General features: G+C 40.4%; 4 protein-coding genes across 5 annotated transcripts; 2 read left to right on the top strand and 2 right to left on the bottom strand.

The window, feature by feature from the left end:
• The first annotated feature begins 2,893 nt into the window (after positions 1 to 2,893).
• On the top strand, positions 2,894 to 7,249 carry tsfm (Ts translation elongation factor, mitochondrial). Its single transcript, XM_015959625.3, has 6 exons — positions 2,894 to 3,040; positions 3,261 to 3,416; positions 3,502 to 3,630; positions 3,736 to 3,858; positions 5,215 to 5,296; positions 6,836 to 7,249. Exons 1-6 carry the CDS (start codon positions 2,993 to 2,995, stop codon positions 7,228 to 7,230), a joined length of 933 nt encoding a protein of 310 aa, XP_015815111.1. The 5' UTR covers positions 2,894 to 2,992; the 3' UTR covers positions 7,231 to 7,249.
• Positions 7,250 to 7,505: 256 nt separating this feature from the next.
• Positions 7,506 to 10,735, top strand: myl6 (myosin, light chain 6, alkali, smooth muscle and non-muscle). Its single transcript, XM_015959626.3, has 6 exons — positions 7,506 to 7,751; positions 7,946 to 7,973; positions 8,952 to 9,095; positions 9,219 to 9,392; positions 9,511 to 9,588; positions 10,373 to 10,735. The coding sequence occupies exons 1-6, from the start codon at positions 7,521 to 7,523 to the stop codon at positions 10,399 to 10,401; spliced, it is 684 nt and encodes a 227-aa protein (XP_015815112.1). The 5' UTR covers positions 7,506 to 7,520; the 3' UTR covers positions 10,402 to 10,735.
• A 2,523-nt stretch (positions 10,736 to 13,258) lies between these two features.
• On the bottom strand, positions 13,259 to 21,486 carry smarcc2 (SWI/SNF related BAF chromatin remodeling complex subunit C2). 2 transcript variants are annotated; one of them, XM_015959623.3, is made up of 26 exons: positions 21,327 to 21,486; positions 20,277 to 20,396; positions 20,090 to 20,175; positions 19,887 to 19,968; positions 19,404 to 19,496; positions 19,252 to 19,321; positions 19,088 to 19,157; positions 18,846 to 18,921; positions 18,014 to 18,258; positions 17,784 to 17,908; positions 17,572 to 17,625; positions 17,370 to 17,407; positions 17,173 to 17,303; positions 16,864 to 16,935; positions 16,649 to 16,762; positions 16,416 to 16,569; positions 16,208 to 16,324; positions 16,062 to 16,124; positions 15,716 to 15,974; positions 15,375 to 15,536; positions 15,227 to 15,288; positions 15,024 to 15,144; positions 14,790 to 14,953; positions 14,570 to 14,704; positions 14,078 to 14,459; positions 13,259 to 13,410 (listed from the first exon to the last, which is right to left on the bottom strand). In XM_015959623.3, exons 1-26 carry the CDS (start codon positions 21,435 to 21,437, stop codon positions 13,346 to 13,348), a joined length of 3,171 nt encoding a protein of 1,056 aa, XP_015815109.3. In that variant the 5' UTR covers positions 21,438 to 21,486; the 3' UTR covers positions 13,259 to 13,345. The 2 variants fall into 2 exon arrangements, with proteins under 2 accessions (XP_015815109.3, XP_054605975.2); XM_054750000.2 differs by having other exon boundaries at positions 19,887 to 19,962.
• An 11,042-nt stretch (positions 21,487 to 32,528) lies between these two features.
• c1ql4b (complement component 1, q subcomponent-like 4b) lies at positions 32,529 to 57,750 on the bottom strand. Its single transcript, XM_015959627.3, has 2 exons — positions 57,062 to 57,750; positions 32,529 to 32,842 (listed from the first exon to the last, which is right to left on the bottom strand). Exons 1-2 carry the CDS (start codon positions 57,599 to 57,601, stop codon positions 32,663 to 32,665), a joined length of 720 nt encoding a protein of 239 aa, XP_015815113.3. The 5' UTR covers positions 57,602 to 57,750; the 3' UTR covers positions 32,529 to 32,662.
• Positions 57,751 to 71,131: the final 13,381 nt, after the last annotated feature.

Below are 71,131 nucleotides of genomic sequence, written 5' to 3'. Positions count from 1 at the left end.
CAATGTGACCAGATGTTGTGTTTCTCAGAGTCCACGCAACACAAAAGCATGAAGTTCTCACTTGAAAGTCCCTGATCACGTTAAGGTCACATACTGTTTTAGAAGTGTAAACACCATGAAGCAAACATGCAAATACTGATTAAAAGCAAACTCACAGAGACATGGAAAATGACTGTGTGGATTTCATTTGATCATTTTATTCATATTTAAACTTTCCATTAGACAAAACAGGAAAAACGATTAAGAAAATAATCAAATTTAAATACTGTTTTAACAAAACTTCTTATTTGTAGTACTTTACTATTTTGATATTTTGCACTGTGAATTTGAGAGAAACATATTTTGTGTCTTGTTCTTGAAGAATATGGAGGAGGATTAGGGTCCCTGAAAATAAAAAAGAAAGAAAGAAAAAGAATACTGACTTTTTTTCTCAGAAGTAAAAAAGACATAATTCTGAGATTAAAGTAAGAACTCTCAACTTCAGTTGCCCTAATCCTCTTCTGTAGTAGTAGGAGGAGAAGGAAAACATCTTTTTCACATAGCGCCTTTCGAGATTAATGTCTTGAGGTGCTTAAAAAGAAACAATTTAATGAATAATTTAAAATATCATGAAAAATGGGGGAATATTTGAAAAAATAAGATTAGAAATAAATGAGAATACAAATTAAACAGGAGAGCCTGAAAAATTTTTTACTTACAGAAACACCACATTGGAAGACCACAGAGAGGATGACATTATTATTATTATTGTAACGTCCAGCAATGGTCAGTTTAGGTACAGTCTGACCTTTCAACATCTATTCAACATCTGGTCAGAAAGGAGACACAACACTGCATGTGTTCCCTTTAAATGAGCCTGTCTTCATACCAGCTGGGGCTCACAGACTCAGCAGCCCTGAAAGATAAACAGCTTTCTTTCCCAAGGTCCTATCTGTCTCCTCCAATGAAAAAAGAACTCCAGCTCGAATCAGGTGATAAAATCAAGAATGATTTCCTAAATCAGTATGAACTTCTTCCATGTTTATAATCTCCATAATCATTAAATAAACATTTGTTTATTGCTACTTATTACAATCATATTATAATGAAATGCTTCATTAATCTGTGTTCAATAATTGTTATGTTATGTTATGTCAACCACTGCAGTGTGTTCAGCATGTTTATGCGACGAGGTCCTCACACCTACATTCACACAATATCACAATATCAAGTTCGGTTAAAGTTAGGTTAAGTTAAACTCCAACACATAACTTGCCCTTTTAACCAGTCAGAACATCAGATATCAAAGAAGGCATGTTTCTGAGTTGTCTTAGTAACATCTCCCAAGCTGTCAGCCTTTGATTGGCTGTGCAAATCATAACATCAAAACCTTAAAACTGGATCATGCTGAGTGATTCGTTACTTCAAGAGAAAGCTTCAGACCGGCCACCTGTCGCAACTTCTTTAACCATCAAAGATTTTGACACGTCGTCAAAACCTTTTTGCACCTACAAAGCTGAGACAGCAAGTTCCTGCAGAACAAAGCTGATATTATTATTAGACTCCTTAAGAGTCCTCCATCCAGCTGTCGTGACCCGAGACATCTCTGGACTGAAGAGTTGGTACCAGTGTATTCTACAACCCTCCGGTGCCAGCGGTCAGCCGACCCCTGTGACTTTTGGATCCACCAAGAGGGTCTCAATCAATCAATCAATCAAAGTTTTATTTATAAAGCGCCTTCTGCGACCCTGTCGGGAAGCCCAAGACGCTGAACACGGCACATGAGGGAAACAGGTAAAAACATTAAAGTAGAAAACAAATGGGTAAAACAAGAGATAAAGAGACCGATGAAAGCAGGGAATTAAAATCAACATAAATGAAGGCTGAACTCAAACATATTCAGGGAATGCCAAGCGGAGGAGGTGCGTTTTTAGGCGACTCTTAAAGGCTGGCAAAGATGGGGATAGCCTGACTGAGGGTGGCACCTGTTTCCAGAGTGACAGAGCTAGGACTGAGAAAGCCCGGTCCCCATGAGTACGACACCTAGAACGAGGGACAGCGAGCAGGCCTTAGTCAGAGGAGTGCAGGGCGTGTGATGGGGAATGTCTGTTCAGCAGCGAGGCCAGATGGGGGGAGCACTACCCTGGAAGAAATTGTAAACAAAGACAAGTAGATTTAAAGTGTGAACGATAACAGACCTGAAGCCAGTGCAGGGAGGTCAGAACCGGACTGATGTGGTCCTGTTTCCTGGTCCCAGTCAGAAACCTGGCTGCGCTGTTCTGCACAACCTGTAGGCGACGCAGTGATGACTGATCCAGGCCTGGAGTACCCGCTCCAGGTGGGCTGTCAACAGCATGAGCTTGATTTTTGCAAAGCGTCTCTCCGAGATTCAGAAGTTCGGAAGTTCTGACCTACATCACATTGACACATAGCCGTCATCACATTTAGCTCCATCCAATCACAGAAAATGTGTGGTTCACTTATCATGTTATAATTGTACTAAAATAATTTCTTACTTTTATAAACCTGACTCTTTTCTGAATCAAAATGAAGCATGTATAATTACTTAATAAAGCAAAAATCCTAGAATCTTCTGATATTTACAATAAAGATCAATCAAGGTAATATTTTATATTTACATAGAATATCACCTCTTCCTGGTCATAAATAAAAATAAATAATCAATTTGCCAACGCTGCATTATTATTATTATTATTATTATTATTATTATTATTATTATTATTATTATTATTATACGTGTTTTTTATAGAGGGAATGGTGGTGTTTGTTTATTTACTTATTAATGTGATAACTTGTTTAATTTTAATTTACATGCATATTCTTTACAACTGGACCTAGTGTGTGATAGGTGTAGTTGTACTCCTGCCCTGTAGGCGACGCTAAACACAAACACAAATAGTTTCTTTGCCACAAGCTTTTTGTCTGTGCGTGGCTTCCGTCCTTCCACAGCGTGGGCTTCAATGACATTCTGAGCTTTCTTCACATTAGAACAATGTCTTTCACATTTTTATTCAGAACATTTACTAGAGAAGCTGTAAAGGTGAGTATGTAATATTTTACTCTGTCGTTTCATTTAAAGCCCGAACTGTCGGAGTTGATATGAATGTTAACTGTTAGCATCCTAGCTGCTGGGTTTGTTGCTGTACTGTTAATGTTGTCCTACGTTGCTGGTGTTACATTTATCACGAAGTCAGTCGATCTTTTGTCCCAGACATCTAAAGGTTGTAATATTTAGCTTTATTGAGGTGTGTCTTCCTCAGAGCAACATTTGCCTTCATCGTGTGCAGTCGTTACACACAGGATGTCAGCTCCTGGCAGCAGATAAAGCCCTCCTGATGAAACTGCGGAAAAGCAGTGGCTACACTTTCATTAACTGTAAGAAAGCTCTGGAGAAGTTTGACAATGACATAGCTCAGGTAACCCAGACTCTCTCCATGCTCTCATGTCTGGTTTATCTTGGGTGTAAACATGTTATTGATGTGATTTTTTTCCAACGTTAAGGCTGAAAGCTGGCTGCATGAGCAGGCCCAAAAAGAGGGCTGGAGCAAAGCAAATAAGCTGGAGGGTCGAAAAGCCAAAGAAGGTCTGATCGGTCTGTTTGTTGGAGATAAAGTTGCAGCGATGGTGGAGGTGAGGACTTCAGAACTTCACTTGCAGACATTTGAATTTAAATGTCTTTTATATGTTTATGGTGAGTGACATCTCTTGGTGTTTTTCCTTGTTTGATTGCTGCAGGTGAACTGTGAGACAGACTTTGTTGCCCGCAATGAGAAGTTCCAGCAGCTGGTGAGGGAAGTGACTTTAGCCACCATAGCTCACCACCAGAGTAAAAGCCAACATGAGACTGGTTATGTAAAGGTAAACATGCTCTCTGATGACATTTTATTTGGTTTTGTTAGATAGATTCCTGGCTGTAATAATGTTGAGAGATGTCTTTATTACTTCGGCACATCTAGTTCTTCCAGTTTTAAGACATCAATGCATTTTCTTTATTTGATAATTATTTAAAATTTTAATGCATTCATTTTATGGTAGTCTGCTACAGAAAGGCATACCACACTTGACACATGAGCCATTTAGTTTTTTGTTGTTTTAGTCCATATTTATGCAACATTTCCAAAACGCTCAAATAAGCTGTCATAATAAATGTTTTTAACTGGATAATTTTAAAGTGTTCATCTTATCTGGGATTTGATCATCCATCCTTTTTCTGTACCCCTGTCATACATACACAGGGTCGCGGGTGGTTTGTGTGTGTGTGTGTGTGTGTGTGTGTGTGTGTGTGTGTGTGTGTGTGTGTGTGTGTGTGTGTGTGTGTGTGTGTGTGTGTGTGTGTGTCTGCTCTGTCTTCTCGATCCCCAGTGAGTCGTGGAGGATGGCTGCTTATACTGAGCCAGGATTCTCTGGAGGTTTCTTCCTGTTAAAAGGGAGTTTTCCTCTCCACTGTCGTTTTATGCTTGCTTGGTATGAGGATTGCTGTATAGTCACTGACACTAGTCAGTGACTTGATGCAATTTGCTGGGTTCCTTATATAGGAAACATTATTTCTGATTGGCTTAATGAACTGACCTGAATTGGATTTTTTATTATGTGAAGTGCCTTGAGACGACTCTTGTCGTGATTTGGCGCTATATAAATAAACTTGAATTGAATTGAATTGAATTGAATTTGTGCCCATCTCCAGTAGTCCACGGGCACACAAGTACACCCTGGACAGGTTTCCAGTTCATCACAGGGCAACACAGAGACACACAGGACAAGCAACCATGCACACACACTCACACCTGATTTAGAGAGTCCAGTCAACCTGACAGTCATATGTTTGGGCTGTGGGAGGAAGCCGAAAAAACCCGGAGAGAACCCACTCATGCAAGCTCCTTACAGAAAGACCTCTGGCTGGGATTTAAACCCAGGACATTCTTGCTGAAATGCAACAGCACTAGCCACCGTTCCACTGTGCAGCCCAAATTTAAACCAGCAGAGAATTCTACAGTACCATTTTAACATTTTCACAACAGACAAAGTTTCATGAGCATTTTAAAGATCATGATCAGTTAACACCTTTATTATCACTCATGTTGTCCCACACACCAGTTAAGTTTTTATTTCCTTTATCTACTTGCAACATTTTGTTTTCTCATATGTAATGTAGTCCATAAGTAATATAATAGTCTGCATTTGTAGAGACATGAAGGGGGCATCTTATGCTTTCAGAGTTTTCTGGTTGGTGATGAGCTACACGGACTCCGTGTGGGTGAAGGATCTTCACTAGCTGACCAGGTGGCTCTAACAATAGGTCAGTAAGAAAGTTCATGTTTAGTTTTCAGTTTCACAGTGTGTACACTTTTTTGTTTCTAAGGTCTATACATTTTGCATGGCGCTGTATACGTTCTGTTGATAAAGTGAGTTTTGCTTCGTGGCATGAAGGTGTGGTAAAGTAAATCTGTACATTCTGGTATTTAACCACTTTATCTGTAGAATTCTTTAAAAAGCTGCACATAAAGGCCCTGTTTTTGTCTAACTGGTGATGTCACTGCTGCAGTTCAGACTTGTCATCTTGACAGTTATTTTGTGAATGTCACTAGATCCTGACTTAAACACTTTCCTCATAAGAAAATGTTTCCAAAAGCACATCATAGGCTGCTTTAGACCCAACTCTAACACATTCAGTTGCTTTAAGGTAATGGAAACTTTTTTTCCATTATAAAAAATCTAAAGTTTACTCAGCTGCTTATAGTCTCAGCTAAACAAATAAAAGCTCAATAATTAAACAAATAAAGATGTCTGAAGCTAACGGTTTTGTTGCTCTATTTATTTTATTTTATTCAGAACCTCTCTGTTTTTACTTCTGTGTGGTAAACAGCTAGCCTGGCAAGCCAGGCTAAATAAATGTATTATTTAGTCTGGCAACGCTCCATTGACAGCTCTCGGTTGTGGGGCGGGTTCTACCGTTGTCTTGCAAATGATCTCCGCATGCTACTGGACAATGAATGTGACATACTCACCGCAACCGCTATCAGTAAATGAGGCGGTCCGCAGTTGAAAAAGGAGAAAACATCATTTTTTTTCTAAAAAAAATAAAAAATAAAAGCACTTAAATACATCTATCTGCTCCTGATTCTAATGAAGCCCAAGTTCTAATAGTCCAACATTGATGTAAAAGTCGTTTCAAACGAGCTGTCGCCATCTTGTTTCACTCTGTTGCATCATCCCACCCACCAGGCATATAGAGTGCCCTGATTGGTCCACAAAGCGGCTAAAGCTCTGATTTGTTCACTAAGCAGATAGAGCACTATGATTGGCCCACCATTATGGACCAATCACAGCTCTTAATGTATTTGAAACCCCTCTAGAGAGCTGTGATTGGCCAGCCAGAATGCTGTTAGGGGCTGCAGAGGTTCCAGTGGAGCGTTCCTAGACCAAACTTAGCAACGCAAGAATTTGGTCTAGTTCACTTGGCTAGTAAACAGCAGACACACAGAGGTGACCAAGACAGGAATGTTCTCAGGCATTCAGACTCTAAACAGTCTAAAAGTGGGTCAGAACAGGCTGGTACTGGACTGAGAGATCCAGCGTTTTAATTTTAATTTCTACATAAAAGATCTTGATATTTCTTTTAGTCTGTTATATGTTTCACTGAAAACATAGATTTCACATCTTTTTGGATAAGACGCCAGGACATGAGTTGTTTCCACACATTTACTTATTGGGCCATTTTTTCCAGCTGTTAAGACAAGAAAACAAGAAAAAGTTTTGCAGGAGTTCAGAGGCTTTTGTGAGTCTTTCCTCATGGTGTGTGACTGATTATTTAATTACCTCTTTTCTTACTTGTCAGGTCGGCTTGGGGAAAACATGTCTGTGAAGCGAGCGGTGACAGTAAAGGTCCCAGCTGAGTGGCACATCGGCTCGTATGTACACGGCAGCGTCGGCAGCCAGACGGAGGTGGCCATGGGCCGCTACGGTGCTCTGGTTGTGTTTGAAGGTGGGGAAGAGGGAGAACAGAACATTTTGGGACGTAAATTGGGACAACATATAGTAGGAGAGGCCCCTTTGTCCCTGGGTACTGTGGATGACCTGCCCTGTGGTGAATCTGAGACACGCCTTATGCCTCAGACCTTCCTGTCAGACCCCAGCAAGACTGTGGCTCAGTTCCTGAGGGGTAAGCAGGCTCGAGTGCTGGACTTTGCCAGATTTCAGTGTGGCGAAGCATCAAGTGAAGAGACACAATAAAAAAGGGATACTCCATAAACTTCTCGTTTGTGTTTATTACATGTCAGAATATGAAATCCAAGTTATAAAGATTAAGTATGAACCATAGAAGAGTTTTAAACACAATGAATTTGCAACACTGATAATAAAACTTTTCTCCTGAAAAATTGTTCTTTTCTGTCTCGTTTTTCTGAACTCCATGCCAGTTTCTGCACTCCTCTTTCCTACCTGTGATCTCTGAAGTTTTTTTTCCACATGTCCACTCATTCAGTAAAACATTTTAAAGAAGCAGATGGGAGTGGCAGGGTAATATGAGCTTTTATTCAACGTCTCCCCTGAAGCTGCAGCAGCTACACTCCCGCAAGAATGTAAGAAATGCTGCGAGGTACATCCGCGCATCTGACTGGCTGGAGCTGTTCAGGGCGCGTGACGTAATCAGTGGGCGCGTGCTTCTTCCCTCCCTACCGAACTGGTTAGCTGTGTCCGTTCAGTGCAGTCGTATAATCTCCTGTGGGTCATCTAAACACCGAAAAATAAACATGGTAAGCTGGAATATAATTTCAAAATTATTTAAAAATTATTTTATTTTGTTTACTTCACAATAGAAAATTAAAACACCCGCCAGAATAAGGCTAAATCGTGTCAGGTCGTGACCACCGATGCTTTAAGCTAATGTAGCCCTCTTGTTTCTTGGATCGTCCATCTTTCTGCTTCTGCTGCCTTCCGTTTTTATCAGTCTGACTTCACAGAAGACCAGATTATGGGTGAGTAAACGCTCATTTTTGTTCATCTAAACGGGTTTCAGTCAATGTTAACTGTTGTGATGCCGCCCATTTTTAAAAGTATCAATGAATTCTGGCTCTAGCTTCACTGTTGTTTCTGCAAGCTACCGGATTTCTGCAGGTAAAACGATAACAGTCTGGGGTTTTTAAGTGATCTACTTGTGTGAAATTTGGCATGCGTTTTTGAATGACGAATAAATAAATTAAACTCTGATTTTCATTAAACGTTAATATTAACCTGTTCATTTTTGCATGAGAGTATTTGCAGTGTGAAAGTTTTAAGTGTGTGTGTGTGTGTGTGTGTGTGTGTGTGTGTGTGTGTGTGTGTGTGTGTGTGTGTGCGCGCGCGCGCGTGTTTTAGCATCATGTTTTAATGCTGCTTTCTGAAAACGATAAGTGAAGCTTAAAAGAAGTGGGGAAAAAAGGAAAACTAAAGAACGGACAAAAAAGTTCATACGTTTTTCTGTTCACCCAGATGTAGATTCAGTAGATCAGATTTGCTCTTAATTATGTTTACACTGATCTGATTTGTTAATATAGACTCTAAAATAAGCTGTGACTGGCTGTAACCTTTAGAGATGAATAGCTAAAGTGCACTTATCAGGTTTACAAAACCTGACTAGAACACAGAAATACCTGAGAGACATGTGGGGGTGAAATAATACTTTGTTGGAAATTTCCTCTGTGCAAATATGCAGAGCTTATTTGCTTTTGAGCTCTGCTATGATGCTTGTTATCCTGATAGGACACTTCTGTGTCAGGTGGCTCCTAACCTGGATGTGCATTAAACTGATGCGTTGACAACTTTAAGCAAATGAACTGATAAAGCTTTTTCCCAATAAAAAGCATTATCACGTGGCTTCAAAGCCCTTCGGTGTCGATGCATTTGTTTGAGTCTGGAATATGTATCACTAACAAGTACTGTCAGCTAAACTGAATGTCTGCCTGTCTGTCTGTCAGAGTTTAAGGAGGCCTTCTTGCTGTTTGACCGGACGGGTGATGGGAAAATCACCTACAGCCAGTGTGGAGATGTGATGCGAGCCCTGGGTCAGAACCCAATCAATGCTGAAGTGCTCAAAGTTCTTGGAAACCCCAAAATGGAAGGCAAGGATCTCATCACACACTGAGACGTTTTAACTGCTAGCTTTATGTTTTAACTATTTGGTTCAGCCAGAAATGTGTCGTCTGTTTGTTTTTTGCCTGCATTTTCTCACTTCCCTTCTACAGAAATGAACAACAAGCTGCTGGACTTTGAGCAGTTCCTGCCCATGTTTCATGCCATTGCCAAGAACAAGGACCAGGGCTCGTTTGAAGACATTGTTGAAGGTCTGCGTGTCTTTGACAAGGAGGGAAACGGCACGGTGATGGGAGCAGAACTGCGTCATGTTCTTACCACATTAGGTGAAAAACCCAGCCTGTTTGTCAACGCTCTTTTTGAGAGTTCATCCTTGTTTTTGTTGTGTGTTTGACAGAAATGCCAACAAGTCTTGTACTTTCTGTTTTTATTTTTATGTTTCAGGTGAAAAAATGGCAGAAGATGAGGTGGAGACACTTCTGGCGGGACATGAAGATGCTAATGGGTGCATTAATTATGAAGGTAAATGCAAGAAATATCCACAGAAGATGGATAAGCTGAAGAAACAAACACAGCTATCGCTGTTTTAACGAACACAAGTCTGTCTGTCTGTCTTTGCATCACATGCGCACTGACGGTGTTCCTGTCCCACAGCTTTTATTAGTCATCATGTTTGGCTGAGTTGTTCCACAGCTGAGAGCTGATGCAGCCTTAAAGCCACGCTTTAATGCATGGATCTGAGTGTGAGCAGAAAAGTACCTGTAGTTTTTGCATTTTGTCTGTTTTATTTTATAAACCAAATATTTTATTTTATAAATCAGATTAAAACGTTATGAACATTTAAAAAGTGGTTGCTTTTGTTTTTCTTTACCTTTTATTTCAAAGTTTCAGTGTTGATGACAGATGTAAAAAAAATGTTTTTTTTTTTTTTTTATAAAAGGACCCAGATTGAAACATTAATTTCTCCCCATTATGTCCAGTGTCCAACCTTAACATATATTCTAATATCTGACATCTGTTTGCTCACTCTTCTTCATTTTAAGGGTTCGAAGCTCTGTTGTCGTTTGTGCATTAGGAAACATTTCCCCTGTACAATGAAAATCATACTTTGCTGCCCAAACTGGACGCCAAAAGTATAAAAAAGAAGCATACAAAAATGCTGTTTTTAATAAGATCTGTTTATTCTTGCTTGTAGGGAGTTTTTAACCCCCATACCTGGTTCTTACAGCTTTTGTTCCCACTGACTGATTTAATTTATGCATTCATCAAGCAGACTAATGCCAAGTTTCTCCATCTCTCCTCACAGAACTGGTCCGGATGGTGATGAACGGTTGAAGATTTCAGACGTCTCTTCCACCTTTCATTTTTTTCCCCAGTTTTTTTATTATTATTATTTTTGTAAAGCTGTTCTCGTCTTGCCCTTCTGTCTGTGTCATCCTACCTCTCAACAAGGCTGTTCTGTTGTTACTGTAGATTTTTTTTAAGTGCCTTTTCTGTCTAATGTGAAGAGACTTCATCTCATTTCCCAAAAATGTATTATTGCTTGCCGGCACAATCGGTGGTAAATCTCTCTTAACGGGTTTATTTAGTTGGTCTGAAGTTTGCTGTGTTTCTTTTCATGACTTCACACAATGTGATCCGTTACAATTAAAGAATTAAAAATGTTTAATTTAGTTTTTGTGGTTTTTAATCTGAAATCTTTAAAGAAGTCTTTAAAAAAATAGTAGTGCAGAAATGTTAGGGAATGGAGGGAAAATGCTAGAAGCCACAATGGTAAAAATCTGGTCAGATTTATTTTCTTCCATGTCAACAAACCACTCAACACAACTCCTCTTCACATCTTTAATTTTTTTCCCTCCAACATTTCATAATTAAAACCTGTTTTGACATTTTTTTAATACAAACTGCCAGAGTTACTGTCAGCACTAATGTGATGATTTACTGAGGAAAAAATGGACTTCTACTGTATAATAACTGCTGCTACCTTCAGCAACATGAAAAACATACAGAAACTGAGCAGACATTTATTTCATATCACAAAATGCACACAATGTAGTCATAACACAGATCAAACATGTCCATGTATGCTCACAGCTGGAGTGAGGACTGCAATACTGGTTTTATGGACAAAAACTGCAAAAGTTCCACCATCTGATGGGGTTATATACCATGACACTGATGTGAGGCGTCGTGTGCAGACCAAAGTTTTTATTTTTTTAACTTTTAAGTCTTCAAACTTGGTGAACACACGACTGATGGCACTTAAATAAAAAACTGAATGGTAATGTGTTTTACAAGTCTTAATAGCACGTACATACACACACACACGCACAAAATCACAGTCAGATCCAGCCTAATCACACACACAAGATGGAGAGGGTAAATACAGGCTACAAAGGTAATAATATACAGTTACAATGTTGATATATCAAAGAAAAACACTGACAGAAGTATAAAAAATGTCAGGATAAAAAGTGAGGATAGCGTTGCACATTTTAAAGACATGATTCTTGTTCCCTTGTGTTTAACAGCATTAAAGTTTCTTCTAATTCGATTTTAAAACTAAAAAATAAAATATCTAAAAATCCATCTTTAACCTCCCAAGTAACAAAAGTATGGAGATTATATTGTTTCTTTATAAATCAAACACAACTTCAACCACAGAAGTAAAGTTGAAACCAAAATTAGAAAATTTGCAAAAAAAAAGTTCTAAACAAAAATATTGTACTTCAAAATTTTTATCTGTTAAAGGCTGAATTGAAAATTAAATCTGTTTTTTGTTTAAGTCAAAACGTATATTAGACGGGTCACTTTGTGACATCGGCCAACAGAGAGGTCTTTTATCACCCGCAAGGCCCCGCCCACCAATCTAGTTTTCATCTCAGACACTAATAATAATAATAATATTAATGATTCAACTAAACAAATGTTTTGAGAGCAAAATATGTAAATGGAAAAATGGAACAGCGAGAACAAAATTTCCTAAATAGAATACTTTTTCACAAAAAAAAAGTTCTGTTTTTTTTTCTTTTAGAAAAAACAACAATTTTTTTTAAACTTTATTTAGCCTTTAAAAATGTTTTTGTTTACAATGTTTTTAAATTTAGTTTCAACTTTGTTTTGGGTTTTTTAACGTTAATTTTAATTACTTTTTTTGGTTGATTAATAAAAAAAACAATATGACCTTCGTGTAGAAGTAACCGAATAAATGTGATTATAAAAACAGACAGTTTAGTTGTAACATCCACTCTGATATGGTTGCTAACATAATTTAGAGTTTTGTCCCAAGACTTTGTGTTCAGTCAAACCTGGTGAGCTACATTCTTCTCTAACTTACAATCTGGATGTTTAGAGTCCATCCACACTTGCACAACAATGGGGGGGGGGGCACTCAAACGGAGGCCTTTTCAGAACCTTAAACTGTCAGTACTTTCAAATAAAAAAAAACTAAATAAAAGGAACAGAATCCAGTTTACAGTGCGTTTTCTCAAAAACTGCATCAAAACTTGGTTTGCTAATTTCTAATTTTCAATTCTAACTTCTTCCTTCATTAGAGACTTTTAGTCATGTGACCTTTAGGGTTAAGAGTCCATTTGTCCATGTGACACAAACAAAAACTAAAAACGTGTCTGATTAAGTTTCTATAACCACCGGCGGGTATTCCAGACAACAAAAGGAAGGTGTAAGTGCTAAAATCCAATTTGATGGATGCTTCAAGTTTTTTAGCGAGACCTTGGGAAACATTTCAAAAGTGCTTTTCTTTCTTCCTAACATACGTGTATGTTTTAATACGTGCATGTATGTTTTAATACATACATGTATGTTTTTATACGTACCTAAAACACAAAGATGTGAAGCTGGAGACTTCACGAGCCATGAAAGAGTGTAACAGGAAAACAAAAGCAACAACGTTCAAAACACAAGATGACTCTTTTGTCTTTCTTGGGTGCTGGCATGTTGATAATCCATGCTGACCAGATCTCCTGGGGTGAGTTTATGATTCTGACTTGACAGTTGATGTCCAGTCAACCACGAGGGATGAAAAATCTATTTTCCTCAAGAGTCGACTTAGTTTGAACAGTCAGGAGAGGGAGTTGACTCGTGTATCTTATTTTTCTGTCACACATTAAATTTCCTGTTGGAAAAAAAATACTGAACATGAAAACTGTTTTTTTTTTTTTTTTATGTCCGGGAGCTGAATACTTCATTTCAGATGATACAGGCAGGATTTGGAATGGTCAGTCATTTGGATTTTCAGGTTTTTTCTTAAAAAGTATTCTCACTGTGGAGGAGGAGCAGGAGCTGAGGGGTGGAGAGTTTCTCCTTGGAGAGGGGTGCTGGGCTCTGTGGATAAAGCAGGAGAAAATGTCTGAAGAAGTACTCTCAAGTACCAGGCAGTAGTTAATCCTTAGCGCTATAATACGTATAACGAAATGTATCGGGACTCCCGGTAACACGAGAACTTCTAGATTTAAAACTACTTTTCCTGCCTGAAAATTATTGACACGTGCAATAAAGGGTAAAATCAATCATCGCCATGTCTGTTTACTCCAAAGATCTTGTAAGATTTCCTGTCTGACTGGAGAATGTTTGTGTGTGAAATCAGACCGTGTCTAGTGTTTAGTTTTTGCTGTGTTGCCGGACACCAAACAGATACTTGATTAAAATCCTGCTTTCTGCTGGGAAAAACCTGTCACAAAAACAGTTTGGGGTGAATGCTCCTGACCAGAGACAGTGGGAGGAGGATAATAAAGGGAATTAAACACGTGCAGAACTTGCAGGTTAAAAATTTTTGTGGCAGCTTGGGAGAAATGGGAATGGTGGGTGGCACATGATTGAGTGGATTATGAGGGAATGCCCTTTTGTTTAGTAATTTGCCTGCAGAACCTGTTTTTGCTGAGCGGTGTTTGTTGTTCTTGATTTAGTTCTGTGTTATTTTCCTGTTCAAATTGTTCACCATTGTTTTCTGACATAAATGCTAATTAAATACCTGCTGTATGTTTAAACTCACCATGGAGTACAGGTGTAGTGCTGGAGCTGGAGTGAGGGGCTGGAGCTGGGACGGGAGCTGAGGCCTGGCTCGGGGGGCAGGGCGATGGGGTATGAGTCCCTGCAGGAGGTTGGGCTTCAGGAGCCGGGGCAGAAGAGCTTGGTGGTGCAGGGCTAGGAGCCGCCTGTGATGCTGGTGTGCTGGGAGCTTGTTGCCCTGCAGTCGGAGCTTGGAGCTGAGGGCCTGAGGAGGCCTGGTTGGAATGAGGACCGCCGGTCTGACTGTGCTGCTGGTGCTGAATCTGCTGGAAGTGCTGCTGGCGAGCTCTCATCTCAGCGTATTTCAGCTGCTCCATGTGAAAGGACTGCCGGTCGGCCAGCAGCTGCTGCCGCTGGTACTCAAGCTGGAAGCAAAACAAACACGTCTCAGATGAATTAGTGCTACTGCACATCCGTTGTTCTGGGAATAAAACAGGTCATTTATGTCCAATAATTCCCAAATTCCATCACTTACAGCCTCCCTCTCTCTGTCCATGATGGTTTCCAGTTCTTCAAAGTGTCGCAGTTTAATCTCAAGCTTCTTCATTTGTGTCTCCACCAGCAGAGCCACCAGAGATTTGATCTTTCTCTCCTCCACTGCAGCCAGATGCTGTTTACACAGAGAAGGAGAATTGGATTAAAGAAACCCAACAAACAAACGGTGACTGACAGAGCAGCGGTAAAATGAACTTCACCTTGGCTTTGACAGCAGCAGCAGCTAAAGCAGAGGCGGCAGCAGTTGCCAGGTTTCCCTCTCCCACATCACGCTCAACCTTCGCCTTCCTTTCTCCTTCTATCTCTCCCTCTCTCTGCCCCTCCTCTGTTCCCTCTTTTGCATCCTTCTCCTTTTCTCCATCACCTGAGAGAAGAAAACATGGTTTTATTATATTTTTCCTGACACGTCTGTCTATGGCCAGGTCCTCTCATACCCATCTCAGACTCGGCTTTGTCCGCCTCCCTCTCTCCTTCGGCTTCTCTTCCCCTTTCTTCTTCCTTCTTTCCATTTTCCACCTGTTTCTCTTCTTCCTCTACTGCTGTATCTTTACTCACCTTAATAAATAAAAAAAACAGTTAACAACTAATAAATAAGAGACACAGCTTTCATTTAGTTTGTTTTGAACAAGCATCCTACCTTAGCATCTCTCTTCTCCTCACTTGATTGGCTGTCACTCTTACTTTCATCGCTGCTTTCATCTGAAGAGAAGACAAGTCAGAAATGTAAATTCTTCCTGTATCGTTGAAGCGCTCTTTCCCTAGTTGTGTCCATCTGTCCATCCTACCGGGTCTTTCTCCCTCCTCCAGGCCGGTGCCTGCGATGCCACTACCCTCCAGCCCATACAGAGGATCTTGTCGGCCGCTGACTCGCGCCGCTTCTTCCACCCGCCGCACGTGAGCCTCCACAAGCGCCGCGGGGACCTCCTCCTTCATACGAGAAAACTCCTCTGAGAGAAGGAGCAACAGCTTGAGGTTATTGAAGCAAAACATCCAGCCCTTGGTTAGTTAGTGGTCTCATAAACAAATGACCCAGGAATCTACAGTGTTGGAACATTACTCAGCAACTTCCCTGCCTTTTCACGTAGCTGAAAATGACATGAAGAGAATTTTTCTGTGTATTTCTCACCGAGAGCAGATTTAGCTGCGGCCGAGGCCACGCGGGGGTCAACGACAGACGCAAGGAAGGCCACGGTGCTCATGACGGGGTTTCCTGCTTGGCTGAAAGGGATCGGCTGGTAGGCTAGTGGGCCCAGATTGGAGGAGCTGTCCTCTAAGTACGGGTCCTCGATGGGGAGCCGCAGGAAGTGCAGGATGCACTCATCTTGAGTGCGGCTGCCTACGTGCTCAGACACTTTGTTCCAGTCATCTTTATACATCTCCAGGCCCTGACAGAAACAGAAACACCACTTAGTCCCACTTTATAGCTGAAAAACAAAAACTTCATCAAAGTAAATCGGACGAATGATAAATACCTCAAGTAGTAGTAGTGTTTCTTGCTCCGTCCAATCTCTCATCGAGCTTGTGGCGCTCTTGCTCTGAACACAAAAATATCACTCAAGTCAAAAAGCAACAAGGGCAAATGAACCTCTCAGCCCTCCAGAGTGCTGAAGCTTTTTACCTTTGTAGATCCAGACTTCTTGTTGTACATGTCGGTCCGCAGCCCAAAGTTTTGCAAATCTGCCGGCTTGTCTTTCACTTTGTCGGGGAAGGGCATCATCTGCTGGGTGGCTGGAGTCTGGGGATGGGGTGCACAAAGAAAGAGGGAGAATTGTAAAATACCTTCTGGAGATTTCTATTAGTGTGTTCACACTGGAGTTTTTCTACACCTGCGATGTTTTGGGCTGCAGTGGTACCAGACTTGAGGGAGTGTCTGCGAGGACGTGGAAGTGGGAAGTGGGCGGAGGTCCCATCGGCGTGGGCCGACTCTCAGAGTCCACCTGGTAGTTGATCAGTCCCCACTGCTCTAGGAAAGCGTGGACTCTGCAGGAAATACAGAAACGAGACACTCGTTAGTGATGTCGAAGACGTGACGGCGAATACAGATCAGCCCTCCACCTGCCTCATGATGGCACACACGTCTCCTGCTAGGTTCCTGCGGCACGCGGTGGAGGTCAGGTACTCCTGAGGGTTCAGTCGGTAGGTGTCAATCATGAAGTTTCTGTATGCCAGATAACTAAAACGAGGAGAAATATTCCATAAATGATGTTTTAACTTCTAAACGTCTCGTGGACGGATCTGCAGCAGGAATGTGTTTAACACCGATGAATTACTCACATCTCAGGGGTTTTGGATTTGTTTTTCCCATTGAAAAACTCTGGCAAAGCTCTTCGCTCAATAGCATGAACACTGCAGACGAAAGGGTTTACAGTTAGTATGGTGAAGTATGGTGACACACTCACTGGAATACACACATTCTATTTATAGATCTAATATTTCATGCATGCCAGTACATTTATATAAACTAAGCAAAACAATGTTTTTACTTCCACTAAAGAGAATAAACCATTATTAGTATTTTTTGTAGCTTTGCAGCATTTTTTCAAACCCAAACTAGAAACTAGACAAACGAATGAGTTCCCTTACCTGTTGTAGTCGAACCAGGCAGCGTAGCTGGGTATGATGATGTGGTGAGTCTGCTCAGTCACGTTGTCCTCGTGAAAGTCGGAGCCCTTCACAGGTTCACCCTTTACACTCGGAGAGCCTTCCTCCTCCTCCTGATCAAACAATAAGCGTTAATTATCATTCGTTATTGTTGCGTTCACCTTTAAAGGCTTCCATACCTTTCCTGCGGTTTCCATGGACTCATCCTCCTGCTCATCTGTTCAAAAGTATACAAAAACATTTTAAAAACACTTACAGGAACATTATATGAGCCTTTCAACTATGTAAAAGGCTAGATCCTTTACTTTGGTGCTATTTTATCTGCTTTAGTGACACCTTTTAAAGAAAAAAAAAGATTTATAGATGTTTGAACAAACTCACCCATGTCTGTCCCTCCTTTGACAGGGGTTGAGTCAGAATCCTTCTTGGTGTTGTCTGCAATGTCAAACTTACTCATTTAGCACAAGAAGACTAAAAGAAACAATAAAACTCATTAAAACACAACACACTTAAGATTTATGAAGGAAATATGGACGTGTTAGTCTGTTCCCTACATATATATATTATTTTGTGTATTTTTTATTAATGCATACTGGTTTTAGCCATGTTTCCCTCTTCAGATGCTGGAACAGGCGATGGTTCGTCCAGGTCTTTGGACAGATCCTCCTGCTCCTCCTCCCTCTGGCCTCGTTTAGACTTGGTGTATGGGGTTGTGGGTCTGTTAACACAAACAACAACAAGGCTAGTTTTCAACAGCCAAACCAGCCGTGCCTCCTCGCAGTCAGAGGAGGAGAACATGTAAGCTGCAGGAGTTATAGCCCACCCTTTTTTGGTGTTCTTCTTTTTGCTCTCTTGTGGGGGAGGTGTGGGGGAGGGGGAGGGCGAGCGCTTCCTCTTCTTGGCACTGCCGGGCTTCTTGTCCCGCCGCTCATCTGGTGTGGTCACCTCATCCGTCAGCGTCTTAGCAGAGATCCTCTTCCTCTTGGGACAACCGTCTCCCACCTCGTAGTCCTCCTCGTTCATCCACTCGTTATACTGGTCCAGGTCCAGAATCCACTTGGCGTGGACCTGCCAGCAGAAACGTTTAGACGTTTTTCAGTGAGCAACTATTTAAAAACAAAACCTACAGTCACTTGGAGAGTTTATGTAAGTTTAGTCACGTCTTATTAGATTGTGAAGATTCAAACATTGGACATATTGTAGAATGAGCATGTGGTGATACCGCACTCTTAAAAAAGGAATGTATTCCCGACAACTACTGCTTTACTTAGTGCAAACACCACTGAAAAGGTGGGCACAGGCAATATATATATATACATATATATATATGTATATATATATATATATATATATATATATATATATATATATTTATATATATATACATATATATGTATGTATATACATATGTATATACATATATATATATATATATATATGTATATACATATATATATATATATATATATATATATATATATATATATATATATATATATGTATATACATATATATATATATATGTATATACATATATATATATATATATATATATATGTATATAGATACATACATATATATATATATATATATATATATATATATATATATATATATACGAGTAACTAATGATTAGAAATAAAACTAATAAAGACCTTCCTGGGCTTTTCTGGGCTCGGAGGATCCTCCACTGCAGCTTCAATCTCACTTGCAGGAATCCACGTGTCATAACTAAAAACAACAGAAGGGAACAAAATACACATCAAGGCTTGTGAGAATACCACACAAGGAGCAATGTGTAGGTTCAGTGAGCTCACAAAGAAGACCGTTTAGGACTCATTCAATGGTAAAAACGCGTGTGCCGCTGCTGTGTTTGAAGCGCCAAGTCAGAACCAACCTGTCTGGAAAATATCCCCAGTGGAGGAGGACCTGCTTGTCTCTCTTCATCACAGGACGCACCCACTCTTCTGGACCAACAAATATCATGTTGTATTAGAACTAAAGTGGAAAAGCAGCAGAATTCATAAGAAACCCGAGCTGAGCAACATAACAAGGCTTCACCTTCCTCCAGACTGGTGGGGATGGGAACCACAACGTGGGAGCTGGAAGCCTTGTCTTCAGTCACGGAGCCCTGCAGCACAAAAAGGCTGTGTGGATTATACATGCACAGCAGAATAACACTTTTGTTTAAAAAAAACTATGCAAAAACCAACCTGATGTCTTTTAATGATGTCTTTCAGTTTTCCAAGCAGCTTCGGTTCAATGTCAGAACTCAGGTAGATGATGGGTCGGCTCAGGCAGTTGTTCTACAAGAATCAAGGAGAACCAGCTCAAGTTGTAACTCTAGTTTTATGGTTCAAATCCTATAAATGAGCATTTAAGTGTGTCTGATTCAGAGAAAAGGCTGTCTTTTGTTATTTCTATCTTTAAATCTCACCACTCTGATTCTAAAGACACTTCCTAAACGTGATGTAAAAACAGGAGACAAGCAGCGTTCCCAGCACAGATAACCTATTTAGATCGGCTACTCGCAGAAACACAAAAGAAACAAAAACCTCAATGTTTAAATGTTTAGAATAAATCAGAAAAACCCCACAATTATCTGACAAAGATGAAAAACAATTATTACAGCATAACTGTCCAAGGAATGAGTTTTAAAAGCTTAACGGTGAATAAAATCAGTGAGAAAAACTCACCTGTACTAAAGATTTCTCAATTGTCATGAACATTTCCACATTTCGGTCCATCCTCGATGGATTCTGGAAGTCAAACCTGCGCCTACCAGGAAATTAAACTGGAGTTACACACAAAACAGCAGGACAGCCTAAATGCAGCAGAGCACTGCCACTTTTATTTCACTCAAGATGCATGATGAGACCAGTCAGAAAGAAGCTCTTACCATCCTTGGTCACTCTTGAACTTGTAGGCAGCAGCCAGAATGTGGCAGAGAGCCCCCCCTGATTTAAAGTCTAGAAAACACTTCATCTGCAGAAAGAAAATAAAACAGCTTCATATTACATCGCCTGAGGGCAAAGGGGTGAGTAATCTGTTAGAGAGAGGGGTGGGGGTAAATAAGTGTGACATACCGGCAGCTTAGTGAGGGGAGGGTTGCTGACATGTCTGCCAAACACCTCCTCCTGGAACTGGAGCAGCTGGACCACCAGGCTGGACAGGGATTTGTTGGTGGGGGGCTCGGCCTGGATGTACTGGGGAGATGGGAAAAACTTATGGGAACTCTGGAAGTTTCACTTTTATCACTATTCCTGTGTATGCATCTTTTATTTATGGGTGTAAATAATGTAGATGGATCTGTATGTTTATCAGTTTATATAGTATTATTGCTGGGTAAACTCAGTATATTTCTCATTCCTCGCTTCATATGGGTGTTTTATACATTAGCAACACTATATAAATAAAGCATTTATTCCATCGTCCTTTTGTGAATCCTATCTCATTAACTGTCTATTGCCTAAATCTCTGCATTCTTTTATACACATGAGCAGTGTTCACATATGTGTATTTGTTTGTTTCTTATTCTAGTCATTATTAAAGTGTGTTATTGTAACTGGATAATGGAGACTTCGGTGGACAAGGAAAACTAGATTTCTTTCGTAAAAAGCTTTAGATCTTTTTAAATAAAATGTGATTAATTCCACAATTATCCATCATTAATGAATGGATACTTGTGACTTTTTTGATCATTAACACCATGTTTTGTTAAATCTACGTGATAAAGCGCTGGTCAGTGTTATTTAACACCGCTCATGACTCCAGAGCCAGAGGCGCGCCACACAGCCAACATCTGGATGTGAGCCGCGTTACCGTTAGCCGATTAGCTTAGCTAGCCTGCTTTGCCAAAAATATCTCTTTTTCTAAACTCCGCTCCCTCCGGCGGGACTGTGTGGTGTCTTTGGATCCTTTTGGCTACAGCAAGACCTACAGACACCGACTTTTGCGGCCGCGTCTGATGTTGCGGTTGGCTCAGCATCCTTTTTTAGTGAATCAAACAGCTGGACGCTCAGCAGCACCCTCCCTCCTCTCTTTGTCACTGCCTCTGCCTCCATAGGTAAGCGCGTACGTTTCTGGGCAAAATAAGAAAGCTCCGTGAGCACGCTTATAAAACATGCGCTCAGTACCTTTTTGTAATTCTTGCCCAGCCAGACGCGGACATTATCAAACTGCGAAACGGTGTCAGATGCTTCGAAATATTTTACATTGGGGCCGCCGTCTTTCTTCCGCACCGCCATCTTTGCCTGCAGACTACCAGTCGGTGTTGGCTGCCTCCTGGCGGACAGAGGGCGTCTCTCCAATAGCTTGATAGCACAAAGCGCTGTGTCGACGGCAGACGAGCAGCAGGGGGCAGAGTTGTGCAGATAATAATTTATCCTGCAACATAGTTTAAAACCTGCTTTCAGCTTGTAAGAAAGTAGTTGCACAATTTACACTTTTTATAATCGTGATTTTATTAATAGGTGGAGCTGCGTTGATTTATTGCTGATAAAATACATTTGCACATACAGACTTGATCTGGAAGGGCATAAAACTGTGCATTTCATGTATGTTCCCATTTGTGCTTTTTTTATAGCCCATTTTATCCAGAAACCCAATAATAAAACAAATATAATTACTATATTCACACATACACAAACAATCCACTTACTTTTAGTCATTTTGAAATTTGTAGTAGCCATTTTTTCTATTATTTGTTGATAATTATAATTTTTTTCTCTTTGTTTCATTCAAAGTGTCAAAATATATATATATATACAAAAAACATACAAAAACATGCATAAACATGAACACCAAACAATTTGAATGAAAAGGGGCAGAAGGAAGAAATATCTTACATTATCTACCCCTATTGACAAACCAAACTTTTTAATAATGCTTCCATACAATTCTCAATAAACAACAAAACAAAACACAGATTCATTATATATTCTTGTAACTTACAGACCTAATCAGACACCAACTTAATTTAGGTTATTGTAGTTCTGTAATACACTTGATTTGATACATTTTTTTAATATATTTAGTGACTTTGATTCTTTTATGTCTTTGCTAAGGTTGTTCCATATTCTCAATTGCTTATTCTTGCTCACTTTAAATATATTTTTAAACATTTTCTAAGTGATTTTTTATATTTTTACAATTTTTTATAGTTTTTGTTTTTGTGAAGCGCCTCATGATTTTTATCTTGAGAGGCGCTATAGAAATGATATTTTCTTCTTCTTCTTCACGCCATTTACAGAGATAGTCATTTCTTTCATTCTGGTTCTAAATTTCGTTTTTTTAAATACTTCAGTTCCTTTAAGAAATAATTACTGACTCTTTTTTCAAACATTTTCTGAATGTTGGTGGGTAACGTATTGGTTTTAGCTTTATACATTGTTTGCAATATTTTCATTTTCACTAGATCATAAAATTTCATTAGTTTATATTTGATGAATAACGGATTGGATGGATCTCCATAGTGATTGTTATTAATGATTCTCAATGCTCTTTTCTGTAGAATAAAGAGTGGTTGTGTATGAGTTTTACATGTGGATCCCCATATTTCTACACAGTAATTCAAATATGGAACAATTAGTGAGTTATACTAAGTCAGCAATCAGAACTATTCAGTAAAAACTTAACTTTATGTAGTACTGCAATGGCTTTGGCAATTTTACCTCTGATATAACCTATGTGTGACTTCCAGGTGATAGCTTTATCAAACATGACTCCTAAAAATCTCATTTCTTTCACCCTTTGAATGTTCATTCCATTTATTTTTATTGTTACATCTTTGTTGACTCTGTCATCAAACAATATAAAATTTGTTTTATTAAGATTCAGTGAAAGTCTGTTTATGTCAAACCAGTTTTTAACTTTTATCAGTTCATCATTTAACACTCTAGCTACTTCATTAATATCCGACCCTGAATAGAACAATGTTGTGTCATCAGCAAATAAAACAGTACCGAGCAGCTTAGATACACTTACAAAATCATTAATAAATAGTATGAACAGTTTAGGTCCAAGGACCGATCCCTGTGGCACACCATAATCAATCTCTTGCAGTTCTGATTTAGTGTTGTTTAGTTGGACAAATAGTTTTCTATTCTCTAAATAACTTCTAACCCATTGATGCGTCACACCTCTTATTCCATACTGATGTAATTTCTGAAGTAACCTCGAGTGATCGATAACATCAAAAGCTTTCTTCAAGTCAACAAATTTACTGATGAAGTAGTTTTTATTGTCTATTGCTGTAGATATTTTGTCTATTAGTTCCATTATTGCCATTGCTGTTGAATGTTTGGTCCTAAAACCATACTGTTCATTATTTGAAATATTATTTTCTTCAATGAATTTATCCAACCTTGATACAAATACTTTTTCTATTATTATGGAAAACTGTGGAAGCAGTGACACTGGCCTGTAATTGGAGAAATTGTGTTTATCCCCACCCTTAAACAATGGAACCACCTTACCAATTTTCATTGTGTCAGGGAAAATTCCTGTTGAAAGTGACAGATTGCAGATATAAGTAAACGGGTCAATAACAGATTCTACTATAGCTTTTACAGTCATCATATCCAAGTCCTCATAATCAGTTGATTGTTTGTTTCCACAGTTTTTTACAATATTTGTTATTTCTACTTTTTCTACCTTGTCAAGGAAAATACTATTAACATTATAAACTACTGTCTTCAGTTTAACTTCTATTATTGGTTTGTTACCTGCCAAATTCGCACCTACATTTACAAAAAAGTCATTTATTCTCCTTGACAAAGTAATCAGGAATTACTGATTTTGTTTTATCTTTATTTGTCACACTATTTATTATCCCTCATGTAGCTTTTATGTTATCTTTATTCTTATTCAATAGTTCACCACAGTAATTCTTTTTTGTTTCCTAATTATCGTTATTTTATTTTAATATTTTTTATATTTGCCTTCAGCTTCTTTTGTTTGCAATTTTAAGAAACACCTATACAATTTATTTTTCTTTGCACAAGCATTTTTTATTCCTTTAGTCATACATGACTGGTTTTTCCTTTTACCATGACTTTTTATCAACTTACAATTTTTATTATATGATTCCATCAATAATTTCATAAAAGATATATATGCAGTATTGACATGACTGACATGTACTTCTTTCCAGTTTTGTTTATTAAGATCTTTTTTTTAGTGCTTCCAGTGCTTTAACAGACTTATTTATTTTGCAATTGATAGCAATATATTTATTTTACAAATGTTTATATTTAAATATAGCAAAACCAGGTAAATGGTCACTAATATCTGTCATCAGTATCCCACTCCTCATAACATCATACTTTTTGTTTGTGAAAATATTATCAAGGATCGTAGCACTGTGAGATGTGATTCTGGTTGGTTTATTAATCAGGGGGAATAAACCTAAATACATTAAATCAACAAAGTCCATTGATATTCTTAGTTCCTCAGGATTTTCTAAATTAACAGTAAAATCTCCACACATTAACCAGGTTTTGTTTCTAATTTGATCAACCAGCTCCATCATCTTGTCAGTAAATTGCATGACACAAGGCCCAGGTGCCCTGTAGACGCAGCAAATAAAAATAGTTTTAGCATTTTCATTAGTAATTTCCACTGTCACCATTTCTATAACACTGTCCTCCATCACTATCATTTCTACTACTAATTTACACTTCAGATCTGATTTAATGAACAAGGCAACACCACCACCTCTTTTATTTTTTCTATTTACAAAATAAAGCTCCTATCATCTGTTTGAACATCATCCATAATGTCATCATTAAGCCAAGTCTCTGTAATAGCAATCACACTGAATTGATTTTTAAATTTTTTTAGATAATCTCTTATTATTGGCAGCTTACAAAACAAACTTTGACTGTTGAAATGGAGGGGTGATAGCGTATCTTCCATAATTACCCCACTATTTAAATTTTCTTCTTCATAATAATCACAATTTATATTTAAATCAAGTAAACTTTCATCTGTTTTACTATCCAAGTCATATATTTTGTAATCTATTATAGAATGTTTTTTTATTATATAGTCTTGCTTCCCTAGCGATGTCAGCATTCTTTTTGTTAGATGTTCATTTATGTAGACATTTGTTCCCTTCAATTTTTTGCCTGCCTCAGTAATTCATTTTTGTTTTTCCTGCTTGTGAATCTTATTATCATAGTCAATGTTTTATTTTTACCACGTTTAAATGGAATAGTATGACAATTTGATATTTTTTGATAATTTAGCACTGAGCTCAGCTAAATATGTGCATCTAAATCACCATAATTAATTTCATCCTGTTAAGATCTGAGTTCTGAGCTGCATAAAAGCACAGGCCCAAGTCAGACAACCTAATTTACTCTGAACTTATAGGAACCTATAATATGTTAAGTGCCTTTATTTTACTCAGGGAGTCAGTGGTAGCACGTTATGTTAGACTACACTGATTTTTAAATTACTGATCGTTTCTCAAATAAACACACGGGGAAACTGAACCATTTAACTTTGTTCATACATCAATAATTTTATTGCTACCAGGAGAAGCTACTAGCCTATTTTTATACAAGGATTTATAAAAAACTAATAGCATGAAGAACATTTTTCTATCAAAACATTTTACAAATGAATATTTTTCTTCTTTCAGATACAATCACTCCACAGTAGCTTATTTTATGACACTTTGAACAACAAACAAATTTACTACTAAATATTCATGCAGGAAAAAGACAAGTTGCCAAAAAATTCCACCCATTCCTCTACAGATCTGGTTCAAATGTTTTTTAATTTTTTAACAAATATCACAGAAAATATAACAAATCTGAAAAAACAGAGCTGTAAATATGTCCTGTTATCATGTCTCTGACCTTTTTAGTGGTCAGAGTTTGAAATTAACTCTCATTAACAGAGGAAAGGCATGTGTGTGTGTGTGTGTGTGTGTGTGTGTGTGTGTGTGTGTGTGTGTGTGTGTGTGTGTGTGTGTGTGTGTGTGTGTGTGTGTGTGTGTGTGTGTGTGTGACCCAGACTAATTTGTGAAAGTCCAGAGACAACACCAGGAGAAGAAAATTGCTCCTTGAACTAGTATTCCTCAGACTCTGTGTGTTTGTATTTGCTGATGAACGTGTGTGTGCATATCTGTGTAGAGGTGTGTGTGTGTGTGTGTGTGTGTGTGTGTGTGTGTGTGTGTGTGTGTGTGTGTGTGTGTGTGTGTGTTTCACCCGTCGTCTGCACTGAGGGGAGAGAGAGAAGCCTATTGATTATTTTAATCCTCCTATTTGTGAGTCTGTGATCCTCTCAGCTCAGCCTTCCACAGGAGGATTGCTAATGGGCCTGAACGCTTCCCTCCTCAGCCCACTCTCCCTGTCCAATTAACTGAGCGCTGCAATCTACGAGGAGGGTGTGCTGGGCCTCGGAGGACAGGATGAGGATGAGGGGAGAGATGCTGCAGTCCGGCCTTTCTCTAACCAGTCATCTACACCACATTCCATAAGAACCCCTTGCCCAGAATAGTATTACCTCTCACCTTTAATTAGAGATCCATCTCCTTGATTTTATTCTGGGAAGGTGAGAACTCCCTTTCATGTTTCCATGTTTCATTTTCACATGGTGGCTTTGCTGACAGCAGAAGGAGCAGAGGGAGAGGAAACGAGCGTTTTACCACCCACAGGTTTCTGTAAATTGTAATTCTGACAAACCTCAGAAATGTTTGTGCCTGTTCTAAATTTAGGAACCAAACTCTGGATTGTATTATGCTAAATCAAAGCATTATGGTCAGAAATCTAATTTCCCTGGTACCCACGACTCTGATGTCTCTTACATTAAAGTGATGAATAAAATTATAATCAACATCATAAATCACGTTAGTGACATTTATGCTTTTGTTGTGAGTTTACAACCATTTGGGAACCCAGAACATATCCCTGCTAATCCATGTTAGATTGGTGACACCTTAATCTGAGATGATGAAGGCATTCAGCTGTTTCATCACCGTTATCTTATTAGATATGACGTGTAGTCTGTTCTAGCAGAAACAGGTTTTGTGTTTATAAAACAGATTCACTGTGAAGTATTAGACAGAAAAACAAGTTTGATGTTTCAAGATGTCACAAACTCCTCCAACTGACTGCATTCCAACCATTCCTGCCACCAACGTGGCGGCTGACGTTATCACGCCGACACTACTTAAGGAAGTGCCGGCGTTTCATTCATTGCTCAGTCATCGTTCTCACCAGACTTTGTATCGAGTCTCCAGGCTTACCAGCCCTCTAAACCCTCAAGCTAAAGCTACAGGAGATAACCACGCCGGTTATCTCCGTCACTCCGCGTCTGGGCAACAGAACTCTCAGTCACGCTTCAGATCTGCCAACAAACCTGACACAAGAAGCTGAATAAGGTGGTGTGTCACTGTCACCAATAATTTCTGGCAAGGATTAAAATAATGTATTTAAAATAAATCATCTATTAAAATCTCTTTCATGTTAAGAAAATAAAGAACATATGTTTGTTCTTTCTTTCTTTTGTTTTTCTCCACTGGTCTGGGTTGCAGGGGTAGCATCTCTATAAGGCACTCCAAGCATCCCTCTCCCTCTCCCCGGCCACCTCCACCAGCTCCTGCAGCAGGACCCCAAGGCTTTCCCGGGTCAGGTTGGAGATGTACTTGCTCCAAAGTGTCCTGTGTCGACCCGGGGCCTTCTGCCGGCAGGACATGCCTGAAGAACCACTCCAGAAAGACGTCCAGGAGGCATCCTGACAAGATGTCCGACCCACCTCAGCTGGCTCTTCTCGATGCAGAGGAGCAGCGGCTCTTCTCTGAGTCTCTCCCGAATGTCCAAACTTCTCACCTTATCTCTGTGGCTGAGCCCAGCCGCCCTCCAGAGAAAACTCATTTCAACTGTTTGTATCCACGATCTTGTGGATCTTGTGAACTTTCGATCACAACCCAAAGCTCATGACCACAGGTGAGGGTTAGGACGTAGATCGACCGGTAAATCGTGAGCCTTAACTTCTGGCTCAGCTCCTTCTTCACCACGACAGATTGGTTAAGCATCCGCATCACTGCAGATGCGGCCCCAATCCGCCTGTCGATCTCCCGCTCCCTTCTTCCCTCCCTCGTGAACAAGATACTCAAACTCCTCCACTTGAGGCAGGACCTCTCTTCTGAGTTCGGAGGCCGCCCTTTTCCTGTCGAGAACCTTGGCCTCGGATTAAGAACATTCCATACAAAAACAAACAGTGCATAACTCCTGCCCTTCAGTCAAAAATAAAGCTGCTTTTATGTTTAAAATTTTATGGCAACCAAAGTTGCATAAAATATCCTGGTTTTGTGTTTTAGTATTTAGAGACCAGTGGATAAAAAGCCACACGTGCCTCTAAGTTTGGAACTTGCAATCATCCCCCAGCGTTATGCCATACTGATTTAGGGGTATTTTGGGTGTTTGTGGTCATTCATTTATATCATTTTGCTGTAGTTATCTCATTAAGAGAACAAAAAGTGCCGTTTTTTTCACCTGGTGCATATATCTCTCTGATGCATCAACAAGAAAATCTGTTCGTGTGCTTTTAGTTCTTCTGAACTTTAAAAAAGTAATACTTTACAACTCAGGCGGTGGCACAGCTGTTATGTTATTGTTTTATTGATTTTTGTTCTCATTTTAAACATATTTGTAATAATTTTTTAAAATCTTTTCAGAATTTTTTTTTCATTTTTGTGAAGCGCCTCGTGATTTTTATCTTGAGAGATATAAAAGATTGTTTCTTTCTTTCTGTACTTTTACCATTAATAATATTATTTTACATTTTATTGACGTTACCATGAATGTAGAAACTTTTACTCCACGTTTTCTATTTACATTATAAATAAAAAAAATTATAAGAAAACGGAAACTTTCTTACCCTAATCTAAGTGAAAATATTAGTCCAAATAAAAAAAAAACTTTTTTTTGTGTTCATTGAAAAATAAAGCATAAAATAAAGAAAGCACTGGTTTTCCTTGGTGACAGTGAATGTATCCAGATTTTTTTCCTTTTTAATGTAATTCATGATCTTTAAGGGAAGAGAAGAACAAACGCAGGTCACATTACAAATACAGCTCAGCTTGCCAGGTACAGTGACAGCAATTACTCAGACAGTGCCAGAAAACATACAGAGTCGGATCCATCGCAGCGCGATCAACAGGAAGAGAGGGGGGTGTTTGTGCACAATACACAGCATCATGAGGCTTGTTTTTATTTATTTATATTACAGCACAAGAATGAGGAGATAATCAGAATAATTCACATCAAATATCAGGTTTGAGTCATGCTGATCACGTTTAAAGCTGAGCCAAAATCAACATGTTAAACTCTCCTGTGGCACTAAACCTAAATTATATCATTATATCTAATTTGGTGTTTTTTATGTGTGTATCATTTTAATAACACAGTGCCATGCTTTTTTCTTTTGCTCCCAGCATACACACACTCACACACAGACATAATTAGTCTTGGTCTCAGCGTTTACAGAAGCGATTTCCATTTACAAAGATTCACAGTCGCCTTACACTCAGTATTTCAAAAGTAAAGGATTCATTAATGTTCACAAGGACTTCCTGTGTTGGGAATAGAAAATCCCTGCCAGTTTGTCCTGGAATCCCATGGATCAGCTTGTTCGCAGAGCTCGGATTTAACAAGGGAGGAAAAAAGTATGCATACAAAATAAAATATCGTCGCTCGCAGGCTAAAACCTTGCATCTCCAAGGATGCAAACATTTTTCTTTTGCAGCGATTAAAACCTGTTTGGTCACAAGCTGATAGTGAAACTCTTCTCATCCATACGGCAGCTGATAAGAGTGAAAAAGGAGCAGCGAAGCAGGTTTATGTATAGAAACATGAGGATGATGAGAAGGTTTTAGCCTGACAGTGACGATATGTTGATTATAAGGCACAGAGAACCTATATGTATGGTAAAATGGCAGCAAAAGATCAGCAACAGCCAACTGCATTAAAATTAAAATACATCTTATTTTTTTTACATTCACATGAGAAACAAAAAAATGCTTTCACCATTTGGAAATAAATCCTTGTAAACCAGTTCTTCTGACTGTATCTGCCCCGTAAGCAGGGCTAATGAAGACGGGGCTGATCGGCTCTGCGGCCTCTCGTCTTTAATTCAAGCACTCGTGGCTGCACTATTAGAGCCTCCAAAGAAGACGCGTTTCAAGGGGTTGTATTGTGTTCCCCTCCACACCATTAGAGAAGCTTTGCATGACGCATGGCTTTAAAAAAAAGAACTCATTTGTGTCGTTCTGCAGGTTGTGCTGTTCCAAAGTTCTGCTTTAAAAGGGTGATACCATCTAAAAGTCCTCTTTTTTCTTGTTTTCATCTAAAACAATATTACTTTATCAACACTGAGAATTTCTTAAATTTAGCCTAAAAGTTTGAGATTATTCAGTTTATTCTAAATGAAATGCTGAGAGCAATCAAAGAACTCCAAAGAGTCATCATCTGGTTCACATAGTTTTCTACACATCTGAAGTTTTTTTTTAATTCAAATCTGATGTTTACTGTTTCCATATCCTCCCTAGGACCTCTACGACCTCTCACAAGGAAGTGTGCTTTTTGCTCTAAGATGCTCAGCACAGCAAAGGTTTGACTTCTTAACAAGCAGCATGCAGGACTCTAAGGGTGGATTGCACCAACAAGGTTTAACTTTAAACTAGGATTAAATCTTGGTTTAAGTTTAAATTCTGTTGCACCAAACCTAATCAAAATTAAATCAGGTTTTATTTAAACCTCACTTTAAAATCCAGTTTGATTTTTACACTAAACCAAGTTTAAATTTAAGCCTGTTGCACCAGAACTTTCAACCCATATTTAAATATAAATGTTTAAACTATGATCTAGGATTAACTTTAAACCAGCTAATGAGGAGGTTTAACTTTAGCAATGCAGACCAACATATAAAAAATAGCTAGCAGGTGTTTTTGATGTAATAATGCACTGGTTGACATTGAGGGGGCGGGGCTTAAAGTCTACACTACACCGCTATGGGTTACGAGGTTTTTGCTTCTGATTCAAATCCTGCATTCCTGTTTAAATAGTAATGCATTTTTAATAAGTTAATGTTGGTAATAATGATAATTATTTGTCTTGCACGTTCATTTTTACCAGAACCACCATGAAACCACACCTGATTATTGAACATAAATTAGTCTTTTTTGTGAGCGAAACATCATCTTCAGCATCTTCAGAAAATGTAAATATGCAGCATTTTGGGACCAAAGAGTGTTTTCTGAGAACACAACAAAACACACATATTTCAGTTCTTGACTAAATACAACAAACAATCAAAATTGTTCCATTTGACTCTGCAAACTGTGATATTTTTATCTAACTGAGCAGGAACAAAATAAAAAAGAAAATGTTTTAATTTACTAAAGTCATTTATCAGCAGAGATATAGATTTTAGAGGAGGTGAGGCTGCAGATGAAGCTGCAGCTTGTTAACCGGACATGATGTGGCTCTGAGGCGCAGGAGTCAATCTCAAATCTCAACCTCAGTATTGATCACCTGTGTGTGTGTGTGTGTGTGTGTGTGTGTGTGTGTGTGTGTGTGTGTGTGTGTGCGTGCGTGCGTGCGTGCGTGCGTGCGTGCGTGCGTGCGCGTGCGTGCGTGCGTGTGTGTGTGTGTGTGTGTGTGTGTGTCTGTGTTAAGGGACTGTTGCCAACAGCTTAAACACTCCACCACCTCCCCCCTCTCTTACAGCAGTCAGAGAAAATAACAAGATGCTGTTACACCTCCACAGAGCCAAAGGGCATTACACTCATGTGCTTCCATGTTAAACACACACTCACACACACAACACACTGCCTTTTAATCATGAGGTTTGCTGACATCATCAGCTGAGATCAATATACATGCATGCCATTTCTTGTTTGGTGTCGGCAGCCATAATGAAAATATATCTCACGGCGACGGTGTGAGTCTGCAGCCGGACCCAAACACACACACACACACACACATGCACGTGCGCGCGCACACACACACACACTGACAGTTTACATTCAAATATAATTTCAGTCAATTCCAGTCCACAGGCTGACACGTTCAGCTTGTCTTAGAGTTAAACATGAAGTTCAATAAACATGTGCACATTTGTGGACAGCAAGATGTGTGTGTGTGTGTGTGTGTGTGTGTGTGTGTGTGTGTGTGTGTGTGTGTGTGTGTGTGTGTGTGTGTGTGTGTGTGTGTGTGTGTGTGTGTGTGTGTGTGTGTGTGTGTGTGTGTGATGAGTCTGTTTTATATCATATGTACATAATTCATTTTTTTTTAACTTCACTAAAACTACTCATGTTGCTACATGATGGCTGAACAGGAAATGAATGAAGGGATGGTGAGTTGGAGAATCAAGAGGAAACTTTTTGCGTCTTTACAGAGGATTAGTAGAAGGATCTTTGTGTGAGCGCATATTTGTGTGTGTGTTTGTGTGTGTGCTTTCAGTCGGGGTAGATGAGGAAGCCGGAGAAGGTGCTGTATTTGTTGGTGTTCCCTCCGTGAACTTTTCCCCCGTCCAGCTGTACAAGCACCTCATCACCTACATCCAAGTGCAGGATGACGCTGTTGGAGGCGTAGTCGTAGTTCTGATCTGCGTCTTGAGCGATTGCACTGGCCCTTACCTAGGACAGAGACAGGAAAGATAATGAGAGCTGCCAGAGTGTAAAGAAACATCCAGCATTTTAAAAAAACAGTCAATATTTTGAAATGTTCAAAATAAAACCACAGAAATGGCAGAAAAAATGGTAAATATTCTCAGTTGAACAGAAAATTTAAAGGAAAGACTCAGGTTTTTGTTTTTAATGAAGTGAATTTAACATTTTGTGGTTAAGCATTTAACTTTAGCTCACTTACTGCATATGAGCTTAAAGATAAGCTTTTTTCACTGATTTTATTCGTCTTGATTGTTGCATCAGATTAAAAATAACGAGGAAATGAGACAAGCTAAAATCAAAGTGTTTCTGGAAGTAAAATAAATGTGAAATCTTAACCAATCAGGTCCCATAATCCTGTTGCCATTAGAAGTGAATTCAAGTAAAACACAGAAATGTTTTTATACGTTATACTGATTTATGTTTTGCACAACAATGGTCCAGTTGTATAATCCTGGAATATACCTTATATTTTAAACTCCACCTTTATCTTGTTATGTTGTTATAATTATCAGCTGCATAAACATCTTGAAAAAGCCAAAGAAAAGGGATAACTGTGCTAGGAATGTCTCAGTGTTATACTCATCTTCCCTGATTACAACTCTAGTCATCACATAACATTTTTGGGTGCAAACTAAAGCTGCCCATCTTTGTTTTTTTCTGCAGCTGCCACAAGCTAGATATTTTAGTCTACTGGAGGATTTTTCACAATATCTGTTATCAACAAATGAAAAGAGGTGCTGAATAAGACTAAATATGTTGAAATTGGAAATACAAATTAACACCACCACCATAATATACAATAATGCCAAAAACCAGCTTTGGCCAAACGTAATGTTTGTAGAATGGCAACTATTGCAGATTAACCCTCTGGAGGAAGGCGTTGCAGATTTGCAACGTTAAAACCTACCTACCTGGTTACTCCACATACGTGTTTCATGAGCATTTTTAACTCAGAAGTACCCCTGAAGGACTTAGTTGTTCGTCTTTTTATCAAAACTTATTTTGAGCCTGAAAGGGTTAAATACCATTATGTTAAATGCAATTAAATTGAAATAACAGCAAAGTTTTTGAATCTTCACTTCATTTAGCGAAACTAAAGGAAGTGACTCATCACTGGGGAATGATTCACTCACTGATTTGTGAAGCTAAAGTTTTCTTTATTAATGACTAAAGTCAGAGTTGTTATGATTCCAGAAACAGGAGCTACTCTATATCATCTCATAATGTCACTGATGTGTGCATCAACCTTGTGTTTCCATAGCTCCTTTCAAAAAAAGAAGGTCATCAGACTAGTTCTTTTTTCTTTTCATTACATGTCTGCATGCCACCCACAAGCGGATTCACTTACTATGTTAGTGACCAGTGCCATTTTATTTCCTATTTCCTACTGTGATCTAGGTGTAATGCCAACAGTACTGATATCTTCCTGCTCACTGGGTAGATAAATGAGATGTGCAGTGATCTCTGGCCTCGAATCTCCATCTGAGAGCACAACCTTTCTAAGTCACCATCAATTTTTCCAGAGGATTGTTGCCCTCACACCTGATCCACCTGTTGCAGAGGATTTCAAAGTCTGATGGGGATTGCAAGGGATGATAGCATCAGGGAACGCATCAGCTAATTTGTCAGGCGTTAAGAAAAACAGCGACATTTTGGACACTGGCACACACACACACACACACTTTCTGTAAATACTGATCTGTAATGATTGCAGACACCACCCACTTTACTTTGTGACCTAACTGGTTAGTTAAATGTAAATAATGTAATGCTCCTATAGTGATCATATTTTTAACGAGTATGTTGTTGTGGATGTACAAATTCTTGTGGATGTTCAAAATAATTTTTCTTACTCATAATTTAACTCTTAATTTCCGATACGGCTTTAAACCAAAACCAATATATATGTGAAGTCCCCCCACATAAAAAGAAAAACTAACGACTAAATAAATGTAGGTTTCACATACCTCCTGTCACTCATACTTAAATCGTAAACATTATTTGTGCCAAATATGACAGCTACAATCAAAAAGTAGATCTGTGATGCGTCATGTTTAAACATTTTGAGTGAGAGGAGAAGCAGCTGAAGAGGTTGATGCATAATATGTGCACGATATGCAAATGTTAACATAATTACTGATATTTGATGCCAATATTGGCCATAATATTGTTAATCATCATTAACATCAGACATCGCTTTAAAGAGTTAGTCACCACATACTAGAGTCTTACTCCACTCCCACTTCCTGTTTGAAAAATGCAACAAATGCTGTTGCCTTGCAGACTGAGGGCAGAGCCGCTAACAAATACACACACACAGAGGCTCACATCGGCATTGTGACATCTTACGTACCAGTTGACGTCATATGGTACCTCTTAACCAATAGCAATGGTAGATTTAAATTCAAATGTAGTGCAGAGTTTTTACCCGAAGGGGGCGCAACACTGACAGTTTTAGGCTAAAAAAAATTTAAATTTTTACTAAGATGCACTAAAGTGCCAAATTATTGGTTACATGTGTCTACTAGGGGCTGCACGACTTAATTATTTTTAAAGTCGACTGTCAAGTAATGAAAATCGAGTCGACATTGACTAGACGTTGATGACGTCATACACCTGAAGCGGTGCGTGGGGGGGGGGGGGGGGGTTTGCTGGAGTTTTTGACAATTAAAATTGCGCCCACATTTTCAAAGTTAAACACATCTCTTTTAACAGCGGTAGTTTCTGCCTCTATACTGCTCCACTTCAGCTCTCTCCCCCTCCCCATGCGCAGTGCACCTGCAGCCTCTCAGAGTTCCTGCTGCTCTAAACATTAAAATAATTATTTCATTTTCTGTTCCTCACTTCTGATTACCTTCAATGGTGTCTGTTTGTTGCAACCACCAGGTACAAAAACTAACTTGTTTTTATTTGACTATTTTTCTGACCTGTATCTGTTTATTATCTTCCTGCATCTCCTCTCAATCCTAAAGAGAAACTGCTACCTGGGTTCATGTATACCTTATGAGTTACCTTTGAACTGCAGTTCTAAAAGATCTACCGACCGCAAAAACAGCGAAGTGCGCGCTGCTCGCCGACCGCATCAGTGAGGTGAAGTTATTGGAGGACAAAACAGGTGATGCGCCCCGCTCCACAGCAGCGAAACGCATCAGGCACAAAATAAAAGACAGAAAACATCAAAGGAAATGAGCCGACATGAATGATCGCGTGTTAAATTTGTTTTTGAGGTAGCGACAACTAATTTGATATTACTGTGGCCGTGCTCAGGACGCAGATGTCTGGAGCGCGTCAGCGATCAGAGCTTTGCATGTGTACGCTGGTTAAGGTTAGGATGGGGGTGAGTGGAAGGTTAAATTGCAAGAGGGTAAACGTCACAATTTGGTTAAATGTCCGTTTTACGGCGTGTGTCAGTGCCGACGCTCTGGCACAGCGAGTTGCCTCCCGATGCGCAGGGGCTCATCACCTGCTGTCTTTTCCGAGGACTGCATCTTGTCGCTCATTATCACGTGACAGCGACTAGTCGTTGAAAGGCATAAAAAGTCACTACAGAGCAGTGAAGTCGACTAGTTGACTAGTCGACTAGTTCATACAACCCCTAGTGTCTACAGCATGGCTAGACACTATATAGTTTATTGGCGAAAACAAAAAGTTTCTTTGGGGGTGGCTTGCTCTTTAAACACTGTTAGAGAAAGGTCACACCTCTTTGTCGCCAAAAAACTCTGAATGGTGCACCTGCTCCACTCTAATGCCCAGCATCCAAACATAATAACTTGGATGTCTTCTTGTCGATCCTCCTAAAACCTGATGGCTGAGATAGGAACCAGATGGGGGAGGGTCCGAACAAAAAAAAAACTCAACAAAATATGCAAAAAGACTCATTTTCATGTTCAAAATAGAAGAAAAATGTTAAATATCTATTAATTTTGCTGAATAGGTTATCATAAAGATTATGAATAAAACAGACAAGAAAAGTGGACATCTCTTTTAGGTCCAAATACCAAAAAACTGTTTTATTTAGATATTAACAGGATGAAACACACTAAAATTCTTTATCTGGGGATCGAACTCTCCACCTCACAAGAACATTTCTAATGATTATCCAAATTGGTTGATTTTAAAATGAAATGACCTGTTTATAAGAGCACCACTATACTTGTTTACATAGTAATTAAAAAAAAATTGTAATATTATTCTGAAGCTAAAATCACTAATTTAATTTCCCTGCAGACGTTTTTTTCATGTTTGATGTAAAGAACTGATCCACAGTTCAGGTTTTATTTCAGTAAATTCAACATCAACATCTTTCTTCATTAAGTCATTAAATATTTTAGTGGGTTCCTTCATTCTCAGTAAAAGCAAAGTTGTTTATCGCAATCAGTAAGCAAATCTGGTTACAATAAATTGCCCTTTCAAATTATCCAAGCAGACAAACAGCAGAGAATAAAGCACACATTCCCATACATATTAATGAATGCAAATACAATGCCCTAACTCCATCTCTGTCTCCTCCTCTGGGTCTGAGGCTGACTAAGGACATGGTTCATCATCTCCACTAGTCATCAAGCTTCCATGATCCCTTGTGATTACAAAGACAAACCAGATAAGTGTGTGCTGCCCATTTGTCTTCCACCTCTGCTCCTTTCTTAAATTTAACTGAATATATTTCTCCATGCAAGAATTTATTTTACGACAACAAGGTGAACATGCTTATTCCTCTCGCGAAGGCGGAAATGAATCGATACATATTCTTTCTTTTAATTCAGCTCACATCCCTCCATTAATTGTTGTCTCTCCCTCCACACCTAACACCACTTCCATCATCCCTCTCCCATTCACTACCCTATCCCTATCTCTTCATTCTGAACCCATCTATCCATCTTTTTGTGTCCGCACGTTGGAATAAGATGCAGGTCACGCACACATTTTCTCTCCCCCGCCATGGCAGAGCTGGCAGGGGCAGCGACTAAGTGTGTCCCTGTCCGGTCTAAATCGGATTGATTAATGACGGGCTGCTATGGCAGGTCTCTTGAGAACCCCCTTCCCGACCCCCAAACTACCCTCCCTTAGCTCCTTCCCCCACCCTTTACAACATCGCTCACCCCTCCCTTACCTTCCAGATGGATCAGGGCAGGCTATACATGGCTGCAAGCTGCAGTAATTGGTAGTCTGACAGCCATGGCAGAAGATCCCCGCCTAATAGGTCCAACTCCCCAATAACTTCATACAATCACAATAAATGGGGGGCACAGGATAGGCAACAATGGTCAAACGGGCCCATGAAATACAAGCAAGAGGTCGGAAATAAATGCTACACATACACACATACACAACCCTTCTAAAGAACAAAAGAAGCCTTATTTCTTCTTTGTTTTATGAATCTCAAGTGAAAAGACAAATAAAAAAGAGCAGAACGTAAGAAGTTTTGCTATTTTAAAGTGTGAGAGTGCTTTGCTCTAAAGGGACTGAACAGCTCCCCTGAGGAGGCCTAATAGGTTTGAGAAAAGATTCGAGAGTAAGCAGATTCTGACAAGTTGTACGTCCAGCATCTGTCTACATGGCTGAATGGCAAAAATCCCAAGACATTTCCATCAGCTGACTGTAATGCTGCCAGGCTGCTGTAACTCCCTGTCAGAACAGCGTACCAATGAAGAAAGAACATCATCACCATTGAAAAATGAAGTGAATTGCGATGCATGTCTAATAACAATAATGCATGTGACGATAAGGAATACATTTGCAGCACTAGCCTGAGTAGGTTTGATCAATTTAATGATCTGGAATCTGAGTGGATGTATATCTGCAGCAATAAGGTTTGTGGTGCACACTTATTTGTTGTGTTGCTACGTGGCTGATCCATGATGGATACACCTTGCAGCCTACAGGACTTAAAGGATCTACTGCTGAGTTTGTGGTGTCAAATACCCCAAGACACAGGATTAGTTCAGAAAATGTCTGCGTGCAAGCTGCAGCGACCATTTCTGCTCCAGAAAATCAAAAAATAGCCATTTCTGTTGATATTTGCTACAATATGACCAGGAATTGAGATCAGCCTTGGACAGTTTGTGTTCAAATAAAGGCTTCCTGTCATGAAAGAAAGGCAACACGGTAAATTCTTGAAGAAGCTGCCAGCTGACTGGAAGAAGATGCCAGAACACAAAAACAAGGCAAAGGAGCCATTGGCTGAGCACAGTCACTATTCTGTTGCCAGTGGTTAGCATCTTTCTGTTTTGACAGAAAGTAAGAGAGGACTGCTTAGAAGACCCAGTTAATTGGCAGGATTTTTTAATTGTTGGATGATTTTCAAAACATGGGAAACCCATACGTGATGATAAAGAAATACCTGTTTCACGAGCAGCACGCTTGTTTATCTTTGAAAATCAGATCAAGTCACTTCAAGACATTTGAAATCCCAGATTTAAGATCGGAGCGGTCCCAACGTCCTTCCAAGTAGACCAGAGCGCTCTTAGCTCACCACACACTGCAGAAATATCTTGAAAGATTATCTTTAGAAGCATCACGGTAATTGGGCGCATCCTTGAGATTGTCGGGAGGGTCGAATTTTGTTAAAAACTGACAAGATTATCCTGCCGTGTTAACCGGGCCTAACCTGAGCTTCCTGAATCTGCAACCCAGCTCTGGGCTCAACAATCGCACTAGAATGGTTGCTATAAGGAAGGAAAGGTCAACGTCTGTCTCAACTAGAACATTTAACACCACCCACAGGCCATTGAAGCAGCACCACAGGCTGTGCTAGCAGGATGGGTGTAAGACATTACCAATCATGGAAACACACTTAGGCCTTTTTGACACAAATTATTTCCTGGAGCAAGTCTCTCCAATGTTTGATCCTCATAGACCTAACAAGTCATCCACGTGCTAATTAAATCCTTGAGGAGGCTTTAGCTACACCAAATCCAGCGCAAACCAGAATGTGCAACAACTTCCGTCCTCAGGCAACAAGACTGCTAACACTCACTGGGACAATCAAAATGTAATTTTGTGTTTATTTATCAAATGTAATTCCTTGTTGCTAGAATCACCAAAGTCCAAATGGTATTTCAAACTTTAAGCTAAACTAGAACATGGTTTAAAATCCTAAACGCCCACATGTGAGGCTCACAATGAAAGCTGCATCAGTGATATTCACACTGCCTCATTGAAATGGCCTTTAAATATGAATACCAGCTAATTACATTTGCCAGCTAAAAGGACACAATGTTATTTATGACTTATGGTTGACTTCCTTGTAACACGCATTTATTTGGCCTTTGTTTAGACGTGGAAATAGTGACATTTAATGTGTTATGTTTATCATTAATGCATGGTTCTGTTCTCGTTCTATACAGTGGCCAAATTTTCTTCTTCAGTTATTATAAACACGTATTTACAAGAGTGAGATATTACTGCGGTCATCTTTAGTGGGTGTAATGGAATATTTATTCATCTTTATACGATTGGGAAACAATTTGATGAAAAAACAAAAACTGAAGCAACAATAGATGCTTTTCAGAAGATGTCTGAATGCTTTGGTTAGTGGACGTTTTTAGCTCATTTTTGGGGGGGGGGGGTGCAGAAGTTGGAATGCATGAATCTTTATCTGAATGTCAGCTTTGAAAGATACGATCATTTACACATAATTATGTGGTTATTTTCAGGTGTTAGCAGCAGGTAATTGAAGTGCATCATCCAATTACTGTAAAAAATAGCAATAGCTCAGGCTAGCGTTTGCAGCAGCGTGGGCTAGCCGTGTTTTGCAGTTAGCATTACCATCACCAACATGTTTTGGTTATGTGGGTCATGTGTCTGAGTTTATGATATCTTAAAGGGATACCAGGCAACTTATTCATATTTTTAAATCATTTTCTGGAGCCAGTATGTGCTAAAATGACCCTTTACAGGGTTAATAAAAACCAGCTCAGTGGCCTAGTGGTATGACTGTCTGTCCTGAGACTGGGAGATCATGGGTTCAAATTCATGGTTGGGTCATACCAAAGACTTTAAAAATGGGACCCAGTGCTTGACAGTCAGCATTAAGGGGTTGGATTGGGGGTTAAACCATCAAAAAGTTCCTGAGCGCAGCCACAGCTGCAGCTCACCCCCACGGGGATGAGTCCAATGCGGAGAACAAATTTCACACACACACAGTGTGTTTGACAATTAATGTGACTTGGGTTTTAACTTGAATAAAATATCATTCAGCCCCCGACTGTGCTGTGGCCAGAATATCGCACTTGCAAATTCGGAGTGTCGGTCCAGTCCTTAAATAATGTGGACCTGACATGCCCAGCACTGGATTCTGCTTCCAGCACGTTTCCTGCATATTTTAGATCATGAACAGAGCTGAATTGTTTAAGTTAGGGATGAACTGCTTTTGTAGAAACTAATAAAGGCTGGGGAGACATTTTAGCTGTTAGATTAAGGTGGTAAAAAGATGAATGCAGCGAGGAGAAAAGTTTAATTTTTGGTTGTAATAAACAGACACTAGGGGGTGGTAAATGCAAGCCAAACTGCCTAGTATCCCTTTAAATCAGCTTTTGTCAGAAGGAACCATTTCTCCGTGGCCATTACAACATTATAAATTTCCATAAAGTAGATCAGAGACGGCACATAATTTGATATGCTACATCAGACACCCCAAACTGCCTATTCAACAACAACAAGGTTAATGGGGTTTTAAAATCTAGCACACCTTTAAGAAAGTCCTTTGATTGTTTGATCATTCCTTTATGTCCAACATCCTTAGACCCAACAATAGTATGACCATAATAGATACAATTCATCATTACATTTGTGAAAATAATTTCATGCTCATGGTAGCTTTAGGTTTTGCCTGATTGCTGCTATCTATCTGATTACTGAGTGAGATGTCTCTATTTCTTGCGGCAGGCACATAATGATCTCACTGTGTTGGACATTGAATCCTACACAGAGGTTAAGCTGTCAGTATGAATTGAAGTAAAATCTTGATTTTTTTTTTAAGTGGGCAGGAGGCACTCGGAGGCTTAGGGAGTGAAAGCAAGAGGGAAAGGCAAATCAGGATTATTGTCAACAGCGGTGGAGATTGATAGCGACAAGGGAGAGAATTTCTGTCTGTTGGACCAGCGCTGTTCTGACTTGATCTGCTACTATTGGGAAGAGGGGGGACCCAGGAGACAGTGGAGAAGATTACACTGCCAACACTTTTCATTAGGGGGGCAGCATTAAATGGGTGTGGTAGAAAGAGGAAGAGAGAAAAAAAGTGACGACACAGAAATATCTCACTGGCACGGGTGGACGCTCAATGAAATCAGCATTTCCTGCAGTGTAACTGATTTGTGAAACACATTTCTTAAATGTTTCAAATTCATTTGGCAACAATACATTAAAAATACCACAGCTATGTCTCTGACTAAATGGGTTAAATACTGTTACAAGTATTGAAGATGTCTGAGAAGTGGATGTGAAAGCAAACACACTTTGGCAGTTTAGGCACAAGATTCAAGCAGAGGAAGCCAAAGATGAGAGAGGGCCATGAGTGATGGAGAGGGAGCTAAGAAACTGATCAAGCATGCCTGTTTCATTGTGAGAAAAGGGGGATAAATGAGGTTTGGGGGGAGGGGATGGATGTCGCGGGTCCAAGCAGCGTGTTTTTTTTTTTTTGTTTTGTGTTGTTTCACCGTGGCGCCTTGATCCTGTGGTAATAAAACTGACAGGATTCATTCACTGTGATGTACAGACCTCTCAGAGAGGAGCGAGCGATTGAGACGGGGTCTCTTAAACTTACCTGAGGGACCTTTAAGGGTGAACTGGGAGAAAGAAGAAGGGCGATTGAAATGGCCCGTCTTTTTTTTTCTTTTGCGAAGGCTGTCGTGTCTCTGCCTCCATCCATATGTACCAGCTGTTTCTATTATGCAGGTCGACATGTAATCCTTCTCCTGCACTGCTGACACACGCACTAATTGGCATACTAAATGCTAATATTTTGCCATGACACTCAACACCCAAGGTGTCAAGCTGTTGATTAGAAAGTCTCTAATTGGCTGAAACCTTTAAGGCAAGAGGAGATGGCTTAATTGGATGGAAACGAGTTATTTGGCTGGTCCACCTGAAGAGGATCAACGTCCCCCGTTCTTAAATTGGTGCTCTTTTAACTACTTAATCATTTTACTGTCACGTCCATGGCACGCAGACACATAAACAACAAAACTACTGATGATGTAGAACTCATTTATTATATAAATTGTGAAACAGGTCAGAATTTATTATCCCTCTAAATCATGTCTACAGTCAAAAGGTGTTTACAACACACACACACACACACACACACACACACACACACACACACACACACACACACACACTGCTGCTTATGAAGGAGACAAACCACTGTTTCCTTGATAAGGGGAAACAATGATATAATGGGAAGCAAAGGGAAAAAACAACAAAGGCAGGGCCAAACAGCCAACAACCAGCTGAGTCCTTTTTAGTCTGCACATTATAATGGTGTCAGGCAGCCATTATAATGGAAACATATAGTCAAATAATGGTTTTGTACATGAACTATGGGTGCACATTTGTATGGTCGGGGGGAAACAAAGAAAAGCTTCAGATTATTAAAGGTGATTTCTTTTTGTTTGGGCAACAAAAATCTGGAAATATTGTCGTTACTCCTAATATCACATAATGTCCCCTAACATAATGATGTACCACAGTGACACACAGAACTACTTTATGATACCTTCTATCAAGATGCAAGGGTAAGGATGTAGCAGAATTTAAAAAAAGTTGAATCAGCCTAATGAAGTGCCGTATGAAGCTCTTATTGACATCTTGTCTGACTTATTGTCTAATTAGCAGCTTCCACACACACACACACACACACACACACACACACACACACACACACACACACACACACACACACACACACACGCACACACACACACACACACACACACACAGCAGCTTCTCACCTGCCCACTGGTGGTGACTCTCTTCCCTTTAATTGAGTCGAAACTTGTCATTGCTACAAAAATTTGAGAGGTTTATTTAATTATCTAATTAGTTCAAATATCTTATTAATTATCTCATGCAGCTGCTCTGAAGGTGAAATGTTCACATTTAAAGGAACAACATAAAAAATCAGAATCGATTTGCTGCATTAAGTAAACACTTCAGATCTTTGAAGTTGGATTTTATTTTTAAAGACAATGGGCATTCAACGTCTTTTATCAGTCACTCTGAAAAATCTCACTTTGGAGAGATGATGGTTGATTCCTGCAGGATTGACGAGCTAACAGCTAGCGAGTGGGACCAAGAACAAACTTAACTGGCCTAAAAGGACAATAGCATGAAAATACTCATTTTGAAATGCAGATGACCGTATTATTTTCAGTGCAGCATTTGGCTTTTCTTGTATAAACTACAAATGGTTCTGCCAAAATAACGGTTTCGTTTTGCTGTTAAACTTTATTAGGTTGCATTTACATGAACACTTATGACATTTTTGGCAAGTGAGGTTTTCATTAGGATAGCAGAACTATTTATTTCCCAGGCCAGCCCTATTTAAACTTTAAACAGCTTAGAAATCCAGTCAGAATTATTTTCTGTTCACTTCAAATTGAATACTATCAATAGCTGCTTCAAGTTTTGTTCAAATAATTTCATTTGAAACCCACATCAAATAAATCTGAATTATCAATTTAAAGCTCAAATTAGGTATGCTCAATTTTGGCTCATTTATGTCTGTGAAGGTTCTCAGTCATCCAGGTCATTGTAGTCTAATGAGCTTGAAAGAAAAGCATCTGGACTTCTTTGAGTTGCTTGAAGACGTTTCACCTCTCATCCGAGAGGCTTCTCAGTTCTGAGGTCAAATGGTGGAGAGTCCCAGATTTAATCCCAGTGGGAGTTTCCCCTGAAGAGGGAACAAAAGACCCCCTGATGATCTTCTATGAGCCAAGGTGTGAGGGTGGGTGTGGGTCCTATTCAGCCTGAGTTTCAGGTGAGCTCATTGTGAAACCTGGCCCCACCCTATCATGTGAATTCCTGAGATCAGATGGCCCAGGATATGCGTGGGCGTTGAGGCATCTGGGAAGGGATCTCAAAACTGGATTATAGATGGCAGACAGTTGGTGTCGTAAACCACCGCCTCTGTTCAAAGATGGTTGCTCACAGCGGACATAAATGGCTTCCTTTACTCCTCTTTCAAACCATCTGTCCTCTCTGTCCAAAATGTGAACGTTGGCATCCTCGAAAGAGTGACCTTTGTCCTTTAGATGCAAATGGACTGCTGAGTCCTGTCCCGTGGAGGTGGCTCTTCTATGTTGTGACCTTATTTATTCACTGATACCAGCTGCTCTCTTGGTCGTAGGTGATCCTCTGGTGTCTGCAGGTGGTCTCTGCTGGTGTCGTCAGGATCAGGAGCTTCCAGAAGAATGTGCCTTTCAGTGACTCTTTCCCCCTTATTTGTTGTATTAATTAAATAAATCTCAATTTATATATTTCCTGGTTTTGTTCATGTCCATAAATACTTAAACAAGCTTGAAATTACAACAAGCTTTTAACATTGAGGTGCTAGTTTAATTCATCACAATAGAGCTAGCTAAACATGCAACAATGTGGTAATTAAATTAATGTATTTTATAAATATCCATTAAAATATCAAAACTGGAATCAAAATGAGACATTGTCAAACACAATATTTATTATAATAATTGTAGGCAGACAGGACACAGAGCTGATGGAGGTTCTCAGTCATCGAAGGATGGCTGAAGGCCAGGAACAGGAGATGTGGTGTTGTCTCTTCTCTCTCTATTCTGCCAGATGAGCTGATAGGTTACAGGTGTGTGAGGACATCCTCATGCTGTCATAACCAGATGACAGGAGTTATTAGGTGATCAGCCAGGCTAATGATGAGATGCAGAAAGAAAACAAATCCAAGACAGTGTACAGTAATAACACTAATCTGTGGTGTCGATCACCTTATGTGCTCTCATAGAGTATTACCGTGTGCCTGCCTCATGGTGTAGAGTCCATATTTTGCTGAGTGTCCTGCAATAATCCTGGTTATCAGTTAATTTACTTTTGATCGCAAAGAACAAAATATTTAATGTAAAAGTTATTTACCAGGTGAATCAGCTCACACGTCACCACCAAGTGTCACAGGGGCAGAATCAGTAGCCTCCTTCATGATGTCATGATGTAATCACATACGTTTATTTAATTGTGCATATCTTAAAAATTCTGAAAAGTTTTAATTTTTTTTACCTTGAACAGTTCAGAGCTTGCACTGTCACTGAGGTGGAAGCTGGAATCAACAGCAGACACCTCACATCTTGGTCTTTTCAGGGGTGTGGACGCTGCTCTGGGACTTTCTGGAAGATGAATTTCCGTCATGGTCCCTGTGTCACAAGACACACAGCGACTGGGAGCTCTAAACTGGGTGGCCATGTAAAAAACAAAGAAACAGCACATTTATAAATGTTTAAAAGAGCATAAAATCACATGTAACAATAATCTGTAAAACAAATTAAAACTAGAAAGTGATAATAAAATGTTTACATAGACGATTATTAAAAATAATTCACCTTTGCTTTGCCGGTAAGGCTTCACGTCAGCCTGGACAAGTGCATTCTTGCAGACTACTAAATCAGTCTGACAGCCAATGTCTTGGGTAAATTTAGCCTGAAAAAAAATAGAAGCACACTGTTGTTGGAGTTTATAAAGTCATATAATATACAAAAGAAACTGTCCTATATAGGCGCTTTATAACATTCCTAGTGTGTGATCGTTATTATAACGTAAAAGTCAGTCACATATGATGTGAACAGCCTGAAATGCGACCTCCTGAACAGAATTCCTTACAGAACCGGGTCACGCTGTAATGCTGTCTGTCAACTAGTGCTGTTAGTTAGAGCCACTGTTGCAGAATTACCGACTGACACAAAAACAACCCGAATTTTCTCCGAGCCTGACAGTAATAGTCATGTGGACCATTTCGTCGGCCAGGGCTTCAATATGTTCCGATTCGCTGATTCTAACCTTACATTCCGTTCCACATTTTGTGAACTTGACAAATCAGCTTACTCACCTCAGACTGGAGTCCGCCACGGTGGGGGAGCAGTGTCGGTGGGCTGCAACTAAATCGTGGAAGAGCCACAGTGGGCACGGCCTCACTCTTCAAACGGAGACGTGCAGAATAACCCAGATCAAACTCCATCATGTTGGCGAAGGAATCACGGGTAAAATGCTGGTTGCAAACTACAGCACCAGGCGGGAGCTGACTGTTTTCCAGTACACCGATAGCGCGCAATCACTGGCGCCTAATTTCTAAGTCCAGTGGAAAGGAGTGCAACCCCACAGAGCAACTGAACCCACTACACTACACCTTCTCACCATACTAACACGATATGGAACACTAAACCAGAACTACTTTCCTAATAACACTAACAGCTAAACACTAACTAAACTACAATATCTAACAGCCAAGCTAACACTAAATAAGTATGTATAACCATCGACATATGTGTATAACACTAAAAGCTATGCTAAAGATTATGATATGCTAATGCTATATGCTAATGCTGAACTACCACTAACCATCCTACACTCACTTGCAAATCCAACTCGCCACAAGGCGTGGCCGAGACTCAATGCTTTTCTAACTTTGACACAGAGCTGCTACGTAGTACTCTACTGGTTTACATAGTATCTTTCTCTTTAGCCATTGGCTAAAGTGTTTTCAAAATGACTCAAACTCTATATTTTAAGCTGAAGGTGGCGCTATGCTGTGGTATATAGGCAGAATTTTAAATTTTTAAAGAAAATGCACCAAAATGCTAAAATAATGAATACACACATTTAAAACACTATTAGATACTCATTTATACAGTTTATCAGCAAAAAAAGTTTATTTAGACGTTACTTGCTCTTTAATATAAATTTTGTCTTACTTACGCAGCAGCTCCGCAGGGAGTGTCTGCATCTCTTCCTCCGCAGCGCCAAAGTGATGGAACTACCCGGTTGGCCGTAGCGGATCATGAGTCGGGCTGCAACGTGCCCTTCAAAATAAGAGTCTGAACAAATCTTTTTGCTTTTTTTTCCTGAATTAACATAAAAACCCATGAATTTGCAAGTTCTTAACCTTTTAACATGTTTTTAAACACAAATAAAATACTACATCATGAAATATAAAACTACTGATGTTTTTAATGAGTCATTTTAACCAGTATGACCTATTTATTGACTATTCGCAACCTGTAATATATTTCTTTTGACTGTTTCTATTAACAGGCTTTTATTTATTGGGAGCTATGTTAACCAGGATTACACGAGGACCTTAGTACTGGAAGGACGTCTTGCCGTAAATATGTGTCCTGACTTTAGGGATGACAAGGAGACGGCTGCCAGAGGAGTGCAGAGACCGCATGGGTTCATACGGTAAAAGCAGTTCTGAAAGATAAGAAGGCCCAAGACCATTAAGACACTTAAAAACCGTTAAAAGCATTTTGAAATCGATCCTGAAACATACGGGGAGCCAATGCAGTGATTTTAAAACTGGAGTAATGTGCTCCCGCCTCCTGGTCTTCGTCAGGACACGTGCTGCTGAGTTTTGTAATAGCTGTAAACCGGAAATCCTCTTTTTGGGAAGACCAGAAAGCAGAGCATTGCAGTAGTCCATTCTACTGGTGATAAAAGCATGCATCAGTGTCTCTGTATTGGCTTGAGAGAGAATGGGGCGGACTCTGGCGATGTTCTTTAGATGATAACAATCTATTTTGGTGATATTTTTAATATGATGGATAAAAGTCAGCTCAGAGTCAAAGATGACACCCAGGTTCTTCACTTGTGAAGATGGATTAAGAGACAGCTATTGTAATTTTGGTAAAAGCTTCTCTCTCTGGGCCTCAGGACCGATAACTAAAACTTCAGTTTTGTCCTGGTTGAGCTGGAGAAAGTTTTCTGCCATCCAGGATTTCATGTCTAAAATGCAATTAAAAAGTGTGTCCATTGGCCGTGTGTCATTAGGAGACACAGAGATGTACAGCTGTGTATCATCAGCGTAACTGTGGAAATTCACCCCGTGTCTCCTGATGACACTGCCAAGAGGGAGCATATAAAGGTTAAAAACCACTGGGCCAACAATTGAACCCTGGGGCACACCACATGTAATCCCATGAACCCTCGAGGAACAGGTATCCAAACTCACCATAAAAGTCCTGTCTGTGAGGTAGGATGTGAACCACTGGTGAACAGCACCATAGAGGCCGATCCATTTCAAACGAGTTAAAAGAATAGTGTGGTGTACTGAATCAAAGGCAGCACTTAGATCCAGTAGAACCAACACAGTCACCTCCCATTTATCATGATTTACTCTAAAATCCTTTAAAATCTTCAGAAGGGCTGTCTCGGTACTGTGGTTCACCCTAAAACCAGACTGAAATTTTTCAAGGACATTATGGGTGTTGATAAAATCATTAAGTTGGATAAAAATAAGCTTTTCTTAAATTTTGCTTAAAAATGGTAAGTTGGATGCTGGTCGATAATTGTTTAAGTCATTAAAATCTAAATTGATCTTCTTCAGCAGGGGCCTCACCACCGCCTGTGTAAAAGCAGCAGGAAAGACTCCCGTCTGAAGGGAGCAACTCATCATAGTTAAAACCTCATCTCTAAAAGAATCATAAAATTACTTAAAAAATCTTGTGGGAATAGGGTCCAAGACACATGTGGTGAGTCTCACTGAGGAGAAAACTTTATCAAGACTCTCAGCTTCAACCAGGACAAAACTGTCCAGCGTTTCCTCAGGTAGACTCTCAGATGTGTCTAAAACCACGTTACGTTGAGAGGATAAAATGTTGTATCTGATGGTGTCTACCTTCCCTCTGAAGTGGGCTGCAAACTCCTCACAGAGAGTGTTTGAGGGGGTTTTCTGAGTTGAGTTTGGGTTGGAGTTGAGAATATTATTGATTGTGGCGAAAAGAATTTTAGGGTTATTTTTATTGTCTGAGAGGATTTTGGAAAAGTATGCGTTTCTTGAATTTCTTACGGCATTTTCGTATGTTTTAAGTAGTTCTGAATATTCCTGATGGTTTATTGTTAATTTGTTTTTTCTCCATCTCCTCTCCGCCACTCTGCAGTTTCTCTTTAGTTTTCTTAGGTTTTCATTTCTCCAAGGTGATGTATGATTTGACTGTAATTTTTTGGTTTTGAGTGGAGCAAGCAAGTTAATAGCTGACTCGAGTCTTCTGTTAAAATCATTGATAATGGCATCACAATGGGCGGAGACGTTACTTGGAGGGCTGTTGTTAAAAGCTTCAAGAAACCAGCAGCCACTTCAGGGGTTAGATGGCACTTCCTTACAGTTCTCACAGAGGGCCCGCACTGGATAACGCTGGTGATGTTAAAAAATACGCAATAGTGATCGGACACTGCCAAGTCGACAACAGAGGACACACCAGTGGACAGGTCATACATGATGACAAAGTCCAGGGTGTGTCCCCTGTTGTGAGTTGCCTGCGTGACATGTTGGGTAAAATCCATATAATTCAAGATGTTTAAAAAATCTGTGTCTAAAGGGTCTAAAAGGTTAACCACGTGCAGATTAAAATCTCCAGCTAAAATAATCCTATCAATGGAGTTGTGTAAAATTGATAAAAACTCTGAAAACTCTTGAATAAAAGGTGCACTCTGTCTAGGAGGCCTGTAAACAGTAACATAAAATCTGAGGAATGCTAAAAGCGGATGCAGTGTATTCAAAAGTGTTAAAATTATCAAATAAAACCGGTTTTGCTAAAAGTGTTGATGAACTTATAAAAGCAGTCCCGCCTCCCCTTTTCCCATTAATCATTGAAAAATTGAAATTAAAATCAGGTGGGGATGGCCTCTGTGAGAACAACAGAGGCATCTGAACTCAGCCATGTTTCAATTAACAATAAACACTGAAGATTAAAATCTAAAATCAGGTCATTTATAATAAAAGTTTTGTTCAGCAGAGAGCGAACATTAAAGAGAGCCATATTGACAGATGCTGGAGGTAGAGTGGCTGTGTGATTTACTGAACTTGATGTTTTTGGTAGCTGTTTAAGGTTATTGAAGTTGGGTTTGCTAGATTTATGTTTGATTGGTCACTCTCTGCTGATAATGACAGGTATGTGTTTGGTTTGGCAGGGTCCAAGTTCGATATGTGTGTTACTGTTAAAATCAAGACTGTAGGTGCTCTAACCAGGGAGGCATCTGGCTGATGGGGCAGGAGGGGTGGACGAGTGAGTGGGAGTGGCAGAGGTCAGTGTGGGATGCAGGGGGGATGTGGACAGGCCAGGCTCATCCCCAGGGTACGTGTGCCATGTCTGTTGAGGTGGAGTCCATCAGTGCCGAACAGATCCCTCCTACCCCAGAAAATGTTAAAATTGTCTATAAAACCAATGCTGTTCAGCGCTGTAATGGAGGAGAGCCAGGTGTTCAAGGATAAGAGCCTGCTAAAATGTCCAATTCCTCTGCCAACGGTGTGGGGCCACAAATAAAAACAGACACAGGTGTGCTCTTTAAAATATTAAAAAGACGACCTACAGGGCATGTTGTGATCTGTGGGGGAAACCGGAGTACCCGGAAGAAACCCACGCATGCAATGGGAGAACATGCAACTCCACGCAGAAAGGCTGCAGCCGAGTTTTGAACCTGCAATCTTCTTGCTGCGAGGCAACAATGCTAACAACTGCGCCACTATGCACCATGCAGCAAATATAAACTTAAATATACAGCTTTTCTTACATTTGAACTTTTTAAAGGCTTTCATTTCAACAACAAATTAAATTTCTTCCTTAGCTTATATATTTTAGGTTTTAGGGACTCTCACTGTGAAGGACCAGTTTGTGTTTTAGTCTTATCACAACCACAGACTGACCAACTGACCTCAGATTCACCAATATTGGGACCAGCTATAAATATTCATACTCTCCCTCCACGCTCATCACTGTAAAGGGCAAAGTACATATTGGTGGTGAATTATATATCCATTGAAAAGGTCACCTACCTCAACGCCAATCTTTTGATGAGTTATAAGACACAAGCAGGGGGGAAAGATTCAATTCACTTAGTACCTAATTAATGCAAATGTGTTGTAAGCCTGAGCATCCGCTACATGTTTCATTAACAAGTGTTTGAGACTCTGAGACCACAAATGTATATAAATTCACAACCACACTGGTTCCCCTGGTGCTTGTCTGTCCTCTCCTCTGTGAGCATCCATCCATCTCTGTGTCAAACCCCTCGTCTGAGTCGTGTCTGTCTCTGCACTGATCTCTCCACAGGATGTGTCTTGTTCCCTCTGACAAGACATTGATTAACACTGTGCATATCAGTCTGACAATTGTTGAGAGCTTATACACACACTTACACACACACACACACACACACACACACACACACACACACACACACACACACACACACACACACACACACACACACACACACACACACACACACACACACACACACACACACACACACATACACACACACACACACACACACACATGCATCTGATCTGTGAAACGTTGCTCACACACATCATGGGTTTAAAAATTCTTTTGAAATGAGTTGAAATATACGTTTTATATTAAATAATGATGCTAACTGACTGAGATACTTTATTGTGTCAAAAGGAATTGTGTTTCCCTTTTTAGGGCATTGTGTAAGATATAAGGAACAATGTGTAATTAGTTTTAGAATATATATGCATCAGTATCTCATTAAATCATTTTCTCTTTACTGTAGAAAGTATCATTTGAACCATTTCAATGGCAAATCCCCATCAAACATAGTTTATAGGGATGGTTTGGATAAATAATGAGTACAATTTAGAGGACAAGCTTTTTACACAAGGACCAGTTCGTCCAGTACCTTGGTCAATGTGTAGAAAGGGCAATAATGGGAGTCTTCTGCTATTTAAAACAGAGATATGAATCCTTTCTAACTATTACGAGTTGTTAAAAGTTGCATCAAATGTCAAACTACTTCTGTATTGAATTTTCCCACCATAACATCTCTCAATACTTCTTCTAAAACATTAAAAATACCATTTAAATAACTTGGAATTGAAAAGAAAACCGGATATTTAGAAGGACAATCCACAATAGAGTATCTTCTGAGTTTCATCACTTTACTCTGCAGCCTCGCTCTCCTGCACGAGCACTTGTCTCCTCTCAGAAATAAGCGGCAAGTGCAGTGAACCTGTGAGCGGAGATCAGCTATGAATTGGGTTAAATAATTTATTTGATGGAAAAGATAATTAATGGGGAAGGAGTCAATAGACAGTGCGGACGGGAGAGGTGTAAGGTGTGTGAGTGTGTGTGTGTGAGAAAAGGTGTTTGTAAAAGAGGGCACAGGTGAAGGGGAGAAGATCTCATCTAAAGGCTATGAAAGATTTAACAGCAGGAGAAGACAGGAATGACAATGTCAGAGAAGAAGACACGTAACAAACCAAGACCCCACCCCCCGCCCCACTTCCCCCAATTAAATCTGGCATTTAACTGTCCGTCGCCTTTACTCTGCTCCTCTTGCACCTCCTGTCAAATCAATAACAATGGGAATAAATATCTTTATGGACTTGGTCAGTCACATTAACAAAAGTGTACTTGGACATGAAGAAAACTGGATTTAAATTCATAATATACATAGTATATTTTAAATATTTGTACTTTATAAGTAAAACTACTGAGAAACAAAAACTATAGTTTAAATAGGAATTTTTCTGAATTGATTCCAAATAATGTGAATTCTCGTTTTTATACAAAATATATATTTTTAAATATGTGTTTATATTTCTGGAAGTAGATTAAATACATAGATTTACGTAACCTAAGAGTTCAAAAAGTTTTTCTCAGATTTTCATTAATGAGTCATTTCAATAATTAATCAGAGGATCAAAAAAATATTATTTTCTGTCAAAGAAAAAAATATCTGATGTTCTTAAGTCTGACTGAACTTATTATCGAGTGTAAAAAGGAACAAAGCTGAATTATTTGTTTATTTCACAGATAAACATATAACAAAGGTTTATCAGACAACTTTCTAACAATAAATTATACGATTTAAAATTGATAATACAAAAGAATGTAACAAATAATGATTAAAAAAAGCTTTTGGAGTATTTAGTGTGTATTTGAAGGATTGAATTGTTTTGGAGCCTCTCCTGCAAAAGCTCAGTGGCCTTTACATTTAATCTTGAAATAGAACACATTGCACTTGGTAATACCTTGTCCTTTTTGATTAAGTAAAACACTCATTTACTAGATAACACATAACTTTGTATGAACGTCCTCCAAAGTCCACTCATCTTTTTTAAGATTTAATTGATAAATTAATTGTTCATACTTAACTGGAAATGTTGAAATACTGTCTAAAATACAACTTTTCTCATTTGCACAAATAAAAATAAATATTTTTGGTTCAAAACCTAACAAGTATCATGATTTTATTCTGACACAACACAGGTAACAACGCAAAGCCTGTTCTGTTTTGTTGTCTTTTCCATTAATCTCATCATGGTCATTACTCCTGGGTCTAAAACTGGAGCAATCCATGTTTCTGTAACTGGATTGTGCTGCTGGTTACTTCATGGTTATGTTGCATTGTGTTGCGTTGTGTTTCGTTACGTTTGTTGTGTTGCGTTTCATTGTGTTGCGTTACATTGTGTTGCGTTACATTGTGTTGCGTTACATTGTGTTGCATTACATTGTGTTGCGTTGTGTTTCATTTCGTTTTCTTGCGTTTGTTACGTTGCGTTTAGTTGCGTTGCATTACGTTGAGTTTTGTTGTATTGCATTGTGTTGAGTTGCGTTGAGTTATGTTGTGTTGTGTTGCATTGTGTTGCGTTGTGTTGCATTGTGTTGCATTGCATTGCGTTGTGTTGCGTTGTGTTGCATTGTGTTGCATTGCATTGCGTTGTGTTGTGTTGCATTGCTTTGCGTTGCTTTGTGTCGCGTTTCATTGTGTCGCCTTTGTTGCATTGCGTTGCATTGTGTTGTGTTGTGTTGAGTTGCATTACATTGTGTTGTGTTGTGTTGTGTTGCATTGCGTTGTGTTGCGTTGCTTTGCCTCGCGTTTCATCGTGTCGCATTTCATTGTGTTGCCTTTCATTGCGTTGTGGTTTGTTGCGTTGTGCTGCGTTGCGTTGTGTTGCATTGTGTTGTGTTGTGTTGCGTTGTGTTGCATTGTGTTGTGTTGCTTCGCATTGTGTTTCATTGTGTTGCCTTTCGTTGTGTTGTGTTGCAAGCTCAGAGAGACACAAGGTCAAATGAGGAGGAGCAACAAGCTAACACATGTCCATCCATCGATTATCTGAACTCGCATGTCCAAGCAGGGTTGCAGAGGGCTGGTGCCTATCTCCAGCAGTCAAGGGGCAAACAGGCGGGGTACACCCAGTCCAGGTTGCCAGTCTATCACAGGGCAACACAAAGATACACAATACAAACAACCATGCACACACACACTAACACCTAAGGACAATTTAGAGAGGCCAATTAACCTGACAGTCATGTTTTTGGTTTTGGGTGCTGGCGGATCATAACACAACACAAACCAATACAATATCACCAATACACAACTGCGCCGTTCCTACCCCTCCAGCGCAAATGTGATGGCTGGACCGGGGGGGTGCTGGCGGTTCGGGTGCCACACATGGCCTGCGGGACGCCTATTGAGTATCGCTGGTATGGCTCGCCAGGCAAATAGTTCAGTTCAGGGCTGGGATTTTCTTATATATATATTTGACTCTTGACCTTTATCCTTCTTCTTCGTCAGGCTTTGAATCTGCTGGATTGGTGCAACTCCTGATGGATTTCCAAGGTCACATGTTGCTCCTTTGAGATTGCAAAAGCCAGAGGATAAAATGACACTCAAGAAACATTTCCTTCTGACTTTAACCAAGTTTGGTGCCTGATGTGACCAAAATTATTCCTTTAAATACATATTATTTTTCAAATGCCTAATATTTTTACACATCTTCAGCCTTTCTTGAGATGTTTTACATTTCTGTGCAAACCCAGAGATACCAGCAGCTTTAAATGTTGAAATGTTTGATGTCCTTCTGAAGCAGGAATCCACACCGTCCCTCTTCTGATTACACCTAATAACTTTGATTACATCTAAATTTGTCTGTCTTGAAAGAGTCAACTTTAAATAAAAACTGACCTTTCATTCAAATGTTATGACGTATGGAGTCAATAAAGCCTTCAACAGCTTGGTTTTGGTGCTGCATCGCTCGACTTTTAGTTTAAAATGAAATCTACGTGCAGAAAAGCTGTTAGACCACCAAACACTTGTAACAATTTGGTTTTGTTTTCTTCTTTGCTGTTTCTTTTCATCCCAAATTATCCCCTGGACAAAACTCCACCGTTCTGCAGCGCACATTTCTGAATCAGAGCTCCTCAACAGACTGAGGCTTTAGCACTTCAAGCTTGTCTCCGTTTTCCAGATGGAAGGCTTTTTCCAGACATTTCTACTTGTTTATTTATTAGAGTTAAAGTCACAATCCCTCAGGAGGCAGTAGCCAGCTGTTGTGTTTTGGCTTTGTTCCACTGAGACAAGAGGGATTGTTATCCTCTTGATCGCTTGGCTGTCACTCTAACCCTCCTCCTCCCCTTCTTCAGTTTGCAAGCTAAACAAAAGCAAAATGCGCCTTTTTGCTTCCTTAGTTGAGTAAGTCTTTGTCCCAAATCTGACACTACATCCTAATTTCACTGCTTCTAATCATTCACCTCATACCCTAAACCTCTCTCACCAGCAGGATGCTGTGTGAGGGTGTAAAATGGTCAACACCAAAACAAAACACTAAAGCTTCAGAATCAGTTCTCCTCTTGGAAAACTTTAAAACTTATTTCAGCACTAATGAAGCACCAAACCTGAAATATTGGCATATATGAACAGCTAGTTATGAATAGAATATATTTCAAACTAATTTTGGGGAGATTTAGGACTTAAACAGGTCATGTGGGTGTGTCAGAAAGGTTATGAAAGGTCCGGTGTGAAAACGTGAAGTTCAAATATTTGAAGAAAAAACTTGTTTCATTCATTGTATTGTAAAATGAGTCTGAGTTCATTGTTGTCTGCGAGATAAAATTGTATTTGTTGTGGAGTTTTGGCAAACTGAGGGTTTTCAGTTCAGTAAAGTCAACTAGAGCCCACATCAGACCACATAGGACCACTCACCTGTCCGTTCTTCTTCAGGTCAGCCCACATGCTCGTCCCGTCCCCCCCTCTCATCAGGACGTGGTAAGTGAAGTAGTAGATACCGGACAGAGGACAGGTGAACTTGCCCGTACTTGGCTCATAGTAATTCCCCACGTTGGTCACCACGTCATCAAACTTCAGCACTTCATTCCCTTCATGCTGCTTCCGGAGGCCTGCGTAGAACGCGATTTTAGGAGTGTGGGAGGAGGAGCCATAACCACCAGGTCCAGGCCCTGGAAGACCAGGTGGGCCAGGCTTACCAGGATCTCCAGGGGGGCCTTTAGGACCTGGAGGACCAGGAAGTCCGGGACTCCCCCTGAAACCCTGTTTGCCTCTCCGATTTTGGAAGTCTGGGGGCTGAGGGGAGACTTCTGTCAGCTCTCCTTGTGGGGGGCTCAAAGTGTCACACACCATCTTGCAGCTCCCGAGCATCTCAAAATGTGTGCCCCCACCTCCGGACCCTGCCCCCTTAGTGGTGTGGACCAATAGGGGAATGGCCACCAGCAGAACCAGGACCATCGCCACGCCAACTCCAGCCCCAATGACACGTTTCTTCCGGCTGAGCCGAGAGGCGGCCAGCGTCAGGAAGTCCTCCTCCCCTTTAGCTGGAATGGTTGTGCCGGCCAGGCTGACCTCTGGGCAAAAAGGGACCACGCAGTCCAGAAAACAAGTACAAATGTTGAATTTAGTGTGAGTGGAGGGAAATCTGGCTTTTTAAAATCTTTAAGGACAGCCAGCCAGGGGGAAAAAGATCAATAATGTTTTAGTCATTTTTTAAATTTCTTTGAATCTTCTTAATTTTTCAATATTCTCTGGTTCACAGAGGACTTTTGTACAATCCCCAACACTGCATCATAAAAGGTAAATATCTTTATGCTGTTTGATGAGATGCCAGATTTCAGTATCGTTGTGGTTGTGTGCGTTCCAGTGGAAATCCTTCAGTTTCTCTGGCAGGGAGCTGTCAGGTGGGGTCTACAGTATTCCCACTGGAGTTCATCTCACCCACCACATGCAGGGAAAAGGCACTTCAGTTATATGTCCAGGAACGGGAAGAAAAGAATGGGGAAACGGCCAGAACCTCTGCTCTTCTTTCCCCTTGTGCTTTTGTTTGCTAATGGTCAGAAATGCAGGTTTATTTCAGAAATATGATCCAGAATCCAGATTTGTTAGAGCCAATAAAAACGGCCATGTCTGATGAACGGGCACTGAATCTGTTGTTAAAAGGCAGGTCAGATGAAGCAAAAATCAGTCTCCACACAACAATCTGGAGGGAGAAGAAGAGACATAAGGGTATGGCTGAAGTTACAACTTGCAATAAATAAATATATTTACTATGAAAATAATAAATAAATTTTACAATAGATATAAAAATAACTTCCTTAAAATGGATCATAATAACTATATTTTTACTCATCATCTTTTGTAAATTTAAGAGTTCTTATGATTAAAGAATAAAACGAAAACATTAAATAATTTGTTTGCACTAAATTGGTCAAATATCAACAGGAAACATGTTTTATGCTCAATTAAGGACCAAATTTTCACTTTAATCCTTAATCCCAGAAAACACGCCTAAATGTGATGTTTCAGATCAAATAATAATGTCAAGACTTTTTACTAAACTCGTTCAAAAATCTACTTACCGAGTCTTCTCCTTCTCTTTATGCCCTTTCCTTGCTTCCCTCCCGGTATGTGGTGAGTGTTGGAGCTGCTGGTTCCGGTGAAGACGCTGCTCCCGGTCCAGGACCGGAGAAAAAAAAAAACACCGAGCGCTTTTACCGGCGCATCCGGCCGAAGTTGCGCTCCGGTCCAATCTCAGCTTGGCGGATCCAGAATCATTTTATTGATCTAGAACTTTAAACATTTTATCCGGAAGTTCCCTTCGTGTCCAAAATGCACCAAAGCGCTCCGACAAAGACACAACGGATTTTTTTTTCTTTTTTAAAGAGTAAAAAACTGTATGACGAGTAAAGCTGCTCTTAAAAATAACAATAAAACAAAAAAACTTTTTTTTAAAACAGCAGTTTCTGACAAGTTACCTTGACCGTCTGTGTGTGAATGTCGGTAGTCAGTTTATTTGCAGAGCAACAGTTCACTCACTTGTTGTATTTTCTACCCGGCTTCTCTCTCCTCAGCATCTGCCTACTGCACCCCCGCCCTCCTCTGAACACACACACACACACACACACACACACACACACACACACACACACACACACACACACACACACACACACACACACACACACACACACGCACGCACGCACGCACGCGCACGCACGCACACACACACACACACACACACACACACACACACACATCATCTCATCCTGCAGGTGACCTTTTCCCACAAATCAAATAACTACATCTATTTAATACTATGATTAAATGTTGTTTCCACTCAGATATTTACATTTTATTCCAACCTCAGTTGAAAAACACAGACCAATGATCATTAATTGAATTAAATATCTAATGTTTGATAAAAAACACATTTGTTTATACATGCCTTCACTTATTTTCCTAACTGAAATAAAAACCATCTTTTCCAAAGTGACATGTTGATGTTCTGCATCCGATTTTTGTGCAACAGAAACATCTGGAGAACCAGACACCTTGAGTAGCCAAATAAAAAATAAAATCTAAGCAGAGTGATATGTAGCTGCTTGTGGATCTGTGGAACAGCAGGTGAGAAAAGGACTGAAGTGAGACTGGAACACGTGCAAGCAGGTGAAGATGTACAATGAAAGGAGGAGAGTGCTTTTCTCGGAGTTTGTTGTCAATTTCTGTGTTTTTGTAGCTTTCAGACCTCATTAGGGATGAAAGATGTATTGATGGTGACCCCCCCCCCCCCCCACCACCACCACCACCACCACCACCACAACCACATCCTGCATGGTCTCCTTATTCTTTATCTCTCCTTAATAAATTCAATCTTAGACTGAACTTGTTTTAGGTAATCGTGAAATGATACCATGTTCTGTTTGGTGTCTTGTTTTTGTCAGCTGAGTAATGCTGGATGGGGTGGGGTGGGGGTGGGGGGTGGGGGGTTATATTTACACAAGACAGGGCCAAGTAAGACCGTTTATGCGCTTGGTCCTGGAATACTTGTAAGCTCTGGCAGTTTTGCTCCTTATTTATTCATCTTTCAACTTTACTGAGCTGGAGTGTGTAGCAGATATTGAATATGGATCAATAGATCACTCCCCACGATGCGTACTGTCAGCCGACTGAGCCCTCAGGCAGATGCCAAGCCTCTGGTCACTTTGCATTTGGAGATAGAAAATAACTTCTGCTTGTCAGAAAAGCAGGAAGCACTCTGGTCTCTGATTTTTTTTATAGATGTAAAAATGAAAAATAAATTTTCTTTATACATACCGGCAACTGGCAAATGAAATATAAAAACAATGAGATTTCTGAATACATGCACATGAGATTTTCATAGTAAGTCCTGTGCACATGTGCACAGATAGGGTGCATGTGTGGGCTGTGGCTGCCGCTTCACTGAGAGACTCCCTGAATCTAAATTATAATTGCCTGGAAGGAAGGACAATTTAGAGAGAATGAGTTTTTTAGAGCTCTATAAAATATTAACTAAGGCAATGAATGTATAAGCTGTGGAGCGATGATGTCTGACTCTGTTTTTTATTTTCCTATCTGGTCTTTATTCTACTTAATCAAGCCTGATAAATAATATGGAAGATATTTTTTATGCAATTCAATTTTTTGTTATATAAATATCACCACATTCCTGTTTATTAACCCAATTAGGAGGTAAATATTTTGTCTTCTTGACTCGGGTTTCCATCCTTTTGCATTTTTGACCTTGAGGCATCTGAGCTTCAGAGATGTGATTAATATTAGAATTTACGCTCTGAGGACCAGAAAGCAATAGAAGTTTCAGGTTCAACAAGTTTGGAAGTCACCTCATCGATCTGCTGACACCAAGTAGCTCCTTTAACAGAGGAAAAACTAAAATAGTTTATTTTTAGCGCATAAAGATAAACCATCTCCTAGTGAAATGTGATGAAGTCCTGTTTGTCACCATATTAGTTGTTGTTTTTTTTATTATGACTGATTATTTGTTTGACTGAGTGTTTTATTATCACTCATAAACGAAAATTGATTGATCCAACATAATTGTAGTTTCATGTGTTTCAGGGAGTTTAGAATGATTCCTTTTGAACTGGTAGCAAACATCATCCTTATGTTTTGCAGTAATTTCTTGTGTGGGTTTCTCTGAGACAGTGTGTGATTAATAAAAACAAAATGTTTTCATTTGTAATCTGACTTCTACAATCCTCCCAGTCATTATAAAATGACTCATTCCGAAAGCTGCAAAAAGAGACATTCATTAAAGCTGGGACATTTGGTATGAAGAGACAATTTGTTGTTTTTACCTTCAATCTCTGAAAATATCCATCAAAACATTGTTGGAAATTGATAAAATGATGTCCACTTGTTGAAAAGCATTGGCGGCTTTGTACCATATAACCATAAAAATCTGGCCTAAATAGTACAATGGTTTTGCGGGATGCCATGTTTCCTAACTGTGGACCCACCATCCGCAGGAGGAACATGAAGGGTCTGGTGCAGTGTAGATCGGGTGGCAGACTGAGGCGGTAGCCTTGGTGGTCCGATCCCCGGACAAGGAAACTGGTTATTGGGACATGAAATGTCACCTCGCTGGCGTGGAAGGAACAGGAACTTGTGGCAGAGGTTGAGCAGTACCGGCTAGATATAGTCGGACTCACCTCGACCCATAGCATTAGCTCTGGAACCCAAGTCCTTGAGAGGGGTTGGACACTCTCCTTTGCTGGAGTTGCTCCGGGTGAGAGGCGGAGGGCTGGGGTTGGCTTTTTGTTAGCCCCAAGACTCTGCCTGTGTGTTGGGGTTTACCCCAGGGGACAAGAGGGTAGCTTCCCTGTGCCTTCGGGTCGGGGAGCAGGTCCTGACTGTTGTTTGTGCTTATGCGCCAAATATCAGTTCAGATTACTCACCCTTTTTGGAGTCCCTGGGACGAGTGCTAGATAGTGCTCCATCAGGGGACTCCATTGTCCAGCTGGGGGACTTCAATGCTCACGTGGGCAATGACAGTATGACCTGGAGGGGTATGATTGGGAGGAACGGCCCGCCTGATCTGAACTCGAGTGGTGTTTCGTTATTGGACTTCTGTGCAAGCTGCAGTTTGGCCATAACGAACACCATATTCGAACATAAGGATGCCCATCGGTACACTTGGTACCAGGGCAGCCTAGGTCACAGGTCGATGATAGACTTTGTAGTCGTATCATCTGACCTGCGGCCGTATGTTTTGGACACCCGAGTGAAGAGAGGAGCGGAGCTGTCAACTGATTACCACCTGGTGGTGAGTTGGATCAGACTGCAGGGAAAGATGCCGCGTAGACCTGGCAGACCCAAACGCATAGTGAGGGTCTGCTGGGAATGCTTGGCAGAAGAACCTGTCATGACGGTCTTCAACTCCCACCTCCGGCAGAGCTTTCACCACGTCCCGAGAGCAGTGGGGAACATCGACTCCGAGTGGGCCTTGTTCCACTCTGCGATTGTTGAGGCAGCTGTTGCTAGCTGTGGTCGCAAGGTGGCCAGTGCCAGTCGTGGTGGCAATCCCTGTACCCACTGGTGGACACCAGAGGTTCGGGGAGCCATCAAGCTGAAGAAGGAGGCCTTCAGGGCGTGGCTGGTCTGTGGGTCCCCGGAGGCAGCAGACGGGTACCGGATAGCCAAGCGGGGTGCAAAAGTGGCAGTAGCCAAGGCAAAATCTCGGGCGTGGGAGGAGTTTGGTGAGGCTATGGAGAAAGACTATTAATCAGTGCCAAAGAGGTTCTGGCAAACTGTCCGGTGCCTCAGGAGAGGAAGGCAGCAACTCGCTCACACTCCTTACAGTGGGTATGGGGAACTGCTGACGTCAACTGGGGCTATAGTCGGGCGGTGGAAGGAATACTTTGAGGAGCTCCTCAATCCCACCTATGCACATTCCGAGGAGGAGCCAGAGCCGGGAGACCTGGGGATTGACTGTCCAATCTCTGGGGCAGAAGTTGCTGAGGTAGTCAAACAACTACACAGCGGCAGAGCCCCGGGGATGGATGAGATTTGTCCTGGGTATCTCAAGGCTATGGATGTGGTAGGGCTGTCATGGTTGACACGTCTCTGCAACATTGCGTGGTCATCGGGGGCAGTTCCTGTGGAGTGGCAGACTGGGGTGGTGGTCCCCATCTTTAAGAAGGGTGACCTGAGGGTGTGTTCCAACTATAGGGGGATCACACTTCTCAGCCTCCCTGGAAAGGTCTACTCCAAGGTACTGGAGAGGAGGGTCCGATCGATAGTTGAATCTCAGATAGAGGAGGAGCAATGTGGTTTTCGTCCTGGCCGTGGAATTGTGGACCAGCTCTATACCCTTGCAAGGGTGATGGAGGGGGCATGGGAGTTAGCCCAACCAATCCACATGTATTTTGTGGATTTGGGGAAGGCTTATGACCATGTTCCTAGGGGCACCCTGTGGGGGACGCTCCAGGAGTATGGGGTGGGTGGCCTTTTGTTAAGGGCCATTCAGTCCCTTTACCAGAGGAGCAAGAGTTAAGTAAGTCGGACCTGTTCCCGGGGAGGGTTGGACTCCGCCAGGGCTGCCCTTTGTCACCGGTTCTGTTCATTACCTTTATGGAGGCGTGGCGGTGGTGTGGAGTGTGTCGAGTTTGGTGGCAGGAGAATCTCGTCTCTGCTTTTTGCGGATGATGTGGTCCTCCTAGCTTCATCCAGCTCTGGCCTTCAGCTCTTGCTGGGTAGGTTCGCGGCCGAGTGTGAAGCGGCTGGGATGAGGATCAGTACCTCCAAATCTGAGACCATGGTTCTCGACCGGGAAAGGGTGGCTTGCCAAGTCTGGGTCGGGAGAGAAGTCCTACCTCAAGTGGAGGAGTTTAAGTATCTCAGGGTCTTGTTCACGAGTGAGGGTAGGAGGGATCGGGAGATCGACAGGCGGATTGGTTCAGCGTCTGCAGTGATGCGGACGCTGAGCCGATTTGTCGTGGTGAAGAGGGAGCTGAGCCAGAAAGCCAGGCTCTCGATTTACCGGTCGATCTACATCCCAATCCTCACCTATGGTCATGAGCTTTGGGTTATGACCGAAAGAAGGAGATCGCAGATACAAGCAGCCGAAATGAGTTTCCTCCGTAGGGTGGCCGGGCTCAGCCTTAGAGATAGGTTGAGGAGCTGGGACATTCGGGAGGGACTCGGAGTAGAACCGCTGCTCCTCCGGATCGAAAGGAGTCAGTTGAGGTGGTTTGGGCATCTGGTCAGGATGCCTCTTGGACGCCTCCCTGGGGAGGTGTTTTGGGCATGTCCTGACGGCAGGAGTCCCCCGGGTCGACCCAGGACATGTTGGAGAGGTTACATCTCCAATCTGGTACGGGAACGCCTTGGGGTACTGTCGGAGGAACTGGTGGAGGTGGCTGGGGAGAGGACGGTCTGGAGCTCCCTAGTTGGGATGCTTCTCCCGCGCCCCGGACCCGGATAAGCGGAGGAAGACGATGACGACGATGCCACGTTTCCTTCTGGCCGACTTGGGGTCCTGTGCCTGTCGATGACGTCACACTATATGATTGGCTGGACGTACAACTTATGAAAGTTCCGTTAACACATTCAAAAACATTTAGGAAGAAAGAAACACAGTTTTAATAACAAAACTGCTAAAATCTTTCCAAAACATATGTGAAAGAACAGAATAGAAAACGAGATACAATATATTTTGGCTTAGCGGTATTGCCGTAGTATGATGAGGTAATCTGCAGGAGACATTCAGGAAGATGTGGTGTAAAATTACCCTGAAATGTATGGATGTACTGCTCCCTAGCAGCAGGAAACTACACACTGCCCCCTTTAAGATTTTTACTTGAAAAAAAGTAACTAAAAACCCTTCCTGTTTTATGGTATAAAGTGGATGATCTCTCATAGTTTATATTTCCCTTATATCTCCCCTGGCCTCTACAGCAAAGCAAATCATTTATGCAACCCTAGAGCATTGACCAATAAAGTTGTGTTTCCACAGAGGGAGTTCAACGAATCAACTCACTCACACACAATCAGCTTAGAACGCCAACCTAGCCTGAACGCTAACTCAATCAGCATTGAGGTAATGTCAGTTTTGTAAACATCAAGTTAACTGTGGAGTGGAGAGAGAGGAGAGAGGGGAACAAAAAGGGAAAAATCTTTTGTATATTAGAGCTAAGTGATGTTTGCACTGCATCACTGTCACATACAGCACCTCCTTGTGTAAAGTATGCAGAATAACTAAACGATGCACAGTGACCATCTGCAGCAAGGGGATGTATAGGTCTTTGGTGCTGGTCTGTGGGTTGACTCTGACTGTTCTCATCATTCTTCACTTCTGTTTACCTGAGATTTTTCTTGATCTGCCACTTGGAGCCTTAACTAGAACTGTTCCTGTGGTTTTCCATTTCCTCAATATGTTCCTAACTGTGGAAACAGACAGCTGAAATCTCTAAGACAGCTTTCTGTGTCCTTCCCAAACCATTCTGGTTGTCTATGGGGGAAAAAAACATGAAAATTACAGTTTTTCTCAATTTTTTACACACATTTTCTGAAAGCATGCCTCATATTCTCAGAACTCTACACACAAATCCAATAATGCACACACAATGGGCAAAACCCCTCACTTAACCTGCAAAATTCTACTTCACATTCAAAACAATGTACTTTCTCCTCAAAATGTGATTATGTTGTCAAATGCCACACACAAACCATCATATGAATAGACATTTATAAGAACCAGCCGAACACTTATGTGCTCAATGTATGACACTATGATGAATGGAAAACATTTCTTCTCCATTCATCATAATGACTTTACACTTTTTGGTTCTGTGTTACACCTACTACAGACAGTATATACATACATGTGTTGTAAAATATTTCAGAATATTGTTTTTACACTCTGAACACACAAATATATGGTAGAAATTATTTTATTTTTCCCACAAAACATTGTACACAATGTTTATCCCATTACCAACCAACACAAAGTTGCACACACAAACTAATACAACAGAAGAATTTACTGTATACAGTTACAGTATAAAAGAAAACTATGCTGCATCCTCTCTTCTGTTGCGGTCTGGCCACAGCGCCTCATCCACATCACAAGCAATGTTGTCCCTGGCCAAGCAGTGGGGGAAATATCTCCTAGCATGGCGATTCCAGCCATGAAAAGAATCAGCTGCTATATCTCCACATGCTTCCTCCATAGCTTGGAGAAGAGGTATACGGGTTTGTGGCTGCCGGTCATACACCTTCCATCTCCATGCAGAAAACAATTCCTCAATGGGACTGAGGAATGGAGAATATGGAGGGAAATTTCTTACCTATTCTCATTTTGGAAGGTCCGGATGATGGATGCTGCAGTGTGCCTGCTCAAATTTGGCTGTATTCTTTGCCCAGCCTCCCTCATTGTAAGACCATGGTTGACCACTTGATCAACCAAAGTGGCTCGGATCTCATCAGAAATTACGGTCCTTGGTCTTCCTCGTCCTCCTCCTCCCCGTCCTCTTACTCTCACTCCTCTGGCTCTGCCTCTGTTTCCAATGTTGGCATCCATTGCTCCAACACAGAAGAGCTCACCTGTTGCCCTTTTATGCTAAAGCTCTGATTGCTAATTGTAAAACAGTGTGATAGGTGTTTGCTCTTGTGATGAGTCAGTGTGTATATTTGAATAGCAGTGTGTTCCTTGTGAAAATAAGACATTTTCTGCATGAAAATTGTGCCAACAGCAGAGAATTGTGTGTAGTGTTTTGAGAAAAGTGTGTTTTAGATTTGCAATTTGAGTGCAAAGCAGGAATTGTGCTTGTAGTTTAGCAGAATTTGTTAAGGGGGTTGGTTACTTGGTTACATGTTGTGGTCATTGTGTCTCAAGTACCAGAAAATGTGTGCAACCAATTGAGAAAAACTGTAAGTAGAAAAAATGTTATTTTATAAAAAAAGGAAACCAGTGTTTTGTCTTGAAACCTGACAGTGTATTGTCACCTATTCATAAAAATAACGACATAAAAAATACGAGTTCCAAATAATGTTGTGTAATATTTTCAAAAAAGTTTGTATGTGCCCCTTGTACAAGTGTGTTGTTACCCAGAGGATTTTCTCCCACGGTGTGTGTGTCTGGGTAACTGGAGACTCGAAATTGGCTCTAGGTGTGTGTGTGTGTGTGTGTGTGTGTGTGTGTGTGTGTGTGTGTGTGTGTGTGTGTGTGCGTGCGTGTGTGTGTGTGTGTGTGTGTGTGTGTGTGTGTGTGTGTGTGTGTGTGTGTGTGTGTGTGTGCGTGCGTGCATGTGTGTGTGTGTGTGTGTGTGTGTGTGTGTGTGTGTGTGTGTAGTGCTCTGATGAACTGGTGACCTGTCCAGTATGTACCACACCTCTGCTGAAAACAGGCAGCAGCAGAAAACGAGAGGTGAGAGGATTCAGTTGTAATTGTTGCAGCTAATCCCTTCTTTTCTGATTTTGTGAAAGGTGGTTCCATATTTGCTTCCTCCATTTTAATTCTGCTTTGTTTTTGCTAAAGAATAAGTGAGGCTGCATCACCAGTCCCTCTCACCACTCGTGTGCCTGGTTCAATTTGACGAAAATACTTTAACTTAAATCCTCACCTGCTCATGTGCTCAAGTTTGTGCCTTCAATTTTATATCATCTACTTCAGTGAGCACGACTATTTTCATTTTATTTAGTCTTATTTGTTTGTCCTATTTCACAAAATGACAAATGCAATCCAAAACCTTTTTTAAGAAGCATGGAATAAGGAAGCAGCACAGATAAACATGCAAAATATAAAACAAACCTAATGTCATCTGGTATAAATCTATAAAAATGTACGTGAAAAAAAAACAGAAAAGGCTTATACCTTTCAAGTGAGCAAGAAACTTTGAACAGTGACATAGGGCAGCAGTAAAAACATTGTCTAGTAAGATAAAAACTAATGAATCTGCTAAAACTCTCCAGTTCTGTATTTAGACCAGATTTCTCCTTTTAGAGCAAGTCCTGCTTGTTGGAATAACTCCAGCTGATCCAGTGGCCGCTCTTCCAGAGAGCTGCACAGTGAGATGGATCAGAATGGACAGGGATAATTCACCAGCAGGACTGTACATCTGTCTGTTTAGACCAATCAGTAAAACTAATCAGAGCGTGAGCGGGCAGTGAGAATGTGATCAGAGAGTTGTTAACCCATTCCTCCAGGGTGGAGGTTGTCGCAGCTCAGACACAACCCCGAGACAAGTAAGTGGCCTTGGAAAGGGCTTCATTTGACCTGGAGTCACACAGGTCAGGCGGTGTGATGGGAGGGAGAGAGGAGGAATCTGACAGGAAGTGGGGTAATGAAAATGTCAGGGTCGTAGCATTACACGAGTCTTAATGTGTTGTTTTTCAGTAAGCTGGTTGTATTTCTACTCAGAAGGAAATGAATAGGTTAGAGACGATTTCATGTTCAACAGGCAACCCATGACCTGATAATATTTATAGAAGGAGAGGCGACTGCCACGGTTGTGAACTCATGCATTTCAGAAAAAACTGTGGAAATAAAAATGGTCTTGAAGTGAAAACGCTGCAGGCGAACAAACCAAAAAGATTAGGTAAAGTGTGTTTTTCTGACAAAATCATGATTATATTCTTCAGTATTAAACAATCAAATATATTTTCTCTTATTTCCTGACATATTAGCACAGCAAGGTTATGTGCTCGTGTCCTTTAGGAGCAGCACATCATTTAATTTGTGTATTCCAAAACTGAATGAGTTGGAATTTGTCAATTTCAGGATTCAGTCTAATAAATATGGGAATGACTCTACATTGATAACACACAATGTCAAAATTAAAGAGGCAGAAGAGCTTATTTTAGGTTTAGTCTAAACACCGTAGAAGTAGACGTCCACTGGCACATGATGTTAGTCAGCGATGATGGATGAATCTAGATCTCAGCAGGAAGTGATTAAAACAAATACAGCACAAACCAGCACCACACACACACACACACACACACACACACACACACACACACACACACACACACACACACACACACACACACACACACCTGTGCTTTGCACTTTCACACAAGAAGATGGGATGTCCTGTGTGACCCTTTACTCAAATGTTATTTTCTCAGGGTGAACATCTTAAATAATCTGTATAGTAAGTATTTGTTGTTAAAATAAATTGCAATGTTCACATTTAGGTATCCTGATTATTTTTACTCCCATTGGTTCTGGGTATGTCTCTACTTCTGCTAAATTCCACTTTTTGCATCTTTTTTTATTTATAATTTGTGGAAGCAAAAAGAAAGCACAGATCTCCTCATACTCTGGATGTGCTGTGTTCAGTGTGGCTGAGATCTTCTTTTTTACCAACAGTGCCTGACATATAACAGCAGCCAGCTCTTTGCATCTTGTTTTCCTTTCATTGGAACAAGAGTTCAGTTTTTAAATGCAACAAAGAGGAATAGCTGTAGCTAAAATGCATGTGTTTGTGTTATATTCAGAGAAAGAAGTTGTTTTTGAGCTGATTTTTATTGTCTCTGGACACAGGTCTTGTAATTTTATGACTGTTTCCTTGCAGCTGCCTGAGTTTTTGGCAGCCTGAGGACCTTTCTGCAGAATGAAAGTGTTTGAGAATCCTCGCTGCTTCTCAGCTGCAGTTTAGCTTTATGAGGGCAGCATCAGGTCAATGGAAGAATTGTAAGATTTCGGTCTGGATTAAATGCTCAGTATGATAAATGCAGCCGTGAACATTCTTTATAAACGTTGAGGAGAAAAGCTGTGTGTATGCGCATGAACCCTGCTCCTCTGGGACATGTATCTCTGTCTGTGTGCAGATCTGATTATGGACCTTGATTGCGAGTGACAGTGTGCAGATTGAGTTGCACAGCCTCTCTAATTCTCTCTATTAATGAGTTGAGCTCCACACTGCTGCCCCGGACCCCATCTATTAATCACAATTTGTCATCTGTCTCGTGCTGTCCACTCTCACCCTCTTTCCCTCCCCTCTTCTTTCCCATGTCTCCTCCTAAAGAACAGACCACATTATCCCTCCTCCACCTGTCCCACTCCTCCCGTTTTCTGATTACATCTCTTCTCTCTGTTGCCTCCTGAGTTTTTCTGCACACTTGCTTCTTAATCTTCCAGATTTCCAGGATATCTCTGCATACTTTAACTCAAGTGCTCTTTTCCTTGTTGTTTCTGTTCACATCTCCCTCTTTAGCTCTTCTTTATTCCCTCCCACATTTGTGTCCTTCCACAGTATGGTCAAGCATACAGAGTGGGTTTACCTCCTGAAATCCACATCTTTATTCTGAGTGCATTCCAAGGTTATAAGCCTTCTTCTATGGGTAAATAATGATTTATTACTCCAATTAATACCAGGAATGTCACTCTGTGATTGTATTTCGGCACAACTTGTTGATGATGTAAAATTGATTTTACATATTAGAAACATGGCTGCTTAGGGAACAACATGGTTACAGCTAGATGGATTGTATTGCAAATGACCTTAAAGATGGGAAGAGTACTACAAGAATAGTTTATTACCACTGCATCGAGTGTTTCAGCTGAATGCCTGCTGTGCGACTGTGTCAGAACTTCTCCGCTCCACACTGAGCATTAATTAAAGCTCTAGTTAGTCCCCTGAACCCGCTGTTCTCATCACAAAATCTGTTTTCTAAATCTCACCGACATGGAAAACGAGAGGCGAGATCTCTCTCTCTCACTCACACACACACACACACACACACACACACACACACACACACACACACACACACACACACACACACCTGATGGAAACTGCATTGGTCAAAATTTTAACTTTTGGGGAAACAATTTAAAGTAACATTTAGAAAAAATTATTTTAGATTAGGATAGTTGAACCTCTCACATTTTTTTAGCTTTGGATTTAAAAGATAAACAAATATCCATCGACATCCCATGACCTAAGGAGCAAAACTATTTACTCCATTTACCAGGTAAATGAAGCCTCAACCCTTCTT

This window comes from Nothobranchius furzeri, chromosome 3 (genome assembly GCF_043380555.1).
Source record: "Nothobranchius furzeri strain GRZ-AD chromosome 3, NfurGRZ-RIMD1, whole genome shotgun sequence".
Taxonomy (NCBI): Eukaryota; Metazoa; Chordata; class Actinopteri; order Cyprinodontiformes; family Nothobranchiidae; genus Nothobranchius; species Nothobranchius furzeri.
This window is presented reverse-complemented; position numbering and strand designations above follow the sequence as displayed.

Excerpts from the sequence above, each read along its gene's own strand:
- c1ql4b (XM_015959627.3), bottom strand. The coding sequence starts at position 57,601 with ATGGTCCTGGTTCTGCTGGTGGCCATTCCCCTATTGGTCCACACCACT. Across the intron at positions 32,843-57,061 it reads ACCTGAAGAAGAACGGACAG|GTAAGGGCCAGTGCAATCGC; the intron begins GTGAGTGGTCCT and ends TCTCTGTCCTAG.
- smarcc2 (XM_015959623.3), bottom strand. The coding sequence starts at position 21,437 with ATGGCGGTGCGGAAGAAAGACGGCGGCCCCAATGTAAAATATTTCGAA. Across the intron at positions 20,397-21,326 it reads TGGGCAAGAATTACAAAAAG|TACATCCAGGCCGAGCCCCC; the intron begins GTACTGAGCGCA and ends CCATCTCCCCAG. Across the intron at positions 15,145-15,226 it reads AGGAGAAGAGAGATGCTAAG|GTGAGTAAAGATACAGCAGT; the intron begins GTAGGATGCTTG and ends TTATTTATTAAG.
- tsfm (XM_015959625.3), top strand. The coding sequence starts at position 2,993 with ATGTCTTTCACATTTTTATTCAGAACATTTACTAGAGAAGCTGTAAAG. Across the intron at positions 3,417-3,501 it reads TTGACAATGACATAGCTCAG|GCTGAAAGCTGGCTGCATGA; the intron begins GTAACCCAGACT and ends TCCAACGTTAAG. Across the intron at positions 3,859-5,214 it reads ATGAGACTGGTTATGTAAAG|AGTTTTCTGGTTGGTGATGA; the intron begins GTAAACATGCTC and ends TTATGCTTTCAG.
- myl6 (XM_015959626.3), top strand. The coding sequence starts at position 7,521 with ATGAGCTTTTATTCAACGTCTCCCCTGAAGCTGCAGCAGCTACACTCC. Across the intron at positions 7,752-7,945 it reads AACACCGAAAAATAAACATG|TCTGACTTCACAGAAGACCA; the intron begins GTAAGCTGGAAT and ends CGTTTTTATCAG. Across the intron at positions 9,589-10,372 it reads TGGGTGCATTAATTATGAAG|AACTGGTCCGGATGGTGATG; the intron begins GTAAATGCAAGA and ends CTCTCCTCACAG.